Below are 72,089 nucleotides of genomic sequence, written 5' to 3'. Positions count from 1 at the left end.
GCCTGCCACCGCCCCCCTCCCCTTTGACGTCGGAAGGAGGATGGGCGCGCGGGGTGTGTGTGGGGAGCACTTGTCCATTGGGAAAGTAAGATGGTGGCAAGTTTCTCGCCGAGAAACTTGCCGCCATCTTACTTTTCCAACGGAGAAATGCTCCCCCAAACACACCGTGCGTGCCCATTCTCAATGACCGTGATGGCTTTACCTCCCCCTCCCTTTATTTTTTTCCTTTACCTGCAGGAGAACGTGATTTGAGGAGTGGGAGGGGAGGGAAGTAGGAGTGGAAGACCCGCTCGCTCACTTGCTCTCCTGCCGGCTGCAAAGACAGGAAGGCATGGTGGGGCGGCCGCGGGCTGCTTTGGTAGTAGATGGGAGGGCGGGGCCAGAAGAGTTTGGCGGGTTCGGGTTCCACGAACTTGCCCGAACCAGCCGCCAAGTTCGCACGAACCCACTGAACCCGAATTTCGTTGGGTTCGACCAACACTAGTCAGAAGGATTATCCTGCAATGCTCCATTTTAACCACTGTGCTCACCACAGCTCTTGCCACCATCCGTGAGGAAGCTGTTTGTCATTGCCTTCTCCAGGTCCAAGTTCAAAGTTCTTTCTCCTGATATAATGGGCTGGGAGAATAACTTTGGAGATAGGAAAGAGAGTCAATCAGAGCAAAGTCAAAGCAACATCTCAGTCAATAGAAGGAAGGGGAGTAGAAAAAGCAGATCAGAAAGGACTTACTTCCTGAAAAAGTTAAAAAAAAAACAATGGAGAGAAGAAGTACTTCCAGAATAGTAATGGAAGGGAATGGAATAGGATAGGATGGGATGGGATGGGATGGAATGGAATAGAATAGAATTTTATTGGACACGTGTGATTGGAAGCACAAGGAATTCATCTTGGTTCACATGCTCTCAGTATACACAAAATAAAAGAATCAAAAGATACAACACTTAATGATAGTCCTGGTACAAATAAGCAATAAAATCATATTAGGAACCAGTCAATATAAATTGTAAGGATACAATTACAAGGTTCTCTGTGTGTAATAATAATAATAATAATAATAATAATAATAATAATAATAATAATAATTTATTAGATTTGTATGCCGCCCCTCTCCGAAGACTCGGGGCGGCTCACAACAAACGATAAAACAATATATATAGGCACAAATCTAATATTAAGAAAAAAAACTAAAAACCCTATCATAATTAAAAACCAAACAGCACATACATACCAAACATAAATTATAATAAGCCTGGGGGAAAGGTGTCTCAAATCCCCCATGCCTGGCGGTATAAGTGGGTCTTAAGTAGTTTACAAAAGACAAGGAGGGTGGGAGCAGTTCTAATTTCCGGGGGGGAGTTGATTCCAGAGGGGCGGGGCCACCACAGAGAAGGCTCTTCCCCTGGGGCCCGCCAGACATTGTTTAGTCAACGGGACCCGGAGAAGGCCAACTCTGTGGGACCTTATCGGCCGCTGGGATTCGTGCGGTAGCAGACGGTTCCCGAGGTATTCTGGTCCAATGCCATGTAGGGCTTTAAAGGTCATGACCAACACTTTGAATTGCGACCGGAAACTGATCGGCAGCCAATGCAGGCCACAGAGTGTTGTAGATACGTGGGCGAATCTGGGAAGCCCCACGATGGCTCTCGCGGCTGCGTTCTGCACGATCTGAAGTTTCCGAAAACTTTTCAAAGGTAGCCCCATGTAGAGAGTGTTGCAGTAATCAAACCTCGAGGTGATAAGGGCATGAGTGACTGTGAGCAATGACTCCCTGTCCAAATAGGGCCGCAACTGGTGCACCAGGCGAACCTGGGCAAACGCCCTCCTCGCCACAGCCGAAAGATGATGTTCCAATGTCAGCTGTGGATCGAGGAGGACGCCCAAGTTGCGCACCCTCTCTGAGGGGGTCAATAATCCCCCCCCCAGGGTAATGGACGGACAGATGGAATTGTCCTTGGGAGGCAATACCCACAGCCACTCCGTCTTGTCTGGATTGAGTTTGAGTTTGTTGACACCCATCCAGTCCCCAACAGCCTCCAGGCACTGGCACATCACTTCCACTGCTTCGTGTAACTTTAGAACACAGGTACTGTCACTACTCACGGATTTGGCTTTCTGTCTGGATTATCTCCAAGGGCTGACGCTTGATGAATAAGCTTCCTATATGTTTGCAGAGTCCTATCAGTAGCTTCTTTTCTTTTAACCCAAAAAAGTGACCATCATCCGGAGTTCTATTACTGTACTGCCAAAATCCTCATCAGGGTTAGCACCCCATTAAAGTTATAATCCCATGTTGGTGGGCATCATTTTGAAAAATGTTTAATCTTCTCACTATGAGAACAAGATTTAATGTAGCAAACCTTTTTCGGCGTTTGCCTGAAAGGAAGATGAGTGATTTAAAATTATCACCCTGAAAATGAAAATTAGGCAGAGAAAAACTCATCCACATCAATTACCATATTCCCAGGAAATGCAAGATGACCTTCTTTTTCTAAAGGTAAAGCTTTCAGAAAAGCTTTAGGTAAATACCGGCTTTTCCTGCCTCTGGACATGATAGATGTAGTATTATGTCATACTGTGTGATTTGAAGCTGGAGCTGGCTCTGTTCCAAGCCACGAGGCCAACAATCTAAGACAGCAGATGCCGAGAGAAACACAGCCAGGAGTCACGTGACCTGCCTTCCATCCTCAAAGCTAAGATGCTACTATCAGGTGAGCTGGAGAATCTGCTCCTTGTGTCATGCTCCTATTTCAGCTACCCGGTTTCTGAACAGGAGAGAGACAGAGAGATTTGGGCTTTCAACTCAAGCATCAAATTGTCTCTGCCCAACCTAAACCTGCTTATTTGAGAGAAAGTGAACTTAGGTTCACTTGCTATTCCTATCAAAAATAAATATATGTTTAGGAAAAAGCTGAATGCGCACCAAAAAACCCCCAATGCAGTTACGTTACAATGCTTGAGGATGTATTCCTTTTGCTTAGTTTTCTGAGCGTAGGGCAACTGCGCTAAATTATAAATGTCATCTTACATTTTCTTAGGCTGACCTTCTAAAATCTGCTCCAATCTTAACGTCAATTCTGTTACTGCTATTTACGAGTGCTTTTCCTGCTTATGAGTGGGTCTCATTCATTTGAAGGGCTATTTCTGCTCTAGAGCACAGAAAGGCTGAAGTGCAAGCTCTACTGCAGAGGCAACTCTTCTGCATGACATTTCGTGGGATCGACCAGTTTAACAACAAAGTGATTTATGTTAAAATGTCAGCAGATGAGCAGCATACATTAAGCAAAATTGCAGGTTAGTATTAAAATATTCACTATTTGCATAAGACCAAGTAAACGTTGAAAAGTCAGCTAAAATTATTAATACAGTGGTACCTTTACTTACGAAAGCCTCTACTGATGAACTTTTCAAGATACAAACCCAGTGTTTAAGATTTTTTTGCTTCTACTTCCAAACCATTTTCACCTTACGAACCCAAGCCGCCACCGCTGGGATGCCCCGCCTCCGGACTTCCATTGCCAGCCAAAGTGCCCATTCTTGCATTGCTGGGATTTCCCTGAATCCCAGCAGCACAAGAAGGGGTGCTTCAGGTGACAACAGAAGTCTGGAGGCAGGAATTCCCACGAGGGAAGGCTCAGGGGAATCCCAGCTGCACAAGAAGGGGTGCTTCGGGTGACAACAGAAGTCTGGAGGCAGGGATTTCCAGCAAGGGAAGGCTCAGGGGAATCCCAGCAGCACAAGAAGGGGCACTTTGGGTGGCAATGGAAATCCGGACACGGGGATTCCCAGTGGCGCACGGCAAAATGGTAACTTTGGGGATAGGTTTGCACGCATTATTTGCTTTTACATTCATTCCTAAGGGGAAAATTGTTTCTACTTACAAACTTTTCTACTTACAAACCTGGTCATGGAACAAATTAAGTTCGTAAGTAGAGGTACCACTGTAGTTTGAATTTGTATATAATGTATATATTTTCTCCTGAACAATTGTTATATACAACTTTATTTATGCTTCCTTTGGCACTCATTCTCTCATTCCTTCCTTTATCTCTGTAGCCCCTTTTTTTAAATGCAAAACATTAGTATCTCAGTTATTTATCCCAGTTAAGTCTATTTGATTTATGAACAAGAATGCTGTATCCATAAAGGTTTTTATAAATATGAAAATGAGATATATCCAGAAGCATACAGAAGTTTTGTTCTGAATCAGTTGCAGATATGCATGGCTGGAATATCAGGTGGTTGAGGTAAGGGGTGAATGAAATTTGCCTTTCAATACACAAGATAATAAATATTTCCCCCACTTATTTAAAGCTTGCATAATTTCATATTTCCCAACATAGAAGTAATTACAATAAAAACAATCCTTATACAAAGGAAATAAAAAGCCCATGAATCTCACAAAAAGTGGTGTGATATCTTCATAATGATTCTCTTCGGTGCTCTGAAGTTTTGGTAGTCAAGGAAAAACAGATGAAGAAAGAGATCCCATGTGTGCCTAAAATTATTTTTTTAGTACTGGATAAAATTACATAATCTTGAAAGTATGAATCTCTTGTATTTTCATGAGAATTCAATGGATGTCTTCATATCACCTCCCAAAATCTGGGTTTAAGCAATATTTCTGGGTTAATTGTTTTATAATCAGTCTTCCATCTCTCTCTCAAGGTCACCGTCTTTATTTTTCAGCTCCACGTTTATTTCAGGATTCTCTATCAACAGAAAATTCTGGACCATCTTCAAAGGGTCCAACATGTAACATACACTGCAGTAAATCTAAATGAGAAGTTACAAAGGCATTGATCACAATTCAAAGTGTTGGTTAAGTGTTGGTTATGACCTATAAAGCCCTTCGTGGCATCGGACCAGAATCCCAGCGACCGATTAGGTCCCACAGAGTGGGCCTTTTCTGGGTCCCGTCAACTAAACAATGTCGTTTGGCAGGCCCCAGGGGAAGAGCCTTCTCTGTGGCGGCCCCGACTTTCTGGAACCAGCTCCCCCCAGAGATTAGAACTGCCCCCACTCTCCTTGCCTTTCGTAAACTCCTCAAAACCTACCGTATGTTTGTACGTATGTCTGCTTAATAATGGGGTTTTCAAAATATTTTAAATTGTAAATTATTAGATTTGTTATGAACTGTTTTATTATGTTGTGAGCCGCCCCGAGTCTATGGAGAGGGATGGCATACAAATCTAATAAATAAATAAATTGATTGTACTAAGGATGTATCTAACAGGGTTCTCAATAGGATGAGCCAGTCAAAGTTAGTGAAAAGTGCTTTGCATCACCAAGGCCAGTTATGTCTCCAGTGACAGGGTTGGACCAGTAGTGGGTTGCTGACAGTTCACCGAAGTTTTGGCAAGACAGTAGCGGCAGTGGGGGGGGGGGGGGCTCCGCCCATTTGGCCGGATGACATCATGTCTTTGCATGTGCACATCTCTGAACCGGTAGCAAAGATAAGTGAAACCCATCACTGGATTGGATCCAGAACTCCCAAGCAATGAATTTGATTCTTTGGGGATAGAAGTCCAGAGCATGTTGATTTCTATTAACCTAGCCAGATAAATAGCATCATCACCATCAGCATTTCTATCTGTCTGGATTGACCTTCATTTCGTTGGCTCTTATTCAATTCATTATTGTAGCCAGGCAATTCAGCAATTCCTTTTCCCTTACCTAAATCTGATAAAAAAGCAGAGATAAATTTAAGTATCATCAACATGTTGATGACATTTCATTTTAAATTTTAAGTGTTCTTATTCAGTAGTTTAATATAAATATTGAATAGCATGGGAGATAGCACAGAACCATTTTAACCCCAAAATGTAAACATAGTGGGGTCAAGCAGAAAACTCTAAGCATCATATTTTGTATATTGCCAGCCAGATATGAGTGGAACTGTTCTACTCACGCTTGATTTAGATAACATCTCCAGGAGGATACCAGGGTCAATGGAATTGAAAGTTATTGAGAAGTATGGGGAAACTATTAAGATTACATCCCCCTCTGTCTTTCAGTAAAGGCAATCCTATAGTCGGCAAAGCAGTTTCAAGGCCAAATTAGGTTTAACTTGTGACTGCAATGGACTTAGAAATCTGGATTTGATCAATCACTGTTAGAATATTCTAGAATAGTCAAGCGTTTATATGATTGCAGACAAAGTATAAACAAAGTATACACACGATTGTGAATATATAAGAAGTAAATTTTATGAATACATGGATACAGTAGAACAAGGATGGTAGCAGGGGTGGGCAGCAGGCACGCTGGGATGGAATGCATTTCCACCAGTGGACATTTATTTATCTATTTATTGGATTTGTATGCTGCCCCTCTCCATGGACTCGGTGTTATGTCCCGCCCGGATACTGGGGATTGTTACTCTATTGGATGTGTGTGTTACTAGGGAAGTTAGGTTGTTTTGGTGGGAGGTTTACTTCAAGATACTTGGTTGGCTGTATTGTGAGAGGGTATAAATATCCTGTCATGTTGAGGTGCCTTCGGGCTGTGTAAACTGAACTCATGTGGATTCCAATAAAGTTGTGTTCTACGCTGACTGAGACTCTGACTTAATACTGGCGACAAAGGATTCTGTCCCCACGTCGTGTTCCTTCTACGTGTAGAGACATCGCTTATGTGAGTCACCATGTCAACACAGCTGACATTTCCCCCGTTTGACCCCCTGGGCGAAACTTGGGACTCTTACGTTGAGAGATTCAACTGCTTCCTTATTGCAAATTGTTATACAGAGATTTCGGGGGATCGTAAGCATTCTTATTTCCTTGGTTTCTGTGGAACTGAAATGTTTGAAGCCGCAAGGGCCATCTTTGCCCCAAAATCCATCCACGATGTACCATGGCCTGAATTTCTGTCCACCCTGCAGGATCACGATGCACCCGCCCCCTCCCGCTGCTCTCGACGTTATAAGTTTTTTCAGCGGAATCAGGGCGAGGGTGAATCTATCAATGACTTCGTTGTGACGCTCCGCCGTGCTGCCCTATATTGTGAATTCAATAACTTTGATGATTACCTACAGGAGAGACTAGTGTTCGGCGTGAAAAAGCTAAGAAAAATTAGACTACCACAAAATCTCAGTTACACTGATTAGTGAAAGAAATAAAGACAATGGCAGCTTTCCCCCTACTCTGACTAAAAAAGCCACAAATATCACAAGTTCACTGAGATGGAATCTTTACTTTTATCTTGAATTCTCCAAATTGTACTCTCAAAAGTTTCTGTATGTGATGCTTGAAGTAAGTCCCCATTTTACTGGGTGCTGCTTCCAATTCACTCCGCATCTATGTGTGCTGTCAACCAATGGTTTCATTTTCACTCCCTTTCTGCAGGAATTGTACTGAACTCTTTTATGGAAATGAATATTGATGTGTCAGGCAGCAGAGACTTTAAACCACACCTGACATTTCTAAAGCTTTCCAAAGCTTCTGCACTGAGACGGAAGGTAAATAAGTAGATTTAAAGCGGCATGTTTGTGCTTCATTATGATTAGATTTTCTTCATCGTGAAAATATTTCCAATACTTCAATTGCCACATTGAAAATAAATTGCTAATTTTATTCGCCTCGTTGTTATTTCTAAAACAGTGGAAGGATTAAAATCGATGAGTTAGGAACCATGGATTTTCAGCCCTGTTTCCTGACCATGAAGAGAACAAACAAATTTCCTTTTAGTCAAAAAAGCAGACAAGAACACCTAAAATTTGAATTCTGGCATGTAGGCAAATGCTGTTTATATTAGGCTTCTAATTTGGTTACTGTTATAGGCAGATCTCTCTCTCTCTCTGTCTCTCTCTCTCTCTCCCTCCCACCATCTCCCACTCTCTCTCTCTCTTCCTCTCTCTCCTTCCCTCCCTCTCCCTCTCTCTCTTCCTCTTTCTCTCTCCCCTCCCCTCCCTCTCCCTCTCTCTCTTCCCCCCTCTCTCTCCCTTCCTCTCTCTCCCTCCCTCCCTCCCCCTCTTCCTCCCTCTATTTTTTTTCTCTACTAAAGAATCTAATGTATGGACAGATGTAGTATTGCTGCTGCTGCTTGGCTAATCTAGCGGTGGGAGAAATAAACTGTCAGTGGCTAGCAAGCTTTAGGGAAGCCCTTAAAAGTGGCTTCCCTGCAGCTTGCTGGCAGTCTGAATTACAGTGATCCCCCGCTCGTTGCGAGGGTTCCGTTCCAGGACCCCCCGCAACGAGCGGGTTTTCGCGAAGTAGCGCTGCGGAAGTAAAAACACCATCTGCGCATGTGCAGATGGTGTTTTAAACTTCCGCAGCGCTAGCGAGGAGCCGAAGATTGGGGGGCGGCGCGGCTCTTTTAAAACATCGCCGCCGACATGGGGGGCTCGCTAGCACCCCCCCGAGCCCCCAACCCGGGTTTGGGGGGGGTGCTAGCAAGCCCCCCATGTCGGCGGCGATGTTTTAAAAGAGCCGCGCCGCCCCCATTCTTCGGCCCCTCAGCGGCGAGCGAGCGAGCGAAGCCAAGCCGGCAGCAATGTCGCCGCCGCTGCAGCCAACGCGCGCTACGATCTTCCGGGCCAGCCAGGCTCAGCGGATCAAGCCCGGCTCCTCTCGGCCCAGCATCCCGGGCCAAGCAGCTGCCTTCCGTGACTGAGCCTGGCTGGCCCGGAAGATCGTAGCGCGCGTTGGGTGCAGCGGCGGCGACATTGCTGCCGGCTTGGCTTCGCTCGCCGCTGCAGCCAACGCGCGCTACGATCTTCCGGGCCAGCCAGGCTCAGTCACGGAAGGCAGCTGCTTGGCCCGGGATGCTGGGCCGAAAGGAGCCGGGCTTGAAGATCGCAGCGCGCATTGGCTGCGGTGGCGAGGGCTTGCGATGGAGGGTGGAGGAAGCGGCCATGGGAGGGCGAGCTGCCTCAGGGAGGAGGATCGGGCGGGACCAGGTGGGGGCTGGAATTTCTCCGCCAGGGCGAAGGGCGGGCGAGCGGCAGCGAGGAGTTTGCGTGGGCGGTGGGGAAACTCCTCGCTGATGCCAGCAAGAGGGGGAAGACCCAGGGAAGCCGCCCAGCAGCTGATCTCCCGGTTGCCATCTACGCATGCGTGCCCATAGAAAAAAAGGGCACGCATGCGTAGATGGTATTTTGACTTCCGGGTTGAAAAATCGCAAATTACCCTGTTCGCAATGGTCGGGGACGCAATAACCGGGGGATCACTGTAGTGCTAACTAATAAACAATAAAGGTACTGAACTTTTCCTGTGACTTGCCTCTTCATCTACACGTGAATCTAACATGCAGAGTCATGAGTCCTGCCAAAAACCAGTTTGGTTCCAGAATAAGTAGTTGGTGTTTGCCTGGGAAAAGTCTGATGCAACCTAATAAATTTAAAGGATGATTCATGGCCTTAATTTTGATAAAAGAAGTAATTGTGTTGACCTGAAAAAATGCCCCTTGTTGCAGAGTATATTGAGTTCCCTCCCTCTCTCTTCAACTAATTCAATATTTTTTCTGTATAAAAGTATTGATCAGATGATATTCTAAACTGGGAGCTAGTTAAGCCTTGTGTTTCTTTTTTAAATTATTATTTATTTATTTTATTTTATTGGATTTGTAACACAGAACTGTAATTGACTATATGATATCCTTGTGATATATCACTTTTTATATACCATAACATAATGCTAGGAATGAAAAAAAAGACAGTACATGTGAATGTGACATGAAAATGTAACTCTTTTAAATTTAATCAGAATGTGAGAGAGATTAGTAGAAATTAGTTCAATGTAGGAAAAAATGTTTTACTGGATTCAGTCCCATCAGGCTGTGTATGTATGTATGTATGTATGTATGTATGTATGTATGTATGTATGTATGTATGTATGTGTGCGTGTATGTATGTGTGTATGTATGTATGTATGTATGTATGTATGTATGTATGTATATAAGTATGTATGTATATTCATCAGAAAAGGAAATATATATATATAACCCTTCCCTGGTACAAAGCTGAAGGGATCAGATCCTGTGACCTAGAGGTTAATTCTCTGTCTTACAAGGCAGAAGCTGCAGGATCAAATCCCAGTAAGGGTATGGCTAACTGAGGAGGCCAGAACAAGGCCAAAATAGTGCTATCATAGTCTCCCTTAATTTTAAAATTCAGCAAAAACATGTGATACACACACACACATACACACACACACACACACAATGGTTATTTTAAGTGACAGAGTGGAAGGAGTTGTTGTTATGTGGGTTTTCTGCTGCCCTTTTCTGTGATACTTTGAATATTATTCTGGAAGGTGTCCATTTTCTGGAATGAGTTGTGATGCCGGTTCCTCTTACGTTAGGGAAGATACTTTAAAAACCATTCTGTGAGCACAGCAGCATTGCTGCATCCAGCCTCTAAATAAATAACCATGCTTCTAAAAATGGCCTTGACTAAGAAGGATGGCAATGGAGACATGCTGAAATGAAAGTACAGTACTCTTGTTGAATGCCTGGAACATCACAGCGGGTGATGAAGCTATGGGTTTTTTGTTTTGTTTTTAAAAAAGAGGATAGAATTAAGTAGGCCATTTTCTGGCTGTTCCTTTCCATCCCAGTTCTCACAAACTGGAGTTTATGTGCTTTCCCTACATACCACAATTAAAAAAAAAACAAATCTGACACAGTCATGATCAGACAAAGTCCAATTATTGCTGTTTGGCTGCCCATTTCAGTTGGAATAGCAATAGCACTTAGATTTATATAACATGTACAGTATATAAATAAATAAATAAATAAATAAATAAATAAATAAATAAATAAATAAATGAATGAATGAATGAATGAATGAATAAATAAATAAATATATACATTTACTTTTGTAAATTACTCAAGACCCACCTGTATTGCCAGGCATGGGGGAACTGGGACACCTCCCCCAGGCTTTTATATTTTATGTGTGGTATGTATGTGTTGTTTGGTTTTAAATGATGGGGTTTTATATGTTTTTTCCCTTTTAATATTAGATTTGTTCCACTGTAACATTGTTTTTATTATTGTTGTGAGCCACCCCGAGTCTTCGGAGAGGGGCGGCATACAAATCTAATAAATTATTATTAATTATTATTATTACATTGCTTTACAGCTCTCTCCAAGTGGTTTACAGAGTCAGACCCAACAATCTGGGTCCTCATTTTACCAGCCTTGGAAGGATGAATGGCTGAGTCAAGCATGAGCCAGGCAGGATCAATACTGCATTCCAATCAGGGGTGGATTCTAAGCAGTAATGGGCAGCCAAAATTTTTACTGCCACACTGTGAGTGTGGCTTATTTTGTGGGTGTGGCTTAATGGTCATGTGACTGGGTAGTAATGGCTTACCAGCCATGTGATCAGGTGCGAGTGGCTTGAACAATCATCATCATTCAAGTGAACTGTTAAGTCCTCGACTTACAACCTTACAGTATCACTCGCTGGGGTGACAATTTGTTTCGCGTTTCCCGTGCTCTCCTTCCTGGGTTGCCCCCCTGCCTCAAACTGGGTAGCTAGGTGAATGGGTGCTGCCAGAAGCATAAATGCTGTCAGCGCTGCTTCCACCCATGCCTTCTGCTTGCACCTCAGGCGGGAGGTGGCCATGTGAGGCTGGAGGGGAGCCGGGCAGGAGAGAGGGAAGCTCATCCAAGGCCAGGAAGGAGGAAAGAGGAAAAAAGCAAGGAGCCCAAACACAGCAGCAGCAGCGGGGGAAAAAAGGAGAGCCGAGCCAAGACCAGTAATCCAGGAAGTGACAGCCGCCGATCAGCTGGAGCTGCGCATGCATCTTCATTTCCACCAGTGCATCCTGCCTGCTGCCCACCCCTGGTTCTAAGTTACCTCGTTGCCAGTTCGCTTCCTGTCATGCCGGGTAGATGTACCTCATGGGTGCATGCACATGCAAAGTGCCTTAAAAAAAAATAATTCTTAGAATTTAATAATTCTAATAATAATAAGCAACTCAGCTTCTGCACATTTTCAGAAGGAAAAAAAATTAAAAAATATTAAAATGTTTTTAAAAGGTAGTGGTGTCACGGACCAGCACCAAACTACTTCTGTGACATCATAGTGACATAACCAGCAGTTCACTACTAGTTCTGGCAAACCAGTCCAAAACAGAAGGAACCCACCTCTGATTCCAACCACCCCTCCTGGTTCAGACCAGTTTGCCTGAACCAGTAGCAACCTGCTGGTGATGTCATGATTACATCACAGAACTGGTTTGGTTGGTGCTGGTCCATGAGCACCGCCATCTTTTTTAAAAAAATGTTTCAGAATTTTTATTTTATATATTTTTTTAAAAAATCTGTTTTTTCCCCCTTCTATACTTGTGCAGAAGCCACGTTTCTGGCACTGTGCATGTGGTTGCCATCTTGTTTTCGGGTCTTGTTTTGGGGATTTTTTTGCACATGCGTGTGCAAAGCTTGTATGTGCCCACACGACACGGTTATGTGGTATGGGATGAAGCAAACCAGCAATGTGGCAAGTTAGAACCCACCTCTGAACTACCTACCATCAAGGAGAAGCAAGCATTGAAAACTTCCATGTACATGTATTCCGAAGCAAAGTTATTTCCAGAGGTTCTCTGAAAGAGTAGAATTTCATAGGGGAAGCATTATTTTAATTTTCTATAGACTGCTGGGAAGCCATGCCTTGAAGGCATACGCTGCAGTCTTTCATTGTATCATTGAATTATTTTGGGGCAAAAGGTTTTGAATTCAGAACCACTAGGCTGCCATTCCTTTTGCTGTTTTGTCAAAATCAAAATGCAACTCAGAGCAATTTTCACTCTTTGAACAGAAGGGCTTCAAATCCCATTTAGTTGATTGCCTGATTTATATCAGGTGCTGTTGAGGCCCTTTAGGACTTTGCAATATAAATGTGATATGTTGGTGTAATCTTTAACTGCTAAACAGATAAAGGATCCAAGTTTTATCGTTTTACAGTTAAAATAAAACATTGTTCTGATTAGATTACAGCTCTCCTGCTTAGAGCAATATCTGGCTTTGTTTTTTGCATGTGTATTTTTATGAGGTCAATGTAATACACCAGCGGAAAAAATGATGATAAACCATTGGGAGGTTAATGGACTGCTATCATGGAAGAAGTTAGCCTGTTTTTTTGACCTCAAAGTTCTGTTGTTTGTTGTATTGGGTATTTCTTCAGATATCAGTGTCATCTTTTTGGCATGTTAGTACTGCCAAGTTTAGAAAATATCGGTGGTTTACAAAAATAACTGATTATTCTGTGTCTCGTGTAGTGACCTGAAATGTTTGCAGTGGCAAGCTTAATGGAAAGATAATGGCTATTTCTTTATTATAGAGAATGAATCAGCAGGAATTTGCCTATACATGAAATAATTTACTGCAAGATTGGGGCATCATTTTTTCAGAGGTCCTAAAATTAGTTTAACCAATCCCTGCATATAAATAATAGATGTGGATACAGAAAAAAATAAAAACCTAGGATCAGTCCAAGGTATAACAAGCATTTCTATGAAATAATTCCCATTTCTCTATTTATTTCTTTAGGTTTTGCTCCCAGAATACTAGAAACCACGTATATAGCAAAAGTCCTCATAGACTTCATCCCACAGCCGTATTCCTAAATTAGCATTTTTATCTGCTGCTCTAGCTATGCCCTGAAACCCATTTAAGCTATTTCTAGTAGTCATTTTGCCAGTTCAAAATGAATAAAACATTTCATTTTCGTATATGACTTTCCAAATCTCTTCAAGTGAAATTTCAGTGGGCATTTCAGAAATTTGTATCACTGCTATGAATTTCAGAATTTCATATCACTGCTCCCCATTCCATTTAAAGGTCTCTTCCTCCATATGAATAGAGAGAGACTGAGACAGACATTCGTTTATGTGTTCCCTTGCTTCTTTTCCTTTACTACATCCTATCCCTTTGTTTTACCGTGGAAATCAGTAGCTCATTAAAGAAGGATAGCAGGGAACTGAGATATTGAAATAATTTTTGCAACTGCATTAGAAGTGATCAATGTACAAGGGTCACCCAGAAAGTAATGCACCACATTTTTTTCTTCAACAATTATTTATTGAACACAATGAAACTTACACCCAAGAAAGAATTATGTTTCTTCTACACTCCCTATTTTTCCATGTAATCTCTGTCCTGTTCTTTGGCTTTCCTTCTTCGAGACACAAGGGCATTTATGCTCTGTTGGTACCACTACTTGTTCTGGTCACGAAGTCATTTCTGCACTGTGCGAATCACCTCTCCATCCGCCTCCTGCCGCATGAATCCCAGCGACCAATTAGGTCCCACAGAGTGGGCCTTCTCTGGGTCCCGTCAACTAAACAATGTTCGTTGGCGGGCCCCAGGGGAAGAGCCTTCTCTGTGGCGGCCCCGACTCTCTGGAACCAGCTCCCCCCAGAGATTAGAACTTCCCCCACCCTCCTTGCCTTTCGTAAACTCCTTAAAACCCACTTTTGTCATCAGGCATGGGGGAACTGAAATATCTCCCCTGGGCCTATAAAATTTATGTATGGTATGCTTGTGTGTATGTCTGTTTAATAATGGTTTTTAAAAAATATTTTAAATTGTAAATTTATTAGATTTGTTATAAACTGTTTTTTATTGCGTTGTGAGTCGCCCCGAGTCTACGGAGAGGGGCGGCATACAAATCTAATAAACATAAACATAAACATCCTCAAAATGTCTTCTGCAACTAACCGTACTTCTGCTGACTGCAGATTCTCCATAAACTGTACACAAACATTTGTGAATGTTCCCAACAGTTTCTTTCTCTGCAGTGAGAAATTCAATGACGTCACGCTGCTTGTAACGTACATCACTTACAGACACCTTTTTGAAACACTGCTGCAGCTAAGCTATCTGCCTGAAGAAATGCAAAATTTACACACACAATTATTTGACAATTCAAATAATGTATGCCTAAAGTTTCGCATTCATACCATTACTGTAGACTTAGAAAAAAAATGTGGTGCATTGCTTTCTGGGCGACCCTCATTCATGACATTTTCATTAAGCCATACTGTGACTTAATACTTGATCTTATTTATGTCTATGGAGATTCTCAGTCATCCAAGTCCTGGTTGTACCAAAGGTGCTTTTTCAAGAGACAACTGGACTTTCTGGTTTTTCTTTGAAGACGTTTCGCTTCTCATTTTCAGCTCAGAAAGTACAGTTGCCTCTTGAAAAAGCACCTTTGATCTTATTTACTTCAATAAAATATTGTGTTTTCCCAGGATTCTGCATGCTTTTTAGGTACTAAAGGGTTGTCTATCCTGCTTGTGCATCCTAAAACCATTTTATGAGTTATAAATTTCTTATATATAAAATACATTAGGGGAAAAATATTTAATCTATTTTGTACATAAATCTACCCATCTGCATGTTTGAGGCTTCAAGTGTCAAAATTCTTAGTCATATAGGTGATCACTTATTGACCAAATCTATATATTTTGGATATGTTGGGATATGAAATAATTTGAAATTAAGAATTTAGTAGGTTTTATAAATTTAGGAGAAGAAATTACTCTATACTTTTTAACATTTTTGTTAATATTGAAAAATAGATATAGTTATCAAAGCAATAACTTTAAATCTAGAAATACTCCTTAATAATTATATATCAGGTTGGGTCCTTAATAATTATATATCACATTGGGTCTCATTTACAGAAAATACACATGGGAGCTAACTGTTTGTAATTTAAAGGAACTGTGAGTAAATCCTTTATACAGTGGCATGAATATGCTACCAGCAAGGCCAAAGGTAGTCCTTTGATTATGACTACAATAGAACCTGGAGTTTCAATCATAGATTGCTGAGCTCATGTCATAAAGTGAGTTATTGCAGTCATTAAGAAAATCTGTCACTGATAAGCAAACTACTGTAAATTATTAAAGGAACCTAGCATATCCAATGGGGATGTTTTTTACCATTTTCTGCTGGAAAATTGCAAAAAATATTGTACACCACATGACCACAGGATGTAGTAACTGGCTATGTAAGAAAAGCAATTGCAAGCCAATTGCCTGAAATGCAATCATGGGGTATTAAGATAAATAAGAAACACTCCTGCTTGCAAACACCCCCCCCCCCCCCCTATTAGCTATACAGCGCTATAACAGATTCAATAGCTTATAATTATAAGAGGTAATTTGGTGCCATCTACTGGTTGGAACTTTTTCATGTTTTTAAAAACTAGAATAACTATATTACAGGGGTCCCCGAACTTGGCAACTTTAAGACTTGTGGACTTCAACTCCCAGTATTCTCCAGAACTGGAGAATTCTGGGAGTTGAAACCCACAAATCTTAAAGTTGCCAAGTTTGAAGACTTCTGATATAATACAGTATATTGCTTCTGTATTGAAATTTTAAACTAAAATATATACAGAGTTAGTGTTAGAAACATGTTTATAAAATACAGAGTAGTATAGCAGCAGGTAAGAAATAAAAAATTCTAAGAATCAGACATCACTTAGAGCAAAGAACAATCAAAGACTCGATTGCCACCTTCAATAGTTTTACGTTACTTAATAATTAATCATTTTGGCATTATTTACAATAATATGTCATACAATTAAAGGCTAAAGAAGGATAGTTATGTGAGTTGGCTATATATTTTTAAGACTGATAAATAAAGGTACTGAAAAATACTGAGACAGTCGGTTCTTTAAGCTCTTTTTATTTGTAAGGACAGGAAAGCTCTTTTTGTAGGTGACTTCAAGTAAGAACGCGACTGGAATAAACAGTGCCAGTGCGCTCCTTTTATACTTTATTTTTCCCGCTAAAATCCTATTGTCAAACTCTTAGCCAATCAGACGCACCAACCATTTCAACTATTTACATTTACCTCAGCGCATATTTAACAGATACACTTGGAAATTGGTTGAGTTCCAATATCTAGACATGAACACAAACCAACTTATGGACAATGTGACAAAACGTGTTCTTTATTTTTTAAATGTTTTTATTACTTTTATTAATGCAAAATATACTAACAGAATAATTCCTATTACATAATCAAATCATATGTAAAAGTCAAAATGAGTTGTAAACTACTCATTCAGATTTCCTACAGTTATATATGGTAAAAACCTTTTTCATAAATAGCATAATTATATAAAATGATCATCATAGTCTAATATCCTGCCTAATTAACTTCCTTACAGGGAATGCAAGACAATTGACCAATAGATACTTGAAAGATTAGCTGAAGCAGCCTTTTTCGCATCACAAAATTCTGCATTATGTTTGACTCGTCAGTCGAAAACTCTATATGTTAAAAGAAAATTTAATATTACAAGCATTTGCACAGTCCATTAATGGATGCTTTGAGTGCAGTATTAGACATCACTTGAATTGTACTGATAACCAATCAATAATCAATGAATTTTGCACTTTTTAATGGATGTGTACAAGATGGATGTTCTGGAAAGTATACTGCAGCTGTTCTCTCTAGTATAGGCTAAATTATTTCTAATACTGGAACAATATTCCCTCTAATTTTTTTTCGGTGTGGGCAGAAAAGTATAATGTGTGAGTGGCACATTTTCATGCCTGGGTGTGGATCGGTTAGAAACCTGGTTAAGCGAATCTGTTAAGTCAATCTTTCCCTGCTGGATGGCGATTGACCATCCAGCAGGGAAAGCTTATGAAAGGTGGATCGCTCCTCCTCAGCTCCCCTCTGTGAGGTTGCCTTTCTTCCTCCTCCTTCTCCTCCCTTCGGCTGGATGGCGCTTGACCCGTGCTGAGAGGAGGGTGGCGGAGGGGGCCGGCCCCTCCCTGAAGAAAATGGCTCTTTGCCTGACGGGTGTTGTGGTTAGCTCTGGCCCAGCTCCTGCCCCAAGCAATGTGGAGGTGGATGTGGGGGAGACATCCACATGCCGCAGACCTGTTTTGCTTCCAGTAGAATCTGTCTCCTGTGACCAAGGAAGCGTGAGTGACAGGGAAGAGGGGAGTTTGGCAGACAGCCCGGGAGGAGATCAGTCATCTGTATCATCCCTGGATTCTGAACAAGAATTAATGACACATCCACGCATGTGTAGAGTGATGCATAGGAGACAACAACTGAAGGATTATTACAAGAGAAAATGAGGCCACCTGTGGTTGGGTGGGGCTGCTATAATTAGTGCTACAGATAAAAGTGCAGCATGGTGTGTTAGCGTCATGGCAGTTTATCTGATTCATTGTTTTGTCAAGATTGTGGTTTTTTGCTGTTCAGGATTGTGTGTGTGGACTCTCTGGACTTTAGAATTGGACTCAATTTCCCAGTTATTGGCTGAGCAATTGGATTGCATTTTACCTGTGCTTTGTGTGTACCAGAAAATCCCTTTGACGTTTAAAAAGGGAGCTGTTTCTGTTTTTCTGTTTATAAAAACTTTTGGGTTTTCCTTTTATCGTGTGTTGTGTGTCTTCTTGGACTAATTACCCTGTAATTACAGGCGGTTGAAACATGCCGGCAGAACAATGGGAGGAGGGCTCTGCCACTGCAGCTGCACCCCCTACCGGGTCCAGAAGAGAGCCTGCCTCTTCCCGCACCTCCCTCTGGTGTGTGAGCGGCTCACTCAGATGCAGTGAGATCCCCAGAGAGACCCAGGGAGGGTCGCCCACCCACCTACACTTACACCTCACTCTTCCTTCCTTCTCCCTCCAGGTCTCTAATCTAATTTCTGTATACCTACTGTGTACACTTGGAAAGCAATTAACTTCTGCGCCCCACCAAGAGCGGGAGGAGAAGCCAAAGTTGTAGACCCCTGTTTAAACTGAGGCCTGCCCCCAATGTCACTCTGTGCATGCACAGATGGAGCCGCTCCGCCTCATCTTACCAGACCCAGCCGATCTTTGTCTATTGCACTGTGTTTTCTTCCCCATGCCATCCCTCCATGGGAAAGAGTGACACCCAGGTTTTTTTTAGCTTTATCCAAACTTTTGCACAATATTCAAATTATTTGAGTTTCACCTGTATAATAAAATGTTTCTTATTCTTGTAGCCAATAAGAATATTATATTACATTTACTTATTTTATGTATTTCATGTGCCAATTAGTACAAAACAGGAGAGAAAAATAAAACAAAATATTATATAAACGTACAGGTAAGTGAATTAATTAGAAAAATGAAAAATGGCATTAAAATTATAAACGTAAATATAAAAGCTGATGAGTCGTCCTGTCTAACTTAACCTATAAACTCTTTTTATCTATAAAATGTGTATATTTTATATACTTCTTTCCAATCATTGGTTAGCTGCACCTAAACATAACTAAGAAAAATAAAGTACATAAAGTCAATGGGCTACCCTTGAAGGTCATTAGGAAGCTACAACAGGTGCAGAATGCAGAGGTGCAGGCAGTGCTTGGGGCTCCAAGAATGGCCCAGGACACACCACTGCTCCATGAACTGAATTGGTTGTTTGTCTGCTGGTGCAATTCAAGGTGTTGGTGATCACTTTTAAAGCTCTTCATGGCATGGGTCCAGGCTACCCGAGGGGCTGTCACATCTCACTGGGGTTGGTCTGTGTTGTGTCCTTAGCAACAGCCGGGGTTTCTCCTGATTGGTCAGTTCTGGGAGTGGGAGTTTCTCGAGCCTGGATTGGCTGCTGTGTCTGAGAGCTTCTATAACAAGAGCTGTCAGGCGTGGCTGAGGCCTTCTTCAGTTTCCATCTTGCTGTTCAGTTCTAGTTCATCCTTGTATTGTACTTCCTTCGTTTAAGTCAATAAAAAGTTGTTTCAGAGTTCCAGCTGTAATATGTAGATTAGATTAGATTAGATTTATTGGATTTATATGCCGCCCCTCTCCGCAGACTCGTAACAGCCTATCCCATTCACTCCTGTAGAGGAGGCATGTTGCGGGTCCCATCAACCAATTTATTCCAGCTGGTGGGGTCCAGGGAACAAAAATTCTCTGTTGTTGCACCTGCCCTCTGGAATATCATGTCCCCCTCCCACCCACCCCAACGTGAAGTCAGCCCAACTCTCCTGACCATTTGTTTAGAGCCTAAAGATCTGACTTTGCCAGTTAGCTTGGAGACCCAATGGGAAATATTACAATGAGAGCGGAACCTAGGGGAAGGGCCTTCTCTGTGGCAGCTCCGGCCCTCTGGAACCAACTCCTCCCAGAGATTCATACTGCCCCCACTCTCCTGGCTTTCCCGAAGGCTTTAAAAACTCACCTTTGGTGGCAGGCTTGGGGCCATTGAGCTTTAACAACTGCTCTGGCTGTCAGTATGACTGTGGTGTGAATGTGTATGATTACGTGGTTTTATTACTGGGTTTTTTGATCAGTTTATAATTGGGCTTGGAATTAATTTTGTATTTCTTCTGTATGTTGTGAGCCGCCCTGAGTCTTCAGAGAAGGGCGGAATATAAGTCAAATTAATAAATAAATAAAGATGGTTGATAGATTAAAAACAGATCCCACTTTGCCGCTAACCCTGCCTTCCTCATCTACAGTTGCATTATAGTGTTTTGTATATACATACGCATTTTTTCTTCTCTGAGACATCTTGAATGTAGTTTTGCTAGTCTATTGTATAAACTGTGACCACCAGTTTTCAGCATTTCAACCGTAACACAGTCATTTCCTAAAGCTTTGTCATTTTTCATTGATTTTATGGCCCTTGATACTTCCCCCACTAGAATACTGGCATTTATTCTTTCATGGGTGTTGTTACGTTTGAGTGATCTTGTTTTTTGTATAACTCGGATTAGAATTTTCCAGTTATTTCTAACGCTTCCTGTCTTGTTCTACCCACAGAGTCATCTTCATGTTTTAATGCAATAAAGTAATTATATTTTATATGTTGCTCTATTAATCCCTTTGTTTTCTTCAACTGTCTTTTTAGGAAGCTTCATGTTAACTGTCACATTTCTTCTTGGATATATTTTCTTACGGTTTTGCAAAGTTCAATGTATTTCCAGTTTAATGAAACTTCTGGTGTTCTTCAATGTCCAACATTTTTTTCATTAAATAAATAGTTTCATCAGAGGTTTTTCACTGTACAGAGCATTTTTTGACACTGTTTTCAGATGTAGCAGATTCAATCACAGTTTTTGTTTTACTGTTTGTTCATTTTAATCCATAATGTTCATATCTTCCAAATCTTGAAATAGAGAAAAGTGATTTGAAAAAGAGCCAAGGCTATGTTTAATAAATTTATCAAAGAAAGAAAAATATCTGAAGAAGAACTAGATATAGTAGACTACTACATACACTTGCCAATGGATCTCAATGGAAGGCATTACAATAAAAGGAAATTGAACAGTGTGTTAAATGTGGTTGGCAGGGGTGCGACATATTAAGCATAATTTTCAAGAACAACATCCCACATGCCTGAAGAGAAAAGTTTTTGATCTGTGTGTGCTACCTGCTATAACATATGCCAGTGAAACATGGATACTAACATAGATACAAAAGCTAAGAATGGCACAAAAAGTCATGGAAAGATACATGCTTGGTATTATAAGACAAGCTAGAAAGACCTGGATTAGAGAACAACCCAAAGTATATAATATCATCAAGTTGAAAAAAATTGGAATGCAAATGGGCTGGTCACACAGCAAGAAGAACTAATGGTAGATCCACCAAAGCAGTCATAGAATGGATCCCACTTGATAAAAAGCAGCCATGAAAGAGACCTAAAACAAGATGGATCGACAACGTCAGCAAGTATTGCAGGCCCAATTGGCAAAAGAAAGCTCAGGATTGTACTTGGGAACATGCAGAAGAGGCCTTCATCCTGCAGTGGATAGACAATGACTAAAATTATGATGTATTGTGTATGTATGTGTGTGTGTCTATTGTATGTCTGTCTGCCTCTCTCTCTCCCCATCCATCCATCCATCCATCCATATATTTTTAATTGTAAGCCACCCAGAATTAATAATAATAATAATTATTATTATTATTATTTAATAATAATAATAATAATAATAATAATAATTATTATTATTATTATTATTATTATTATTATTATTATTATTATTATTATTTATTAGATTTATAAGCCGTCCTTCTCCAGAGACTAGGAGTGGCTCACAACAATAATAAACAGTGTACAAATCCAATACTTAAAAACAATTTAAAACCATGTGATGAGATGGGTGACAAATAAATAATTAAATAAATGTAAATAAATACAGTAGATAAATAACTTTATATCACAGAACTTTAAAATTGGATGAATTGCAGAATGTTGCCTAGCTAAGCCGGTTGATTGCTAAAAGAAAAGCTTCATAAGTACCATCTGTCCAGCTCATAGCCAAAATAATAATAATAACTTGTGCCATAAATCTGAATAAAATCTACATTATGATACAATAGGAGTGATTTTCTCATCTTCCTCTATCCCATATGGGAACAAATTGTAAACTTTGTGGATTATATGTCATAATATAAAGAATGTTATTATATGCCTTTGTAAAGACCAATAATAATTGGGTTGGGAAGATAAAAAGCAGCCATGAAGATACGGGCTGAAGATATGGGCTAGGAAAGTGATGGCAACCTTTTTTCTCTTTGGTGCTGAAAGCGTGTGAGTATCACCATCACGCATGTGCGAGTGCCCACACCCATAATTCAATGCCTGGGGAGCCAGAAACAGTCATTTCCTAATTTCTAGTGGGCCCAGTAGGCCCATTTTTCACTCTTCCCAAGCTCCAGAGACTTCACTGGTACATGGGGAAGGCAAAAACGCCTTCCCCATCCCCCAGAGAGGCCCTCCGGAAGCTGAAAATAACCTCTCAGAGCCTCCATACAAGCCAACAATCAGCTGGCCAACTGCACATGCAAACTGGAGCTGACCTAGGGCAGCAGTAGGCAAAGTTGGCTCTTCTATGACATGTGGACTTCAACTCCCAGAATTCCTGACTAGCATGATATCTACAAATCATAAAAGAGCCAACTTTGCCTACCCCTGACCTAGCGCCATGGCTCAGGTGCCAGCAAATATGGTTATGTGTGCCATCACATTAGGTTCACCATCACTGGGCTAGTAGGTTTTAAAAGCATTGGGAATTTTACAAAAAAAATAGACAAATGACCACTCTTCTATGTCTATATCAGTAGTGGGTTGCTACCAGTTTGGACTGATTCTTTAGAACCGGTAGTTCTGACTCCAAGCCGAGAGGGAACCAGTTCTCTGCATGTGAAAGTGAGTCTGCCTGCCTCCCTTCCGCCTGCCTCTGGGTTATACTGACCTTTATCTCTGCTTCTGAAGCCCAGCTGATCAGGGGCGGCAGATTGAATTGCTCCTCTGCAGCTGTTTCCGTGCTCATCGCCTAATTTACAACATGGATGTTCTATTTCATCTGAACTGCATATACAGGAACAGCAAAGCACACACTCAATTAACCGGTTGTAAAGCTGACAACAACCCACCACTGGTCATACATTACTTATTTATAAATTTGTTGGCATGGTCCCAATCTAAAATTGTGAACAGATAGTACTTAGACTTATATACCACTTCACAGAGCTTTAAAAATGTACTATTTCCTCAATTAGAGCTGAAATAGCTTTGTAGAAAATTTCTTGCATCGTAATAATTTTATACTTCAGTAAATCAATCCATAACCTTACACTCTCTTACGTTTGTTGGCATGCATGCATGTTGCGAAGAATGTGATAATTGAAGTATTTACAACTTTAAAGCACCATTTCTGTGTCTCTATGTCGTGAAATTCTATAGGCTTCGTCATCAAATTCATAAAGGCTTCAGTCCTTGATGGTGGGCTGGAAACTGCACTACAGCTCTGTGATGGGGAAGCATGAAAAGATGTTATTACAGTATGTTAATTTGTTCTAAAATGACAGAGATCACTGAACATAACGTCTAGACTGGGATGACTCAATGACAGTGCAGCGTGCATTCATACGCTTTGGAACAGAGCTTATTTATTAAAAGGTGGCTTTAGTTTGACACTTCGCTTTACATGTTATCACAGCAGGAAAATTATTCTCCTCCTTTACTCTTATTATTAAACAGAGAACTAGTCTGATGTTGTGGTTAAGGTGCTGGCTTAGAAACCAGGAGACTGTGAGCCAAACTCACTCCATTGGATTGTTGTTGTGGGGAATATAGGAAGAAAAAGCAATATTTGACATGTCCATGTCCATTGCCATTCTCATTCTTTCTCTCTCTCTTTCTCTCTCCCTCCCTCGCTCTCTGCCCCCTCCCTCCTTCTCTCTTTCTCTCTCCCCCCTCCCTCACTGTGAGAGAGATGGGATAAAAACTAAAAAAGACTCCGCCCAAACCTAGCTATCCAAATAACATAATCTCTAATACAGTGGTTCTCAACCTTTCTAATGCCGCCACCCCTTAATACAGTTTCTCATGTTATGGTGACCCCCAACCATAAGTCTAGCGTCAATTTTCCCAACAGAGCTTTAAGCTGATTGGCAGGAAGGTTAGAAGGACACCTCCACTGTAAACACCTGATTGGTCGGGTTATAAAAATCTGTTTCAAGGTGCCAGAATAGAGCCTTTAGTTTGTCTTTTCCCATGGTCTTAGGCGACTCCTATGAAATGGTCATTTGATCCCAAAGGGGTCCCAATCCCCAGGTTGAGAACCACTGCTCTAATAGCTGTTAATTCTAAGAAAATAGATTATTTTGATAGTATGCCAGTAAGATAGCACACTTAAATATGTTCTTTATTTCTACATATGGAGTCATCTATCGCAAGATGTACCATAACTACTACGATTGAGTTGTTCTGCTTAATATGATAGACAGTAGAAAGGAGATAATCTAACCAAAACAAAGATATATGGAATTTGGGATAAAAAATATCGCTGAAAGTGATCCATTTATATTGTTGAAAAGCTTCTAAGTGTAATTTGCTGTGTTTGCTTAGAAACAGCCGGCGGGTTAGAGCCGTGCGATTGGCGTCCCTATCCAAGGTTCTGATAGGGCGCGTTCCATAGTTACTTTGTAAGCGGGAAAGCTACTGTATATATGATTGGTTCCTGCCTCAGCCGAGGCTTGCTATATAACTCTGTTTGTGTTGTTGGATTTCTTAAGCCTGTACCTGCCTGTCTGGCATGCATTCCGTATTAAAGTGATCTTTATACAAGGCCTCCTCTGTTTTACTGGCGACGAGGATTCTCGCCATTTCTTCAGGAATTCTATGCTTGGACTTTGGACGTAAGTGACAATGTCAGTGCAGCTTACTTTCGCCCCCTTCAATCCCCAAGGGGAGACATGGGACTCCTATGTTGCCCGTTTCGATTGCTTCTTAATCTCCAACGGGTACACGGAAATTTCCGGAGACAGGAAAAGATCTTATTTCCTGGGGTTTTGTGGCCCCGAGATGTTCGAAACGGCCCGAGCATTGTTTGCCCCTACGTCAATCCACGATGTGTCTTGGGATGACTTTTTAAAAACCTTGCAGGATCATTATGCCCCGGCTCCGTCTCGGTGTGCGAGGCGCTATAAATTTTACCAGCGGAACCAAGCTGAGGGGGAGTCTATAAATGACTATGTGGCCGCTTTGCGCCGAGCGGCACTTTATTGCGAGTTTGCAGACCTGAATGATTATCTCCTAGACAGGCTTGTAATAGGGGTAAGAGACGGTCGGCTTAAGCGGCGTCTCCTAGCCATTAGGGATTTGACATTTCAAGCGGCGCTAGCTGAGGCTCGTGCGTTTGAGCTGTCAACGCAGTCGCTAGCAGCCATGGACAGCACCGTCAATGTTACCCGAAAGACTACGGTAACCACTGATAAGGCCACCGTTCTCCCAGAAGAGGATGGCGGTCATGAAGCAGAGGAGGAGGAGGTGTGTAAATTGGCAGTGAATAGGAACCGAGACGCTCCTGTTACCCATCCCAGGCCACCCCAGGCACCTTGTCAGGGCTGTGGGGGCAACCATCTGAGGTCCTCCTGCCCTTCCCGTGAGGCCGTGTGTTGGCATTGTGGTGCCAAAGGGCACCTTTCCAGGGTTTGCCGTTCTCGCAGAGTTTCTACAGCCACTGGCCGAGAGCAACGGGAGCCCCAGAGTTTTATTCCCCGATGGCAGAAAAAATTTCCCTCCAACCGGCGTGAGGATTGCAACGCTATCTATAGTCGGCCACGTATGGCTACCACTTTCGTGAAGGAGATGTCCAGTTCAGCGGAAAAGATCTCGTTGGAGGTCCAGTTGGGCACTTCGAGGTGCCCTATGCAAGTGGACACTGGATCTGCCCATTCCTTAATTTCGTGGGCAACATTGAAGCGCTGTTTTCCAGCTATCAGCAGAGGTCGCCTGTCTCCATGCTCTGTGCAACTGAAAGACTATCAAGGGACACCAATACCTATTGTGGGGGAGGGCCGTTTTCCAGTCCGTTACAAAACTTTTGTGGGCAAATTACCTCTTATTGTTATTAATGGGCCTTTCTCTAATCTTTTAGGTTTGGACTGGTTCAAGGCTTTGGGACTCTCAGTAACTGGGGTAAATGCTGTAAATGACATGGGGAGGTTTGAGATTTTGGCGCGGGAGTTTCCTACCGTATTTGATGGTCAGTTGGGCTGTTATAAGGGAACCCCGATATCATTCGGTTTAAACCCACAAGAACCGGCAGTCCGTTTGAAAGCCCGCAGGGTGCCCATTCCCCTCCGGCCGAAAGTTGATGAGGAACTGGACAGACTGATCGCCCAGGGGGTGCTAGAGCCGGTGGATCAGGCTAAATGGGAAACCCCGGTGGTCATTGCATTTAAGGGGGATGGGGGAATTAGGCTGTGTGGGGACTACAAATGTTCCATTAACAAAGCGTTGGCACACCATTCATATCCGTTGCCAGTGGTGCAACAGCTGCTGCACACTTTGGGAAAGGGTCGTGTGTTCGTGAAGCTGGATTTATCTCAGGCTTATCAGCAGCTTCCCGTTGACCCCCTGGCTGCAGAGACGCAGTCAATCATCACCCATCGGGGGGTTTTCAAGTGTCACCGTTTACAATTTGGGGTCTCTATTGCCCCTGGACTATTCCAAGGCCTGATGGAGAGGTTACTATATGGGCTCGATGGCACGGTGCCATACTTCGATGACGTCCTGGTGTCGGGGAGTTCCACCGATGAGTTGATGGAACGAGTAAGGAAGGTTTTGTCCAAGTTCAGGGACGCGGGGCTTAAGCTAAAGGAAAAGAAATGTGTTTTCGGTGTCCCAAGGGTGGAATTCCTGGGCTTTATTGTTGATGGGGAGGGAATTCACCCCACCCCTGAAAAGACACGGGCAATTAGGGATGCCCCCAGGCCACGATCCAAGGCTGAGCTACAAGCCTTTTTAGGACTTTTAAATTTTTATGCGGTCTTCATCCCGCACAAAGCGTCGGTGGCCGAACCTTTGCACCGGCTTTTGGACAAGCACTCGAACTGGCACTGGGGAGGAAGGGAAGAATCGGCATTTAATGGGGTCAAGGACTTACTGTTGTCCAACAATGTGCTGGCCCAATACTCTCCAGGTTTACCTTTAATCTTGACCTGTGACGCTTCACAACATGGGGTGGGCGCTGTCCTTAGTCACAGGCTGCCAAATGGAGCCGAAGCCCCTCTGGCATTTTTCTCTCGCACATTGGCACCTGCTGAAAGGAATTATGGTCATATAGACAAGGAGGCGCTGGCACTTATTGCGGGGGTCAAGCGGTTCCATGATTATTTATATGGGAGACAATTCGAATTGGTCACAGACCACCAACCACTGCTGGGGCTGTTATCAGGAAGCCGTCAGAGTCCAGTAGTCCTATCACCAAGGATGTCACGCTGGATCATCTTTCTAGCGAACTATAGTTATACGTTGACCTATAAGCCAGGACGCCACATAGCACACGCTGATGCCCTGAGCAGATGTCCGCTGCCTGATGTTCTCGTCGACCCTGCTCCGACGTGCTCCGTGTTTGCTCTATCTGAGAGTAGAATTCCCATTTCTGCAACCGAAGTGGCTGGAGTGACCGGTCGAGATTCCATTCTGTCCCAAATAAGGCAATGGGTATTAAGAGGATGGCCAGCCACAGCCCCTGCTGAGGTGTTTGTTCCATTTTTTAGATGTCAGTCAGAGCTCTCTGTAGAAAAAGGGGTGGTGCTACGAGGAAGCAGGGTGGTAATCCCGGAAACTTTGCGCGGCCAGGTACTGGCAATGTTGCACAGAAGTCACCCTGGCATCGTGCGCATGAAGAGCTTAGCTCGGGACTATGTGTGGTGGCCTGGGTTGGATAAGGCGGTGGAGTTAAGGGTCGCTGGATGTGCAGTTTGCCAGGAAAGTCGCCCTTTCCCTCCTCGAGCCGAGCCGCTGGCATGGGAGCCGCCTGCAAGTCCCTGGGCGCGCATACACATTGACTTAGCCGGTCCCTTTATGGGACAGACCTTCCTGATCGTCGTGGATGCCCATTCGAAATGGGTAGAGGTTGTCCTGCTCAGATCTACTGGCGCTCAAGCTGTCATAGACGCCCTACTGACTTTATTTGCTACTCATGGGTTCCCCGACCTTCTCGTTTCGGACAACGGTCCCCAGTTCACAGCAGTGCACTTTGAGTCATTCTTGGCATCTGCTGGCATCAGACATGCGTTAAGCTCGCCTTGGCATCCGGCCAGTAATGGCCAGGCGGAACGGGCAGTTAGGTCTGTAAAAGACGCCCTTAAGAGGATGCCACAAGGTTCTTGGCAGGAAAGGCTAGCAGATTTGTTGCTAGCGCAACATTCCACCCCGTGTGTGGCTACCGGTAAAACCCCAGCCGAACTTTTGATGGGTCGCAAGCTCCGCATCATTCTTGACAGACTGCACCCATGGTACTCTCAAACGGTGCAGTGGCCAGTAACCCCAACCCGGCAGGTAAAAATTGGTAACACTGTGTTTGTCAGGGCTTACTCAGGGGGTCAGAATTGGGAAAGGGGAACCGTAAGGAGAGAGCTGGGGCCTCGCTCTTTTGAAATTGAACTGGAAGATGGAAGGGTTTGGAAGAGGCATTTAGACCAGATCCGGATTGACAGGGCGAGCGATGCGCGAAGGGAAGGAGATGAGGTGCAGTCTGGATCGTTTCTTAGTCCGTTACAGCTGCCCGTCAGACAGCCAGGAGAAAACGCATCCTCGGAAACTTTAAGGGGTGAGGAAGTTCGGAATTCAGATGAGGGAATGCAAGAATCAAATTTGGAAAGGATTCCCGAGCAGGCGGGCAACAAACCGGCATATTTAAAGGACTATGTATGTGTCAATCAAGGGGTGAGGAGTGCTGTGTTTGCTTAGAAACAGCCGGCGGGTTAGAGCCGTGCGATTGGCGTCCCTATCCAAGGTTCTGATAGGGCGCGTTCCATAGTTACTTTGTAAGCGGGAAAGCTACTGTATATATGATTGGTTCCTGCCTCAGCCGAGGCTTGCTATATAACTCTGTTTGTGTTGTTGGATTTCTTAAGCCTGTACCTGCCTGTCTGGCATGCATTCCGTATTAAAGTGATCTTTATACAATTGAAATTGGAATGTAAGAAACCTCTACTAGGAGAATATTTTGGAATGGGTGGGTGGGTAGGAAATGTCACTGATGTGGCAGGAATTTATTATTTATTATTGTAATTTTAGACCAACAAATTAGACTTGGATACATCAGACTTGTATGTCTATTTCTTATTTATGCCAATAAGGAGGAATTCTACCAAGCTATAGAATTCTACCAAGGAAGAATCAAGGAAAAGGATAAATGTTTAGCAATTGAATATCTAATAAGTGCCTATTTCATCAAAAATAATAATAATAGACCTTTATTACAGTCAAAAACAATCAATATAGTAGTAGTAATAATAATAATAATAATAATAAATAAATAAATAAATAAATAAATATTTAAAAAACCGAACATCCAAGAACCGTTTTAGATTCTTAGAATCTAGACATTTTAGTATCTCTTTGATCCTAGTAGCCGATTCTTGGGTGATAACTGTAGTCCTTATAAAAATAGGATGAACCTTTCAAAATAATCTATTGGTATCTCATGTCTATTGTATACAAATGGGTGGGTCAAAGGACAGGAAACAAAAAAGCATTAATATATTGAAATGTTAATATTTAACCAATAAGTAATTAATATTCTCATAAGAAAAGTATGAGATCATTATGGATACAATCACTTCAGGACTAGGAACTAGCTGGTAGTATATTTCTATAGGTAGATATATTCTCAGGTAATTTCAGGTGTATGCAATATATTTCCACTGGTCCAAAGTTGCATACAATTTTGGAGCAGTAGAAATATGTTGATTATACCATATCATAACCTCTGCTAGAAGTTAATTGTTTCATAAAGTTACGGGAAATCTCAGAACAGGCAAAATAAGTGTGTAAATAAGGATAAAGTAATCAAAATACTCATGGATTTAATAATCTGTCCGATGATACTGTTAAGGTAATAGGGGTCAATTTTAGTATGGAATATTGTTGGCCTTTGCTTGTGATGGTTTTGGACTAGTGGAAACAGGACAGGTTTGGATCGAAGAATGATGTACCATTTTTTATCTAACCGTGGAGTCAGAATATCACTAGGAGTTTGTTTTTGGTTGTCATGGAGAGTTATGACCTCATTAACAGGACTAGAGAGATGGTAGATCTCCAGATTCTGCTGAAATACGAATTCCCCAACATCACCAATGGCTACTGCTGAGCTGCTGGGAATTGTAGTTCAGCATTTTTTGCTGTCTAATAAAAAATAAACAGAAGTGTTGCATAATTGTACTCAGGCCAGCCATTAATGCTGGTGTTATATATCTGATTCATTCATCAAAGTTTCTATTTAACACATAATGTCTCTTTTTTATTCTCTAGGGCTTCCGAAAAATTTGTGAAAGCTTGTATGTGGAATATAAAGATATTCCTTTTGGCACAGAGCTCCTAAGTCGAATTGATCTGTGTGCCATGCATTAAAAAAAGCAAGATTCTGGGTACTATCACTGTGTGAGTATTCACTTAATATATGACCCGTAAATTCTGAAGAAAACAGAAATGCAGAACAGCAGGCTGATGCCCAGACAGAAAAATGAAGCAAGTGTTCCTTGAAATTATGGTGCATATAAAAAAATTGAAACAATGCATGGAGACAATGATCTTGCTGCTCAGAGAAATTGTAATGAAGCTAAAAAACATGCTATGGATTCAGTTATTGCGAGGAAGTGAAGCTTAAGAAAGAAAGAAAAAGAAAGGACAGGTAGCAATTTGGACAAATTTGTAGCAAATGGAAAAGTTCTAAAAATATGAAGTGTTAAAATAAGTGAGTAAAAATATAAAGTGTTTCTCAAATGATGGTAAAAATAAAATTGCCTCTGGAAACATCAATCAACCAATGATTGTTAAGGTATTTTTCAGTTCTGATTTGAGAGAAAACATAATTGCTTCAACAATATTATTTAGTGCATTAGTACAAATGTTGATGAAAGAAGCAGAACACAGTACATATCATGTAAGAAATAAGGAAATGATATGAATATATGATTGCTTGCTTGCTTTCCTTTATAGTTAAGTATTGCGTTCAAGTTTTATTTTTTCAATTCTCAAATAAGATCATTTTACACGGAAGCTGTTTTACTGTCCTTAATTGAAGTAGTTCATTAAAGCCTTATTATCCTGTGGGATTACTTTTTCAATACTGAATTAGTAGAACTGCTTATCAGAAATGTGTACAGTATTAATAATAAAACAGCTTCCGTGTAAAATGATCTTATTTGAGAATTGAAAAAATAAAACTTGAACGCAATACTTAACTATAAAGGAAAATATGTCTTATAAGAGTGAAAACTACAGCAATAATTAACATTGGATTCTCAAATTTCATGTTATTTGAGTAATAAAGAATGCAGTGCAAATATAATGATACATTTGTTTATTAGAGACAAAAGTGCTTGAATAATACATGATAAAAACTGGTAATACATATGTAAGCCAAATTATAATATTCTACTCATTTAATTTATCAAAAATAAAATATAAAATTATTACATAGTCTTTATCTCCTTTATCTAGTACTGTATGTATTAAATTATGCTAGAACATTAGACTTCTGTCAGGTATTAGTAGCACAGTTTGTCCAGCAGAGGGTGCAAATGTAAAAGCTGGTGAAATTTACTAGAAAAATTGACTTCTTTTTATTTTAAACTCTGCAGTCTGCACTCTGCAACCATGTTTTTAAATTCCTATTAAAAAATTACTGGCTATTATCATTCCTCTACTATTGATAATAATATATATTTACAAATAAAGAACATTATTGATTTTTGAGATAGTCTAATTTAAGGGGCTCTTTTACAATTACCATATTTTTTGGACTACAGTGATCCCTTGATTTTCGCGATCTCGTTCTTCGCGAAACGCTATATCGCGATTTTTCCACCCGATGACGTCACTCTCTTCCTTCCTTTCTCATCTTTCTTTCTCTCTCTCTTTCTCTATCTTGCTTCTTCCTCTCTCACACTCTCTTCCTCCCTCTCTCATCTCTTTCTTTCCTTCTCTCTCTTTCTCTATCTCTCCCCCTCTTGCTGGCAGGCGGCGGGCGGGCGGGCGAGCAGGGGCATCAGCGAGGAAGACCCAGAGAAGGTTCCTTCGGCCGCCCAGCAGCTGATCTGCTCGGCAGCGCAGCGAGGAGCCGAATCGGGGTTTCCCCTTTGCGTGGGCGGCGGGGAAACCCCGATCTTCGTCTGCTCGCTGCTGCTGCGCTGCCGAGCAGATCAGCTGCTGGGCGGCCGCAGTAGCAGCGAGCAGATGAAGATCGGGGTTTCCCCGCCGCCCACGCAAAGGGGAAACCCCGATTCGGCTCCTCGCTGCGCTGCTGAGCAGATCAGCTGCTGGGCGGCCAAAGGAACCTTCCCTGGGTCTTCCCCGCCGCCCACGCAAACTCCACCATCTGCGCATGCGCGGCCATGAAAAAAGGGCACGCATGCGCAGATGGTGTTTTTACTCCTGCAACCCTACATCGCGAAAAATCGATTATCGCGAGGGGTCTTGGAACGGAACCCTCGCGATAATCGAGGGATCACTGTATAAGATACACCAGGAGTATAAGATGGGGATGAAAATAGGGGGGGAAATCCAGATATTCATTTGGCTAGCATCATTAGTCTAGTCAGCTTCAGCACCTTATTTTATCCCCTGGTTAGGGCTTTAAAAGAAACTTTATTCGGGGAGAGTAACAATGAAAGAGCTTGCAAGCCAGTAAGAGCTGGGATTATTATTAACACCTTATTAGGGCTGCAAAGAAACTTATTCGTAGCAAGTAGAGCAATGAAATAACCCCTGCAAAGACTTAGGGCTTGGAAAACATTCTTCGCTTAGAGTAACAATGAAAGAGCCTGCAAGGTAAGAACTGGGAAGATCGTTAGCACCTGGTTAGGGCTGAACAAAAAGCTTCAAAAAAAAAAGCTACATTCAGAGTATAAGACTCACCCAAATTTTCAGCCTCTTTTAGGGAGGAAAAAGATGCATCTTATACTTAGAAAAATACGGTATTTGTCCTGTGACTCATGTCCCCAATTGGATCTTTGAATATTGTAGAATATTCTGCAACAATATTTTGCACTTTTTTATTTTGTTTTATTTCAGTACAGATTGAATGACCAGTTATAAGGTATGCTTTGCCTCTATTAGCTGAATTTGAGCAGAATGACTGTTTTAATGCACTTTCAAATTTTGATTAATTTTTTTATTCTGTACCAATGCTTGCAATATCAGATGGACCATCTTATAAAGTCAGTTGAAAGTACATACTCTGAAATGCATTCAACATATTCAGAAAAGCCAAGTTTGAGTCTAACTGGGGAAATTCACTACCGTAGCAATGCTCAACCAACTAAGAGTTGCTATTGAAAGAGGCACCATATAAGCCACCTTGAATTCTTTGAGGAAAGATGGGTAAAAGTTTTAACAAAGTTTGAAATAATGAAGTTTTTCTTTTTTGAAAAGGGGGTATAAATGGGTCTCTTGACAGAGTAAATTATGCTGGTATTGGAAAGATGAAACAAAAGTGTGTTGAGGAAAAATAAACATTGCTTTTCTCTAAGTTATTCAAAACTTCAGTATATGGATGGCTTCTCCCTGCTTATACTATATATTTTGGTGTGTTTAAAGCCTCTACTGTCCAAGTTTATCTACCTATATCTTTCCCGTTCTAACAACTGATAATCGCAGATGGTTATAGAGCCAAGGTAGAGCAGTGGTTAGACTGCAGTACTGCAGGCTACTTCAGCTGACTGCTAGCTGCAGTTCAGCAGTTCAAATCTCACTAGTTCAAAGTTGATTCAGTCTTTCATCCTTCTGAGATGGGTAAAATGAGGACCCAGATTGTTGGGGACAATATGCTGACTCTGTAAACTGCTTAAAGATAGTGTAAAAGCACTATGAAGCAGTATAAAAGTGCTATTGCTATTAAATTGGTCAATGCATATGATAACATTGTGGATATTGCTGTTCATTTTTTTTTTGCCCTACTTCTTAAGTTATGTATATAGTATGCAAAGGATAGGAAAATTGCATCAATAATGTATGTTTATCTATGTATTTTCAAATTGTTACCATCTTTTTTGTATGCATCTTTGCTAATTCAAGACAGCCAACAAATAGTACTCTTGCCCTGATCATCTCCCACATGGTCTACCGAAATGTGCTCTACCCGAGGCTCTCCTTGAAGGGTATCCAGAAGCCGTACCTGATGCAGATGTGATCAGCTTTGGGTGCTTTGAGAAGAGTGGTTATGGCACCTCTGCTGTGTGAGCTGCATAGGGTGTGGTTTGCTCCCAGGTCTAATTCAAGGTGTTGATTTTCATTTTTAATACCCTTCCTGGCATGGGACCCAGTTACCCAAGAAACTGTCTTGTTACAATCATATTAACCTGTACCACCTGTTCAGGCATTGAGGCTATGTTACAAACACTTTTCAGATGACACCAAGCTGGGGGTGGGGATTGCTAACACTTTAGAAGCTAAACTACAGATCTTGACAGATATGAACACTGGGCTCTGTCCAACAAAATGCAGTTCAAGGGTAAGAAAAATAAGATATTGCACTTCGGGAGAAAAAACCAAATGCATAGGTACAGAATAGGCAATACCTGGCTCAACAGTAGTAAGTAGATGTCCTATTGAACCACCACTTATGCATGTGCCAGCAATGTGCTGCAGCTTCCAAAAAAGCCAGTGCAATCCTGGGCTGCATCAAACAGAGGTATAGCATCAAGACTACAAGAAGTGATAATGCCACTTTATACTGCACTAGTAAATACTGCATAGAGTTCTATTCACCATGATACAAAAGAAATGATGCTGAGATTCTAAAAAGAGCAAAGAGAAGAGCAACGTAGATGGTGAAGCGCCTGGGGGCTAATTTCTATGATTAATGGTTGAGGAAGCTAGGTATAGCCCAGTGATGGCCAACCTTTTTTTCTTCGGGTGCTGAAAGAGCGTGAATGTGCGCTATCGCGCATGCATGAGTGCCCACACCCATAATTCAATGCCTGGGCAGGGCGAAAACAGCTTCCCTGCCCACCAGAGGCCCCCTGGAGGCCGGAAACAACCTGTTCCCCAACTTCTGATGGGCCCTGTAGACTCATAATTCACTCTCCCTAGGCTCCAAAGGCTTCCCTGGAGCTGGGGGAGGGTAAAAACGTCCCCTGCATCCCCCCCAGAGGCTCTCTGGAAGCCAAAAATGCCTTCCCAGAACCTCTGTGAGAGCCAAAAATAAGCTGGCCAGCACACACATGCACATTAGAGCTGAGCTAGGCCAATGGCTCGCGTGCCAGCAGATATGGCTCCGTGTGCCACCTGTGCCACCCGTGCCAAAGGTTCACCATCACTGGTATAGCCTATTGAAGACCAGGATTAGAGGGGAACAAAATACCAGTACTTGAGGGGCTGTCACAGAGAAGAGACGATTGATTTGTTCTCCAAAGCAGAGGGTGTAGGATAAGAAGTATGGGTGGAAGCTTGTTAAAGAATGATTGATTCTAGAAGTAAGGATCATTTTTTTGACAATGAGAATAATTAATGAATGGCATAGTTTGCCTTCTGGAGGGGTGGGTACTCAATCCCTGGAAGTTTTCAAAAATAGACTGGACAACCATTTGACCAGGATGGTGTAAGGTCTCATGCCTCGAGCAGGGGGTTAGACTAGAAGATTTCTGAGGTCCCTTCCAGTCCTATGATTCTATGTCTGTAATCTAAAATACAACATAATAGATGTCAGGATGGCTCCACTCAGTATTTAAAAAAAGTGTCAATTTTGAACTTCAAAAGTAAACTTTACTAAATCAGAAGTGAATGCATCAGAAGCAAAGCAAAGTCTGAGGAAAAAGACGCAATAATTGCCCATATCAAAGTATCCCACTTGCCCCGCCCCTTTGGAAAACAACCAATCCCCATTGTCCATTTTCGTCAGGTGGACACATTTTCACCATTATGTCATGCTTTTGGAATGCACGCCACTAACGGACCTCCTCATCACCTCTTCTCAGGAGAAGCGAAACTCTTCCAGCCTTCACCAGAAGAAACGAAACGTACTAGGGCCCCTCCAGAAAGCTTTCCCTCCCAAATCCCAAAATCCCTACCCCCCCCCCCGTTAGTTATGACAGCTGAAGCGTAGTTGAAGGATGAAACATAGCGAGGCTGACAATAGATTTATGTATAGTTAAAGATGACTTTGGATCAGCATTCAGTGCGCACCAGGTAACTGCAGTGCCAAGTCAATGTCTGGCTGTTAATTGTTGGCTTCAATTGGTGTTCAAATGCAACAAAAATATTTTTTCTTTGTTTTAATGTTTGCCCATGTAAACGTAAGAATGATTGAGAGGCAATATCTTTTAGACTCTTCAACTGTTTAATTACAACTCTTTTTATAGATGTAATTGGCTTATGTGGCCCATTAACATTCCTCCACGCAGCAATTATTTTACTAAAGCTCATTAATTTTCTATAGAGCTTGGAAAATATGTAGTAAGCCATTCTTATATTGTTTTAGGAAGGCTTGTCTATTACAAGCTTATATAATAGCTCAATACTGACATGTGTATGTAACAGTTATCCCTTTTTCATGATGCAAAATAATTCACTGTTCACTTACAACCAAGGCAAGTATCTACCATGTTCATTAACTTGACATTTTAATTGCAAATGGCAATAATGTCAAAATTAGCTTTCATGATATCCAAATTTCTTTGCATTCCAAAGCCTGTGATGAACTAATTCCAAACTTTAGAGCTTTATTGGTATTCACCTGCTACAGCAGGAGGGAACCCAGATTTATCTCTTCTTCTATGCTTGCATTTTTCACCCAACTTAATTAAAAGGACTTTTTTTCAATATGTAGAGATTGAACAAGGTGAGTGACAGATAGCTTGTCAAGTGAGAGCAGTGGTGCAGTTCTGAAGCTGATGAGCCTGATCTTGATTTAATCTAAAAAATATGAATTGATTTGTAGAACATGAGGCTATTATTACCTCAATGGCGCTTTCTGTGATTAAAGAGAAACAGGGATACGCAACAGAAAATTTCCAGCTCTGTAATCTCAGAGATGATGCCCGTAATACCTAACTTTTCATTCATTGAGAAATATCATGCAAATGTTTCTGTCCAGTTGTGTTCAGTTTTAGGGCATGGTGCTAATCTCTGCTTTGTGGCTGAGGGAGCAAGTGTTGACTGAGGACAGTCTCCATGGGGCCAGCACTGCTATACACCAAAGGGACATGGAATCAATGTTCCCTCTAACGTGCGTGGGTGCGCGGGCGCTCATGCAAAAACCAAACGCCTTGCAGGGTCTTCAAACCCTGCACGGTGGGGCCAGTGCAGTTTCTCCCTGCCCGACAGCTGATCTGCCTCTAGCAAGCTGTTGGGCAGGGAGAAACCCTCGTGGGCTCTGAGCCCCATCTGGCTTCTCTGGCTCTGTCTGGGGCTGCTCTCGCGCGCTGCCGTCATGCAGCTGCCATCGTACGTGCCCACTTCACGTACGACTTCCGTAAGGCACCTCTGAAGGCAGAAGATTGGGGTGGGGGCTGATGGAGTTGAGCCCCCTTGTGTCGATCAAGGCCACCCCGCGGGCTTTCTCCAGCATTTGGATACACAGAGCGCCTGCTTTTCCTCAGTTCCCATCACGCGCCCCGTAACACTTGCCCAGCGATGGGCGTTTCTCATGGGGTCTCTGCTGGCACCCCCCCCCCCAGGTTGGATGGAGGCGGTTAGTCGCCATGGGCATCCGAAATGGAGGTGTGATACGGGCAAGTGATACGGGGTGCACAGTGGCAGCTGAGAAAAAAAAGGGGTCCCTCAGCACTGTGTGTACCGAGATGCCGGAGAAAGCCCATGTGGCAGCCTTGATCGGCACAAGGGGGCTCGGCTCCATCAGTCCTCACCCCAATCCTGCAGCACCTGCTTCTGGATTATGATGAGAGAAAGAAAAAGGGAGAAGAAAGAGAGAGAAAAACAGAAATGAAAGTGACCAAAATGAGAGTAAAAAGGGAGGAGAAACAAATGAGAGAGAGAAGGGGGGAGAAAGGGAGAAATACACAGAAATGAGAGAGACCTGGATGGAAAAGAGAGAGAGAAGTGGAGAGAAAGAAAGAAAAGAGAAAAAGAGTGAGGAAAAGAGAGAAATGGTGAGTAAGGAAGGAGGGAGGGAGGGAAGGAAGGAAGGAGAAATGGAGTGAACAATGAAGGAAGGAAGGAGGAAAAACGAAATGAATGGAGGGACAGAGAAAGGAAAGACTGGTTTTGGGGGGGGGGGTGTAATTTTTTTCTCTCTCAACATACATCCAAACAATACAGTGTACCATCTAATTTTCCATGAATAAAATGCAGTATTTTGTTGGTAACTAATATCAATCATCAAAAAAGTTGCAATTTTTTTCTAATTTTGTTATCGAGTTATATACATTTTCTTTTAATTAAATTCCCTCCTTAATGTTCCTGCAAAAAGTACACCAGTTATATTTCTAACTTATTAACCATTATGCCAAAGTGCTTCCTTCTTTCTTTATACATTTTTCTATAAGCCAAGAAAACCTTGTATAGCCAATCAGATGTTAACAAAAGAAAATTAAAAACAAAACATAAACATATATGAATTTCAGACTTCTTCCCCCTCTCTAAATAGTACATTTACCTAATCCAAAATTTCAAAATCATTTCAGCCCATCTAACATTTAGCCAATTAATATTTCTTACTTAATTATTAATCTTAAATTTCAGTCAATTTGAGAAAAGAAAAAAGGGGGGAAATCTAAATATTCTCTCTTTTCAATCAATTAAAAATCATTAACATCATTAATGGGGGAGGGAGGGAAGAAGCCAGATTCGCTTAACGACTGGGTTTCTAACCAATCTACGCCCAGGCATGAAAATGTGCCACTCAGACATTATATTTTTCCACCCACACCGGAAAAAAAATTAGAGTGAACATTGCATGGAATGCTGCTATCTTCCCACTGAAGTGGTACATATTAATCTACTCGCCTTTCCATGCTTTCAAACTGCTAGGTGGGCAGGAACTGGGACAAGAATGGTAGCTCACCCTGTTGCATGGTGCTCGGTTCTTGAACCCAGGCTGTCAGCTTTCCATCTGATAAGCTCAGTGTGTTCAGTTGTGAAGCCATCTTCTGCAAATGTCTATTCAAATTGAATATACCTGCCTCAGAAGCTATTATTATCATATGAAATGCCTTCCACATGTAAGTATACACAAATAGTCCAGAATGCAGCCACGCAAGCTGTTATGGGTGTACCTCGGCACACCCACATAATACCTATGCTCCATGAGCTGCACTGGCTACCAATTAGTCTCTAGTCACAATTCAAGGTGTTATTACCCATAAAGCCATACATGGCTTAGGGCCACACTATCTATGGGACAATCTCATGCCGTATACAGTGATCCCTCGATTATCGCGAGGGTTCCGTTCCAAGACCCCTCGCGATAATCGATTTTTCGCGATGTAGGGTTGCGGAATTAAAAACACCATCTGCGCATGCGCGCCCTTTTTTCATGGCCGCGCATGCGCAGATGGTGGAGTTTGCGTGGGCGGCGGGGAAGACCCAGGGAAGGTTCCTTCGGCCGCCCAGCAGCTGATCTGCTCGGCAGCGCAGCAGCAGCGAGCAGACGAAGATCGGGGTTTCCCCTTTGCGTGGGTGGCGGGGAAACCCCGATCTTCGTCTGCTCGCTGCTGCTGTGGCCGCCCAGCAGCTGATCTGCTCGGCAGCGCAGCAGCAGCCGAAGATCGGGGTTTCCCCGCCGCCCACGCAAAGGGGAAACCCCGATCTTCGTCTGCTCGCTGCTGCTGGGCGGCCGAAGGAACCTTCCCTGGGTCTTCCTCGCTGATGCCCCCGCTCGCCCGCCCGCCCGCCGCCCCCCGCCGCCCGCCAGCAAGAGGGGGAGAGATAGAGAAAGAGAGAGAAGGAAAGAAAGAGATGAGAGAGGGAGGAAGAGAGTGTGAGAGAGGAAGAAGCAAGATAGAGAAAGAGAGAGAGAAAGAAAGATGAGAAATAAAGGAAGAGAGTGACGTCATCGGGTGGGAAAAATCGCGATATAGCGTTTCGCGAAGAACGAGATCGCGAAAATCGAGGGATCACTGTACCTCCCGGAGACCAGTAAGATCTCACAGGGTTGGCCTCCTCCAGGTTTCGTCAACTAAGCAATGCAGGTTGGTGGGGCCACAGGGGAGGGCCTTCTCTGTAGCTGCCCCGGCTCTATGGAACCAACTTCCCCTCCAATGTCCATAGTACCCTACTGGCCTTCCAAAAGCCTACGAGGACCTAGCTTTGCCGGCAGGCCTGGGGGCCATGAACTGACATCTGTGATGGCCAAATTATATTGAATGTCATGTATGTGCGTTGCTTGATTGATTGAGTTATGGGTTTTTTAAATTGGGATTATAGTTTTAGATTTTTCTATATTTGACTTCTTTTTTAATGTGCTTGTCTTTTTATATTAATGAATGAATGAATGAATGAATAAATAAATAAATAAATACAGTACATACATAAATACATACATACACACACACACACAAACACACATGCATGTTTTGGATGGCAATTTTTCCACTGAAATATGCTATCCATAGTAAATACAGTAGTACCTCCACATATGAGCTGCTCCACATGCGAGTATTCCAAGTTACGAGCTGAGACGCGAGCAAAATTTCTGTTCGACACTCGAGCTCAAATTCGGGATACGAGCCGAGCGTCCACTGGGTGGCGCAAGAATTCCATGGCCAGGACACACTTGGCCTGAAATTTGCCACTGAAAGTTTTTTGTCCCTGCATCACTGTCTTTGCTTCTTATCTTCATCTGCAATGCAAGAAAGGGCTGTGGGAGCATGATAGGGTGACAGTGGGATAACAAGGCAGCTGCTCAGCATGGGCCTTTCCCTGCTCTCTATAATTGGATAAAGAATAAGGAAACAAGCTTTTTAGTCGACCAAGTGGGTGACTGTACTGTACAGTGTAAACCAGGAGTCTCCAACCTTGGCAGCTTTAAGACTTGTGGATTTCAACTCCCCACGTTCAATTTCCTCGCTGGATGAGGAATTCTGCGAGTTGAAGTCCACAAGTCTTAAGGCTGCCAAGGTTGGAGACCCCTAGTGTAAACCGATGACATTTTCATTATATCACAAGGTGAGCATTTACTGTTGCCTTACATCTTTCTTCATTGCTAATGCTATTTCTGGCCTTAAGATATTTCCAGTAATATTTTGGAACAGCATTACATTGTCTTCCTGAAATGCTATTCCTCAAAATGATATTACAATCTGACAGAAGTCATTTTATCTATCTACTTTGTCTTAATTAAATACAGTGGTACCTCTACTTACTGTTGTGATTCAGCCTGAGGCTCCTCAGGGACCGGCTGCGTCTCTGCTGGATCCAGGCCCGGAGGAGGAGGACAGTGAACAGGAGGGGGAGGACCAGGCAGACGGGGGAGAGGAAAGTCAGGAAGAGGATGAGGGGGAGCAGCCTGAGAGCCCCGGAGGGGGGCCTCTCCCCAGCCAGTAGCCTGGCCTCATTGGATGAGGAAGCACAGACTATAATTGACATGAGACAGTGACGTGCAGCTCAGAGACGGGACCAATTAGAAAGGTATTGGCATCACTGAATTGGCAACAGCTGGGTTTGGGTGTGGTTCTCCTCAGCAGAGTTTAAAAGGCAGGCAAGCCCTTTAAGCCATGTGGAGCGTTATCAACTGGAAGTTCTGTGACCCTGCTTTGCTTCTCGGCGTCTCTGATCTTGGCTTGTGGCCTAGAAGACTGGAAGACTTGGGGGAGGCATATGTTTGTTATCTCCAGCGTTGTTTTTGACAGCAAGAATCCTGTTTTACTTCATGGCCTTCGTGAAACATCTTTGAAGTTTCAGCGTGTTCCTGTTTGTAAGGACATTTTCTGTTACCTGTGTTTGCTTTGAATTCTATAAACTGCCTTTGCTTTTTACCAGTGTGCCTGGCTTCTCTTTTTGGGTTGGTGTTTGCATCTGGAGGGACCCAGACAGAACACTTACGAACTTAATTCGTTCCGTGACCAGGTAGTTAAGTAGAAAAGTTTGTAAGAAGAAGCAATTTTTCCTTAGGAATCAATGTAAAAGCAAATAATGCGTGCGATTGGGGAAACCACAGGGAGAGCAGAGGCCATTTCCTCCCAGGAGATTCCTAGAGAGGCCCCACGGAGGCTTCTCCCTGTCTTTCCTGGCCCTGTTTCCTCCCTGGAGATTCCTAGAGAGGCCCCACAGAGGCTTGTCCCCACCTTTTCCGGTTAGTTTTGGAGGCTTGGATTTGTAAGTGGAAAATCATTCTTGAGGCAAAAAAATCTTGAACATCCGGTTCTTATCTAGAAAAGTTCGTAAGTAGAGTTGTTCTTAGGTAGAGGTACCACTGTAGTTGTAAATCATTGTTTTCTTTTTAAGAAAGCCTAAGTATCTCGTAAATGCATGTTTCTGACTAAAAAATATGGAATAAATCAGCACTCTCATTAAGCTCTATTTAATTACTCCCATGACTCTTCAAATGCCCTTGGAACCCTGAGTAGGTTAGTTGAAGCTGTATACTGAGACATGTGTTTTTTTCATTAGTACGAGATTAAAAGTTAGGTCAGCAAAGTCATGTTTTGAATACTTTCACTGTGGCCAATTCACAGGTCAATTCCTATGATGGTATGCATGCTATCATTAAAAGGTTTGGGTCTCACGGCAGTAAAAGCTAGTTGTAAAAAGCTGTATGAATACAGTGGTACCTCTATCTAAGAATGCCTCTACTTACGAACTTTTGTAGATAAGAACTGTATGTTCAAGATTTTTTTTGCCTCTTCTCAAGAACCATTTTTCACTTACATATCCGAGCCTCTGAAACTGTAACCGGAAAAGGCAGGGAGAAGCCTCCGTGGGGCCTCTCTAGGAATCTCCTGGGAGGAAATAGGGCTGGGAAAGGTGGGGAGAAGCCTCTGTGGGGCCTCTCTAGGAATCTCCTGGGAGGAAATAGGGCTGGGAAAGGTGGGGAGAAGCCTCTGTGGGGCCTCTCTAGGAATCTCCTGGGAGGAAACAGGGCCTCCACCCTCCCAGTGGTTCCCCAATCGCATGCATTATTTACATTGATTCCTATGGGAAAATTGCTTCTTCTTATAAACTTTTCTCCTTAAGAACCTGGTCATGGAACAAATTATGTTTGTAAGTAGAGGTACCACTGTATCCTTACATCCCAGTAAGGGTATGGCTAGCTGAAGGGAGCAAATAAGCTTAAAATAGATCTATATTAGTCTCCCTTCATTTTCATTATCAGCACAAAGTACAGTAGGTTACACTTATAGATTATAGTTGTTGGCTCATGCCTGTCAGTTATTGGAGAATGGTCACAAAGGCAGCACGAGGCTTCACCCACCCAGCTACCATTTGAGTTCTTTTACCCTCTGCGCATGCATAGAACGCTTTGCGCATGCGCAGAGGGTAAAAGAACCCAAACGGCAGCATCCAGGTGGGTGGGCAGAGCCTCATGCTGCCTTCACGACTGGCTCTCCAACGACTGACAGGCACGAGCGAACTGGGAGCATTTTACCCCTGAACTAAAGGTTTTTTAAAGGATATGAACAAAAATTCCCTATTGGATTAGAAGAGAGTTCTAATATTCAATTTACCAATGGATTAGATAAGTACTTCCAAGATGTGAATTTTTTTTAAAAAAATAAATTAATTCCATTTTTATGACTGTCCAACTTAACCAAGTGATTCTGTGGGCCTCTCAATGCTAACTGATATAATCAGAGCTGGTGGCGCAGCAAGTGGAGTGCAGTACTGCAGGCCACTAAAGCTGATTGTAGATCTGCAGGTCAGCGGTTCAAATCTTATCACTTGCTCAAGGTTGACTCAGCCTTCCATCCTTCCGAGGTGGGTAAAATGAGGACCAGGATTGTGGGGGCAATATGCTGGCTCTGTTAAAAACGTGCTATTGCTAACATGTTGTAAGCCGCCCTGAGTCTAAGGAGAAAGGTGGCATTAAAAAAATTTAATAAAGAAATTTCAGACAACCCCAGCCAGCATCCTGGCCTCATCAAAGCGCCTCTTGCAGAAGATGCTGAAGATGAAGTTCTTCCAGAGCGGTTTGTAGATTTAGTGGCTGATGTCTGCATTTTTAATATGGGTTTGGGGGATTATTTATTAATTCCTATATAATTTATATTTACCATGGATATTTCATGCTATGTGAATTCATTAACTGCCAGGAGTCCTAGTAGATTATGGAAGGTCAAATAATTGAATAAATAACTTCAGGCAGAAGCAGGGTAGATCCTGCATTGAAGACGTTGAACTGAAAGGGCCGGTTCCAGCTTTTTGCCTTAGATTTACAGGTACAGTGGTACCTCGGTACTCGACCACAATTCGTTCCAGAAGTGTGGTTGAGAACCGATTTGGTCGAGTACCGAATTTATTTATCCCATAGGAAATAATGGAAATGGATTTAATTGGTTCCCAGCCCGTTAACTCGCTGGGAACCAATTAAATCTATTTTCTTTATTTCCAATGGGATAAATAAATTCGGTACTCCAAGCTGCAGGAAGGGTGGGGGCTGCTGCAATCCCGGCAGCTTAAAGGGGCTGAGGAGCTCTATAAGAGCTCCAAGCTGCAGGAAGGGTGGGGGCTGCTGCAATCCCACTCCTTTCTGCTCCTTTCCTTTCCTCAATGCTTCCTCTTATTACCTGTAAGCAGCTGCAAAACTTTCTCCCTCCCGTCGGCTGCAACGGCTTCCCTTCGAGGAACAACAGCGCCGGGAACGTCACGTAATGAAGGGAAGCTGCTGGAACGGCGGCAACTGCTGAGATGGCTCCGGCGGCTTCCCTTCATCACGTGACGTTCCCGGCGCTGTTGTTCCTCGAAGGGAAGCCGTTGCAGCCACCGGGAGAAAGTTTTGCAGCTGCTTACAGGTAATAAGAGGAAGCATTGAGGAAAGGAGCAGAAAGGAGTGGGATTGCAGCAGCCCCCACCCTTCCTGCAGCTTGGAGCTCTTATAGAGCTCCTGAGCCCCTTTAAGCTGCTGGGATTGCAGCAGCCCCCACCCTTCCTGCAGCTTGGAACTCTTATAGAACTCCTCAGCCCCCCGAAGCTGCCGGATAATGAACAAAATTTTCTCTGGCTGTTCGGTATCTGAATTTTTGTTCAGATACCGAAGCAAATTTTTGCCAAAAATTTTGTTCGTTATCCGAAATGTACGAGAACCAAAGCGTTCGAGTACCAAGGTACCACTGTATTACCTTTCATCTGAACATCCAAATGATTAGCCAGTTGTCAGCTGAAAAAAATGTGACTCTAAATTACTAAAACAAAAAGCACATGACATAAATGCACATGATAAAGGTTCCTTTAGTATTTCCCAAATATATACATAAAGGGTAATTATGCTATCTGGATATATTCCTCGATGCCTAGAAAAGATATAAAAAATATTTAATCGATCATCCGATTTCATACTTGCCAATTCAATCCCATTAAATTCAATGGCATTATTTTGGAGTCAGCATAGGATTGCAGCTTTAGTACTAACTCCAGGCCTCCGGTAGAAGCTCCGAGTCATTGTTTGCTGGAAGTTATGTTTTAAAAGGACAGAGACAGCCTTTTGTTATTCATTAGCAAATACAAATAAGTTGGGAGATTTTTTTTTTTGCCTAAGTCTTGTTTTTATTTGGTATTACTTGCATACATTTGATGATTTTAAAGGCGTAATTTTCAAATACATTAACATATAAGCAATTGTGTAATTAAAAATATTTTCAATTTTTCCTCTTTTTTTCTGGAAACACTTAAAAGGGTTGGGGTTTGTTTTACCCTCTTACGTTGTTTGGAAAATGAATGAGAGTAATGTACGAAATCCTATACTTTTTTTCCTTTGACGCCTTCAAATCAATGTTGAATCTTGGTGGCAGATAAACTAGTCCTTTTGGTTTTCTTTGCAAGATTTTCAGAAGTAACTTGCCATTGCTTGCTTCCTTGGACTGACAGAGAATGACTGAGCAAAGGTCATCCAGTTGGCCAGTTAAGGTACAGCTTGAACTCAAAGTCTACTGGTTTCTAGACTGGTGCTTTCAACCACTATACCAAACTGGATCTCCATTTGTTACTTAGCACAAGATAAATGTATGAGGCCATTTTTTCCTTGTGTTCTGTAGATCTTCTCACATATCCAACAAGAAGTAATGTATGAAGAATCTGCAAGCTGATTGGGGCTTGTTTCAGAAAGAAAAAGAGAGAAACAAAATAAACAAGAAACATCGTATAAATGCATTTTAAGTAACTATTTGATGTTAAACATTTCAAATTGGACAATGGGCAGCATTATTTGATAGGATCTCACCATCTCTGAGCATGATCTTTCCTACCACTTTAATTGCACTGAGAAAAACAATGGGGCTTTCTTTGACCATCACCAATCAGCAATAGAAATTTTAAACTGTGCTGATGTTTCTTGAGAGTAAGGCTTAAAACGAGAGCTTTCTGTTGCAGAAGACTACTTGTAAGAACAAATTGGCAGAGTTTTTAGTCCCACCGGTTAGGAATTGAACAAACAGAATCAGCATTTTGGATTGGTGATTACCCACTCTTTAGCTGTATGTTTTATTGCCTTAACTACTATTCACAGGATGGCTACTGGATGCATGAAATGGTTGATAGGGTATGTATGTGGCTTACTAGATGTTGCTGTTCTGTAGTTTTTGGCTTTTCCATCAGCATCCTTAAGTAAGGCATGCTGGGTGTTAACAGTTAACATTGCCCAGGAAAGAAGACAAGAGCAGCTGATTTAAGTCACATACTGTGCTTAATACTTAATACATAATGTGTCATTTAAATAAATATTTATACATTTCCTCCACATATGAACCCATATTTGGTCATTGAAAGAATTCCACCAGTATTTCTAGTATATACTCCAACTCCTATTGCTACTAATAAATGATGTTGTGACATGAAAATATGTCTGCTTTGGCAGAGAAATACTTGTGCCTTGCTATACCACTGCGGCATTTATGACCTTGTAGATTAAGTATGTTCTGTCTAAATATCAGAACAAGGAGGGAGACATATGGCTCATCAGCTGAACAACATTCACCTGCTCTCACCATCAGGCTCAGTAGTGAGAAAAGCTAAAACATGTACTTCAACAAAGTACTTTTGAAAGGCCACACATTCTCATACCTGCAAAAATGTATCTGCATTGTACCCATCCATGCTGAACCAGATTAATTGTGATCCTTAAGTGATATTCTTTATAGCATTATTTAGGAAAAGGGGAAAAGGTAATACTGGTTTTACACAGTATTGTTCCCTGAGACTGATGGAACTATCTGCATCATAGTGCAACATCGGTGAAATCCCTAGTTCCCAATAAAAGCAAAGTCATTTTGGAGAAAATAGGATATGAGCGCTGAATTGTTGTAAGAATATTGGCTATTGTTTAAACACAAGCATCCTTTAGCTTTGAGCTGAATCACGCAGTGACTCTCTTGGCAGCTCTCATCTTTAAATCAATCCATCAGTGTGGCTTTTATTTTTAGACGTATGATTTAATTATAGTGACAAAAGACTTCTGGTTCCTTGCCATCAAATTTCTATGGATAGGACTCTTTAGTTGTCCAATGCTTGGGATTCAAAGGCCAAAAGAGGCGTGCAGGATATGAACAAAGAACATATCTGCAGTTCCTAAAAAAAACAGCTACATCTCTTTCCAGAAAATAATCACGTAGGGACTATGAGACATGTTGGTTTTAGGAACAGCAGACAGAAAGAGGTCCATTCCTGGATATTTGAACACTATTTTGCATTTCAGAAATGCTGCACAGCCTTAAAAAGTAAACATTGTTGCATTAATCCATTGTGTCCCATTTAATATTTGGTAATTAATGCTAAAAGGAAATGATTGTAAAATCCAGTTCATTAAGAAAATATAAATGATTCTCATGTCAGCTGCATACAGATAGAGGATATCTTAGTGCAGGACTGTCAAACTTCTAGCCCACGGGCCGAATACATCACGCACTGACCACGTCCACACCCGATTTACGAAGAGGGAAAAGTCTTGATATGTCACATGGTGCAGTGAGTTTGACACCTTAGTGGGAGAAGAAACTATCAAAGAAACTTTGATTATTTAATTATTTTCCTCCCAGAGTTGAACCATTACTGAAATATCTGTAACACAACCAAAGGAACATATTTGAATTTGCCTTTCATTTTCATGCAAGATCTTGCAACTGCATCTTGGGTGCAAGATCTAGTTGCTCTACTCTTAGACAAATTATTAAGAAATCCAGAATAGGCATCAATAGCAGTTCCTGTCAAAATGAGATTCTTACATCCTGTCAATATAATGCATGCTCAGCCAATGCAACTGTACAGATTACAAAATTAACTCATTATAAATAGAAAAGCCAATATAGAAATACCCTGTACAACCAACCTACATTCTCTCTCTTAAAAAAAACCCCAACACTTAAGTAAGTGAGAATGAAAATTAAAACTGTATTGTCACACATTCTGACACTTGGAATGGCTGCTACAGGATTTGATTTGATCCAGGTTTCCTTCTAGGACTCGGACTAATTCATGACTTGAAGGACACTTGTATAAAATATCTTTGGATCAACCAGCATGTTTTTAAATAGTTGGTTTGATTTTTGATTTTCCAAAACATGATGGCATCTAATTACCCTTTAATTTCTCTTAGCACTTCAAAACAGCTTACTATGAAATGAAAATGAGTGCACAATCCAGTTGCTCTGCTCTTAAATTATTTTAAAAATCTAGACTAGGCTTCACTAGTGGTTCTTGTCAAAGAGAGATTCTAATACCGTGCCAAAGATAAGAACTGAATTGCTATAATACATGTTCAGCCAACGCAGCTATACACGAATTACAAAATTAATGCTCATTATAAATAGAAAAGCCAATTTAGAAATGCCAATCAATCTTCAGCCTCTTTTTTTTTTAATAAATCAACACTTGAGGAAGTGGGGATGAAAATGAAAACAGTATTATCACACATTGGAATAGCTGCTACAGGATCTCAAAAGATACTGGTATTGATTGTTTGTGACCTAAGAGAGATCCTTTAAATCATGGGTCTCCAACCTTGGCAAGTTTAAGACTTGTGGACTTCAACTCCCAGAGTTCCTCAGCCAGCAAAGCTGCTTTAGATGTTACTTCTGACACCACAAAATAGAACACTTTGTAAATCTCATGAAGTTGACATTACAGCAAAAACTCACATTTATGGACCAATTAGCAGGAATGGATATTTTACAAAGCATGAATTACATAATTAAATTATTTGATTTAGGCTTTGCCCAACTTTATTATATGGGGTAATGCCTAAGCTAAATTGAATCTGCTGAATATGAGGTTTTCTGAATGGAGGTCTATAAAAACGGAGGATTTTTTTTCTACTGGAAATTTTCTAACATGTTAAGATGGTTGTTAGCAACCAGAATAATGATATAGAGAATGCATGCTGTTTATATGTCAGTAACATAACCTTTCAATATATGCTGGGAAAAATCCATTTGAAAATCTAAAGCTATAATCATGTCAGAATTCAACTCATATCATCCCACTTTATAGAGTTTTAAAAACGAAATGTGTCATTTGTTCTACTTCATTATCATTCCAGACCAGAGTGAAAAAAATATAGAAAGTGTTTAAAGAGGTTTTTCTTCTAAAAAAGTGATGGTGGAGTGAGGAAATTGTGGCTAGATTAAATGGAACATAATACACTGCCAAATGTAGTTGGGAATACCTAGATCCTGACAAAAGCTATAACCAAGATTTTGTGCTACTTCTCAACTGTACTATTTTGGATATTTGTGCAGTTCTGTCAATATATTATTAAAGCTGTGCAATGCTTTGGATTTGATTCTGAAAGGGGGGGTTGGAACATATGGAAATATAAAGCTATCGTGTGTTGCAGCTCTTTAAAGCAGCTGCCTTTATTCCTAGGTTCATGGGGCAACACATCCCAGAAAGAATAGATCCCAGAAAAAGAGGCAACTGCTTTAAATTGCAGATAGGGTTATGATATGCATAGAACTTCTACTTTTGTACTTCCACACACTCAGAAGTACATACTGTAAAATAAAATTTAAAGTTTATAGTGCTATGATGACCATATTGCATCATATCTTATACTTACTATAATGGCACTGAATCATCATGTTTTGCTGATCGATATTGGTTGACTCACAGCACAGTACAACATTTATCTTTTGGCAGTGGCCGATCAAATTAAGCTATTAAATATGACTGACAGCTGTTTGGATAGCAGGTTTCTTGGTGATGTTGAAATAAGCATTTTAGGATTGACTGAAATCTTCTCATTATGGATCAATATTTGGTTAGTATTATTATGTGAAAGTTATGAATATTTTAAATTGTGGGGCAATTATGATATATAAAAGCAATGTATTTGCTTATTCTCAGGGGAGGCTGAGCTGGTAAAGAAATCCTTCCCATAATTAGATTAAGGTATTTTATATTCAATTTTACAATATATTAAGCTAGCCCAAGGGTAGCCAAAGTTGGCTCTTCTATGACATGTGGACTTCAACTCCCAAAATTCCTGAGCTAGCATGATTGGCTCAGGAATTCTGGGATTTGAAGTTCACAAGTCAAAAAAGAGCCTACCCCTGAGCTAGCCCATAAAGAAATTAATATTTCCTATAGTTTTAAGAAATGGATTTGGCTTTCACTATTCTTAAATATTGAAACACAAAAAATGCTTAAAATATGCCTGGGATAAACATATATCCATCCTAAGATAAAATACAGAAAATAGTATAAGGGCAGACTAGATGGACCATGGGGTCTTTTTCTGCCGTCAGACTTCTATGTTTCTATGTTTCTATATGATTTGGCTATAAAAATCAGAACAAAGAGGTGAAGGTGGCTGCTGCAGAACATTTTATTTAATGCTGTTTACTGGTCCATTTACATTTTTAAAAGTCCAGTTATAGGATCTGTAATGCATAAAATAGGATTTCCAACTTACATTAAAGATTTTACTTTGCTTCTATGACGGAAGAAATACTTAAGGATATATTCTGTTCCACCATGAAGATTTAGAAAATCCCTAGTTCTTATACTGAAAACAAAATTTTGTTTCTTTTGTATAAGCATTTAGCAGAAAAATTAAATGCTACCTAAATAAGTTTTGTCATTGTAAGCGTTATTTTATTTCATTTAAAAATGATTCTTAATGCTGTTAATTGATACATGTGCAGTAATACTCAATAAAGTACTAATAATTTGATTTTAGGAATCTGGTTGTTCAGCTGTCCAGAGTGCTACCCCTTTTTACTTCTGATAATACTATTACAAAAATAAAAGCAGTGCAGACTTTTTTACCTGCACCATCTTTTGCCTAAGTATTCAGCTGTTAATTCTTTGAAAAAAGTATTCCATACTAACAAAACATTAAGAGATGCTGGCTTGAAAACCACCTTTATCTAAAGATGGGGAAAGGGTGTGCAGGTATGCCATAGCAAAAACAGATGGGGAAATAGTATTTTTAAAAATCAGTAAAGTGCACAATTATTGTCAAACATTCTATTCCTGCTGTTCCATTGAATTTACTGAACAATCATTGTGGATTACAATTTGGCTTGAAAAGAAAAGAGGCTTACAATGCAAACAAACACCTGGTAGGTGCTTCACCTGAAGACTTTTATAAGAATTGACCAATGCAATTCAAGGACATCCTACTCTTTGGATGTTGGCCCGTTTCCTAGATCCACCAAGGGCAGAAAGATTACAAGTTGTTTAGATCTCCAACGTATTTCAACATTTAAATGCCAAGGTTTTCCAGATCTGCATCTTCCAGGCCAACAATCGCATCTGATCTCGAGATCATGAAAAGTTTCTCTTTATTTGTATACTGTCTCTGAATTTTCAAAGGCTGCTGCTCTGTTTGTTCCTTGCTGGTGCTCTGTGAGGAGCCAATTTCCTCACTGGAGCTGACGTCACAGTCTTCAGGTGCTTTATGGGCTGGGGTATTGGCAACAGACTCCAAGGAGGTGCCCGACTCCTCCAGTGGAGTGTAGCCCTTATTGCTTCTGTACGGATCACATGGAGTGCTCTGGGGACCTTTCTGATCCACAGATGGTATAGGCAGATGAGAATCCCCCAAATCGAGGGATCTGGAGTAGCTGGAAGATGAAGCTTTAGCTAAAAGACAGGAGTCAAGGTCATTGCTACTACCCAATGTCTGAGAGGGCTCAGGGAACAGGGATCTCCTGGAATCAGGGAGGCAGCTTGTGCTCTGGCGTCGAAGCACTACTTTACGCTTGTTCATCCTGGGCAACACTGTCAGTTCCTGCGCTGTGTCTAGGTAACTGCTCCTAAGGTCTTTTAGACTAAGTTCAAATTCTCCCCGAGGAATTTCTCGGCCGTCCCGTTCGCCCAGCAGCCTCTGCCAGTCACCGTAGTGTCTATCAGCCGTTTCCCCCTGAGCCAGTGGCAGCAATGTGAAGGTGCTCAGTGAGGAGCCCACAATGGAACTGGCAGTGCTGTGTTGGTCCCAATTATCTGTGGGGGTACAAGATGGGTAACGGGCGCTTTGGGCCAATGCAGCTCTTTCTTTATAGATGCTATAAACGGCGTCAGCCAAGCTGGGTATTTGCTCTTGTCTAGAAGCAGGGAAGCAGCGAGGTGAGGAAGCCAAGTCAGGAGGGGAGTGGGGTGCGCTCACAGATGGGTGCCAGGTATTCTTGGGAAGCATGGCAGTGGCTCCTAAGGTTTCTCCTCCTGAGCTGCTGCCAGGTTTAAACTCCACCCCACGAGATTGCACACAGTTAACAAAGCCATTTATCGGGACCGAGGCCACAGCAGAGGGAGTCCCATCCTTTGGCCGAAGACTGTGTGCATCTATGACAGTGGAGTACAGGTCCCTCAGATTGATAACCTTAGTCTTCTTGTCACGATTTTCATGCAGCACTGCATTGGCACAAATGAAGAGGAAGATGCCAATACCCATGATGAGGGGCCCAAGCACTTTGAGCTTGTCTGAATGCAAATATCTAGAGAAAAAATGGAAAAGCAAATTTGTTGAGCTGGAGGGTGATGAGGGGGCAGGAAGGGGTGGAGAAAGTGCTTTCTGGTTGCCAGAGAAAGAAGAATTGATGCCTTCTAGGTAAGATTCTCTGGTTCCTTGTGTGTGGTTCTTTGTGTGGCTTTCAGGGGCATTCCCATATGATTGCAATAATGGGCTGTGGCCAAGGTTCCCTGTCCTATAAAGAGGTTTGGGCCAGTAGCCAATCACAGCCAAGGCAATCCCCACAAGCAGCACTAGAATGCCACAGACAGCAATGAGGCCAGAGAGGGAGAAGATTTTGAGCTTGCCCTTCACCACCACCACATCATTCTTGAGCTTTTTTTTTGCTTTGCGCTTGTGTTTGGAGACTTGGCCCTGAGGCCGCGAGGGATCCTGTTTTCTGGCTGAGATCCTCAAGAGGCCTCCAGTGGCAATCATGGCTAGCTATCCAGGAGGTTCCCTACAGCATCAGCTCCTGTGGAAAAACAGAGTAAAAGAATGTAAGAGTGATGATCTCTTTTAAAGCAATCTTTCTGAAGTCTGCTCACTTACTATTGACTAATCAGCCTCATGTAAAGTCCTACATGAGATACTACTGTGTTTTCCCAAAAATAAGACCCAGCCTTATTTTTTTCCACCAAAAAATGCACCAAATCCTATTTTCGGGTGGGGTGGTAGTCATCCACTGACTCATTTCACTTGCACGGCATCAGAGGCCTTCAGGAGCATCTTCATCCGGCAAGGCCAGCAAGGCTTTCCTGTTCTGTTCTATTCTGTTATTGGTTGAAGAGGCCTTCAGGAAAGCCTTGCCGGCTGCAGAAGCAATTGGCCGAGGTGTGCAAGGCCTGGCTGCAACTGTCCAAAGGTTAGTGGTAGGGGTGCTCCAGCACCCCACATCCAAGCTTAATTTTTACCTGTGCACCCTGGCATGGGCACGGTCTTTATTAGGGCTTATTTTGGAGGTAGGAATTATATTGGGCGTGTGTGTAAAAAATAAAGTTAGGACTTATTTTCTGAGTAGGTCATATTTTCAGGGAATCATGGTACCTAGATAAGAGGAAGAGAATCCTTTACAATAACCTATTGGTTTTATTATCACCAAGCTGACTGTATAGTTTTAGGTATGCTGCCAATGGATCATCATCTTCATCATCTACTGCTGGATCAACTGAGAAGCTTAATTTTCTTTTTGCTTACAATAACTTAGCATCACATGAAGTGCTAAACATTTTCTTCTATAAATATGAATACTAATAAATAAAGGCTTGGAATTTGTTCTAGAGGGAACAAGATGAAATAGACAGAAAAGATGCAGGTTTAATAGTTTGGTACAGTATTTCAATGTTTTGCATAGAGGTCCATACATGCTTTACTATTGCATAAGAACTTTGCACACCACTACGGTAGCACTCTGGAGCCTGATTATATACTTTTTATCTATAGGTTATATTAGCTCTAAATAACTTTTCTATCAAAACAGCTATGCTTCTGTAGGTTTTAATTACCTCTGTATTCTTATATTTAAAAAATATATACAAATTTTATAATACAATAGAAATGAAAGAAAATAGGAGAAATAGAAAAAAGAGAAATGATAAAAATTAAACAAAATTTTCAATTCTGCTCTTTCTTCAAAATGGTAATCATCATTTCCCCTCCTTCTTTAGCCCTTTCTAAACCCCAAATCCATAAATTATTGGCCAAGCTTTCTTTCGGGAATCATTTAAGGCTTCCAATCTTTTAAAGTCTTTATTGTCCCTCTTTTTCCCCTCACCCAAAGAGATCAGCTTTGCAATTTCTACAAGGTCTATCCATTTTATAATCCAGTCCTCTACTGTAATCACTGATTTCCTCAAATAGGATTGCCTTTAAAGATTGTTCACAGACAGCAAATAGAAAGTGCTGAAACCAACAAACTGTTGTGGCTTAGTGAGTGGAAAACAACCATTCATATCAACTTAATTTCTCAGCCCAAGTAAAATGCTGCTGTTGATTTTTGAAGACTGAAGGATTGCCTCTTTCATATTGCTACACCAAAGCTTTTCAATCAGCTCCAATGGCCTTGCTGTTAGGTCTACCTCTACCACTGCTTGATTTACAGGGATCAGATGAAGACTGTTTTATTGGTAACTCCTTTATTGTAGACCTTTTATTGGTAACCGGGCAAAATCTTTTCATCATGAAACTTGGCAACTACTTCAGTCAGGAAGAACACTGTTTATATATGGAATTTATTTTATTGTTCTATAACTATGTTTTGGTATCCGTTTTATGGTCTTTAGTATTATTATTTGGCTGATTTGTTTCATTTTTCTTGAGAGCTTAATGAATTAAATTCTTCCTTAATCATGTAGACAAATAGCTTATAACTGAAAATGAATTACACTGGTAAATAAATTATCCTAGGATCAGGGTCCCTCACCTAAAATTCATGCACGACACCATCTGACTGTAACCCAATTTTACATCTGTCTAGTGTACACCCTCAACTCTCAAACTATGTTAATTTGTCAACATTTCATATTTATTGATAATCCTATCTGCTTCTCTTTCCTTCTGGTCACCATGTAACAATTCGACCTTAATATTTCCTATTATGTTATTTAGATATACAGTACTAATGATGAAAAAGTATAGTCACACCTCAACGTTTAATGAAACTTCATTGTACAGTGATCCTTCGATTTTCGCGGGTTCAAACTTCGCGAAACGCTATACCACGGTTTTCCAAAAAATATTAATTAAAAAATACTCCACGGTTTTTTTTCTATACCACGGTTTTTCCCACCTGATGACGTCATACGTCATCACCAAGAATCACTTCTCTCTCTCTTTCTCTGTCATTCTCTGCTTCAATCATTTCTCATTTCTCTTTTTTCTCCTTTTCTATCATTTTTCTCTCTCTCTCTACCTTCCACTCTCCCCCCTCTTGCTCTCTCTCTCTTTCTCCCTCTCCCTCTCTGTGAGAACGCCTGCCCCCACCTCTCCTGCAGCCCCCTCGCTGATAGCTGGGACGAAAGTGGTCTCAGCTAAGGGACTGTGAGAGGGGCGAGGCAGGCATTCTCAAAGCGCTCAGAGCGGCTACCGGCCGAATGAGGAGGATGAGAAGCCGTAGCCACCAGCGCTGCTGCAGGAGGACCCGTGTCCGAAGAAAGCTGCTGAGAGGGGCGGATCGGGCGGGCGGGCGGTAACGGCGAGGTGGCCGGAGGCGCTGGGGGTTGTGGGGGACAGCCGACATTCAAAGCAATCTTTGCCGGCCTCCGCACTTTCGTCGCTCCCTACCCTAATTTCAAGCTCGGCTCCTTGCGCTGCCTTGAAAAAGGGTGCGTGGGGGTAGTTTTTGGCTGTCCATAGCCAAAAATGCTGTTTTTACTTCTGCACCGCTACTTCGCGGAAAATCGACTTTCGCGGGAGGTCTTGGAACGTAACCCCCGCGAAAATTGAGGGAACACTGTAATTATATAAACTATCTCTTTAACTTGCAATGAAACTGCACCTTAAGGAGCATTTCTTCTTAAAAAAACACACTTGGGAAAATGATGTGAAAGCAGTGACAATATTCTTGTCCACACTTGGTTCTGATTAAAAGTTCAAAGAGATGCTATTGTGAAAATTATTTGTGACTAAATGCTTTCACGAAGACAGTTTCATCAGACCCCTGGAAATTTTATTATGAGCAAGTCAGTAGCAAAAAATCTAGTTATAGATGTTCTTAGTAATGATGTCCCTATCTGAATGCCAGGCCTTAAGTTGCATAAGAACATGAAGGAGTATGCTCTTTTTGTTAGCTCCATGGATGGGTATCTTTCTCAAGATTTCACCATGTTTACTATGGCTTTAGACTAAATAAAAGTAGATGGAGATGATGTATCATGTCATATAATCTGGAAAACTAAAGCCATGTTTACATTAGTGAATGCAATAATGTATATTGACATGTATATAGGGGGAAATGAATGTTACTCATGTTTAAGACTATACTAGAGTATTCTTGGAAGTTACAAGTAGCATATTTGACCATATGAGTAGCATGAGTAATTCAAAGCATGTACTTCAAACTACTGAAACAATGCATTTGTATGCAAAGTAGGTAACATAATGTGGATTGTAGAAGGCTGTAACAGGCATGGATAGTTGAAGAGGTAACTTAATTTCGCAGCTTTATTCTAAACTGTAGCTCATATTTTTTTCCCGTGTTGCATGAAACTTTTCCTTTGTATATCAATCCTTAAGTGAAACTGGAACATTCAAATCCCTTAAGGGTCCTCTACTGTAAATATAAGTCTACCCATTCAACATCAATTCATTCTAAATTGACTTCTGCCCCATATTTCTGGTTCACTATGGGTAGTGAGTACTTTGAAACTTTCTTAACTCTGTCTCAAATCTTTACAACTAGATGTATGTTACAAACTAGTCTGAAGGTTTCTATTTCATAGGCTTTGTTTTAAAAAGGACATGGTAGCATTTATTGAGAATTTTGTTAAGAATCTTGAGATATCTTTTGACCCCAAATTTTATTGGGTTTGGGGTTTTTTTGCTACATACCACATCCATTTTACTTCTGTTCTGGCACAGATCCTACGAGGAAAAAAAATTGTGGCCCAGCCTGATGTATGCAGGAGGAATAAAAAGATTTTGTCATTCCTTGCTTGAACATTAAAGGAATGTAAAAGGAAATCTGCCAAGTTAAATATTTCCTGACCTGATAATTATGAAATGATTAAGACGCAAACAATGTTGCAACACATGTATTCAATTCTCCACTGCAATATTTTGTGGACTGTTATTCTAGCACATAACAGAGATAGAACTAGAATCAGAAAAATACAAACAAAACAAGGAGCTTTTAGTTTCATAAAATAAACTAATAAGGAAAGCCAGGTAGACAAAATTATGCCTGGTGAAAAGTACTGCATAAGGAAAAAAACTTTCTTTTTATAGTACTATAATCTATGACCACCTAATGTATCTCAATACTGTGGAGTAACTGGTCCATGTAATTATTCAGCACAAGATAGAAAATTGTCACCAATGTGTGTAAATGAAAGAGTATCAAACATATTTATGGAAGTCATGACACTAATATTCAGTACTAGAAAAAGGATGCCACCAAATACCAACTGGCATAGCACACAAACTTGGAGATGCATTTGGGCTCATATTTTACTTGCACAATTTCCAGAGATAACTGGCCCTGTTAGAATACTGGTTTAGATGGGCTTTTGATTGATTCATCAGCAAACTATATTTGTATGCATGGACATCAGGAGTGAAAAACAAAATAAAAGTGCTGATTTCTCCCACCCTTCCTTTCATTAACTGCTCATATTAGAGAGTTATGAAGTATAATTTAACCAAGCATTCCTACATGCAGAAATGTGAGTCGGATGGAAAAACGCATGATACTTTTGAATTAGCAACTGGAGGCAAAAGGTGAAGGATCTGTGGGAAGGTCAATCAATTAAAGATTAATTTCAACTATTCTATAAAAATACTTCACAAACAACTTTATATCTGCCAATTACAGCTTAGATCATCCCTTTAAAGTTATTTGTTGCAGTTTTGGCTTTTTCTATATAACAATAATCAATATTTAAACATTTTGCATTGTCTTAAAAGGATTTAAAAAAAAGCTTGATGAAGCCTTTAGCACACCTTGTGTTCCTGCCTATATTTAATATTTCCTCTTTTTTTGCCATGAATGTGTACCCTTTTATGGAGATTAGATGAACTAATAAGCTGTTTCCTGGTTTCAGGCTATTGTTTTTGAATGAGGCCAAAAGATTAGATTGCACAAGAAGCTTAGTAATGGTCATCTATCTTCCAAAGAAAAAGGAATTAAATTAGAAAATGTTGGAAATGAAACTGGTGTGTATTGGGTCATTAGCATTATGTATATTATATAGTGTCTTGAATAATATAGGAGTTTTATTTAAGTTAGACTTTCTATTTTACTGTTGTTATACAAAAGAAATAATCCGATTTTAATATCAAAAGCTTGTTTTGATCAAGTCTTATCAATATTTATTTTCTATATAACAATATTTTTTAAAGTTTAGGGGATGAATATATTATCTGGACACATGCCCGATTAGGAATCATGTACTATGTCCAAGGTAACTGGTTATGTAACATCAGTGAATTTGCAGCCTATCCAAGAAAGAATGCAGTGGCAGTAGAAATACACAATATTAAACCTGTTTTTTTAAAAAAAACAAAAGATACTATTTTGAATAATACAGGGAACAAAAAGGTCTCTCTTGAAAAGCAGTTTGAAATAATATGCAAGATTTTGTTTATATTCCTGCATGAGGTTTTATAATCAGTTATTCAAACAACTGAATTCTGCAGTTCTTCACAAACTGTTCAGAGTTGTCTGGAAATATTAATTAAGGGCCATTCCTTGCTTTTCCCAGAGTGAATAAAATACATTATAACAGCAATCATTTCAATATGTCGCATAAAGTTAAATCTTTTGCCTTGAAAACAAAAACGAAACCAGCAGTAAGCTAGGATTTCCTTCATCAGCTAAATTTCCACATTTCCTTATCACCACCCCATTCAACAATGTTTGATTAAATTAAATGCCTTGCCCCCCCCCCCCCCCCCCAATCCTTGATTCTGACAATATACTTCAATTAATTCATCAACCAATATGATCTCTTCCTTCCTCTTTTATTGTATTTTAAAAGATTTCACACACAGAGAACCCAAATATTCCGCTTTTAATATAGGGGGGGAAAACCCCATTCTAGGATACATACAGGCAGGATCAGTGTTAACTAATATGGAAAAGTAAAAGACTCAGAGTTAGAATTTCTCAAAGGAAGCCCACCTACAAGTTCATTAATATCATGTGACGAAATACTCTCGATTCTAGATGGACGGGTCTTGGGGAACATGCACAGAGAGATTATTATATCAAAGTAAGCCACATCAACGAATCGGTATACCATTACCCTGCTACACAACCAAAGCAATTCCAGATGGTGTTTTCATGCCGTTTTCCAGGATTTCAGCAGCGTTTCAAGTCTATAAAGGTCTACAAGGGAGTACATGCATGCTAGAAGCCCAAAGAAAAGCTACTTTTCCTCCCCTTTTCCCCAACGGATAAATGAGTACAAAAGAAAACCAAACGGGGGACGGGGGGGGGGGCAATAGCCGTCTGGCTATCATTTTAATGCAATCTTCCCCAAAGAGCAGCTTGTTCTTGGGAGTTTTTTTCCTGGCTGCTGCAAGTCGAAACGTGCCTGCAGGGACGGAGCCTAATAAAACATTATGGCTGTCATCATACCTGCTGCTCGGCTGTCCTACATAACGCAATTAGCCAAGTGGCCTGTGCCTCCGGAGGGCAATTTGCGAAAGATGGAGCTAAGAGGATTCCCGGCATGACGGACAGCCCGGAGGGGGGCTAAAAAAGGTGGCCGCGCGGAAGACCGCGTTTCGCTTTCGCCGCGGGGTCGGGTTAAAAAAAGGGAGACCGGCGCCTCGTCCCCGAACAAAACTTCCCGCCGAAGAGACATCCACGTACGGGCGCTTTTCCATCCGCCGAGGCGGCCGGTTGAATCGCCTCAACTCGTCAGTTCCCTCAAAGCTCCCGAAGGACGATTTCTCTACGGTGTCGTTTCCCTCTTTTTTGGGCGCCCCCCGAGTAGAGGAGAAGCTGCTACGAGACCCACCCCCTCATGGTGGCGGCCCAAGGCGGGATTGGGCTTCCCAGCCCCGCTTTTGTGGCGGACCGGGGGTGGGTGGGCGAAGGATAGGGAGGAGGAGGGGGGGAATGGAAGCTGCAGAATCCCCGGGTGAGTTTCTGGTTCAAAATGGCAGCATTTAGCAAACGCAGAAAGCAGCTCCGTCTGGTCTCTTACCAGGGAAAACGGGGGCTGGTGTGAGGGGAGAAGGAGGTCAGAACTGCAGCCAAGTTCCTTGGAGCCCAGAGAGAAATCCGGGAGAAACTTTGCAGGCCGGCAGGTGGGCGTCGAAGACCCCGCGGCCCCTCCAGCCCGCCCCCCGTCGACTCGCAGCCATCTCCCCCCCCCTTCCCCGTCAGAGCAGCGAGGCTCCCGCTCGCCTCAGCGTTGGTATATCCGCGGCCGCCACGCGCGGCGGCGAGCAGAAGGAGTTTCGGCAAAGTGCGTCGGCCGCCGCTCCAGCCCGCATCCTGCCCGGCGCTCCGGATTTCGGGGGTCGCCCTCCGCTTCCCTCCCCGTCCGCCTTCCCCGGAGGCTTTGTTTTGGTTCGGGGTTGCGACTGCGGCCGCCGCTCGACGCGGAGACGGCGTCTCCTGCCCGGCGGAGGTGCTGCTGCGACTCTTGTTCCTCAATGGCTCCGTGTGAAAGCGGCTTGCTGTTGTTGCTGCTGCTGCCGGCCCGACTCGCCGCAGTTGCTAGGATACCGGAGCCATGACACAGGGAAATTGCTGCAGGATGGCAATCATTATACCTTCCAAGCTTTCGTCCCGTCCCCCCCTCGCCACTTTAGGAGGGACCAGAACCTCGCCCCCACCTCTTCCCGCCGCGCTGTTGCTGCTGCTGCTATCTCCTCCCCTTTCTCCCAGGCCACCTGCGAGCTCGTCCCTCTCGGAGCAAGCAAAGCAAGCAAGCCGCGGGAACAAACTCTTCCAGGGGGCAAAAAAAAAAAGCCCTTTGATACACTCTCTCCATACAGTCCAACGGCCGGACCTTTGAAACGAGCAACCCCCCCCCCGTCCCTTATTTTTAGAGATTGCTTTGGCATCGTTGGATGGGCCAGGAAGAAGCAAAATTGAAAATGCGGGGGGGGGGTTGGGTTGGGGGGCTACTGCTTTTCTTTACATACAGTCTTTCGCTTCCCTTTGCTTTTGCGCCGCCTCCCCCGCAGCTGCTTAGCCTGCAAAATTCAGGAAACTTGAAAGCACGCTCTGCACTAGTTTCATTGAAGGCAAGTGACTCAGCTCCAGAGTGAGTATGCTGTGATCTACGTTGGGTTTTTTTTTTAAACTTTTTAACTTTTAATTTGGATTTTTTGCACTCCGTCTGCTTGAAGGACTTTTTTTCAAAACTATTGTCTTTTAAAAACAACAACACATTATTTACTTGAGTTGTGTATTGTCCTCTATCCCGGTTTGGCACTTAACATTCCTTCGGAGTCTTTGGAGAGGGGCGGCATACAAATCTAATAAATTATTATTATTATTATTATTATTATTATTATTATTATTATTATTATTATTATTATTCCACTTGCAACCGTTTGGATGGTTTGTTTTGGACTGCCCCAGCTTTCTTTCAACTGGCTTGAATAAATTATTGTGAAAATTAATTCTCTGAGTCCTGTGGGTGATTTAGTAGAACTCATAAATAATGGAAAATACGTGGATGGTTTTATTTTTGTACGTGAACAGACTTTGCTGAAGAGACAATTGGTTTTTACTTTCTTCCAAACCGTTATTTCAGGCCATGCTTTTTTTTTACTGTACATACTGTACAGTTTAAAGTGTTGGAGAAAATCTGTACATCTTCCAAGGTTTACCATTTTATGCTAGGTAAGACTAATACAGGTATTATTACAGTTTTGTGGCGTAATCCAAACCATGAGAATGATGTAGGTCCAAAGACTTCACATCCTGGTGTTTCAAAGGAGTCCCAAGACCTTTTATTGGCTTTTTGTGGAGGTGACTGGAGCCTCTTTAAACAGGTTTGTTTTCTTCTGTTTCCACAGTGTTCGGATTTTTTCAGCTTTTCCTTCTTTCAAATTTCATGCTATTTTTATTGTCATGTTTCATGTTTTACATCATTTGTAAACTATCTAGGGTCATAGAAAAATCAGATAACATATAAATATAATGATAATCTGTATGAAATGAAGTGGACTCTTAAGATGTACCAAATCTCAGAGACTTAGTTGGCTATCTCTCTTAATTTAGGCTGCAGTTCTGAACACACTGATATTTCATCCAGGTAAACATCCAGTGCTGCATAGGTCCTAGTTTATGACTCACCTATTCTAGAAAAAGAGATTTATCTGAAATAATACTCCCCCCCCCCAACCTAATAGTTTGTGCACAGCTAAAGAAAGCTCTTAGTTTCCTAGATGTTTCTTTGGACTTTTTGAAATCATTTTTTTTGGGAAGTTTATGAATTGCCTTACCTTTCCTAACATTTCAACCTGTAAATGCAACCCTTTTTGAAAAGACTAAATTACCAGCTTAGGATCATGATAGGTTGTTTTTACCCTCTTTAGTTCTGATAGATACTGTAGATGATTAATGTTTTACAGATTGAGGACCACATTATACAGTACAGTAATCTGATGCAAATAAATCCTGCCTTTTTCCAGTTTTTCAGACCTCTTCAAAGAGCACTCTCAGTTTCTTGGACTGTAAGCAGTATTATCACACAGAGCAAGCTACTCAGAAGAGAGGCAAAGAGCTTTTGAGCTGCACCTGCTACAGAGAACTTGGTGTGAAAGGCTTGTGCTGGTGTTAACATATTAAAAGACACAAAGCAGAGAGAGGAGGAATATGTGTGTTTTTGCAAAGGAGAAATTCAGTTGGATACAGGGGTGTCTATTTTTTAATAGTGCACAATAGGCTAATGAAAATCCAGGGGATAGAATAATAATAATAAAAACCCTAGCTGCTAAAAGGATTTGTAAAATCTTGGCTACGAGGCCCCAAACTATGGTGTTTGGCAGAGGACATGCAAATGCCAAGATCAGAGTTGTTTTTGGTCTGCCATTTATCTATCAGAAGATCTTCCCGTCCATCCATCCATCCAATTCTTTGGTTCAGAGCTATTTTATTTGAAATACAGTATGTATACATTCAGGGAATAAACTACATGCTGTCTTGAACTACATTTGGGATTGTTGCTTACTATTGAAGATACAGGCTCATCTGATTTGCATAAATCATTGGATTTCAATTATGTAATTTATATTGATTGTAGCTATTATAATTATTATAATTATAATGTATTTACATTGGCAAAATAGATACCCAAGAAAATGCTAGGCTAAGAAATTCAATGGAACTGCCTTATTTTTATTGAAGTAGAGTTCTTTCTTTCTTCCATCCTTACTATTAGCAATTAGCTACAAGCCTGTTGAATAATATAGTAATCAGTAATATGGAGACAGATTTAATTATTTATACAATGCTGTAGGTTGTCCTGAAGAGAGAGAATACAGCAGCCTATTTTTTTTTAAATCTACTTTTGAGCACTCTTAATACAAATAAAAATGCCTATACATGTAGTTCTTCAGCCTTACCCCCTCCCCCTTCACTGCAAACACCCTAGAACTGTGATGGTGAACCTATGGCACATGTGCCGAAGGTGGCATGCAGAGCCATATCTCTGGGCATGACAGCTGTCACATGTTGCTCTTTTGGGTCTTCATCTGCATGGGAGTGCTGGAGAGCAGAAGACCAGCATGAACACAGGAAACCGGAAGCTCAGATTCCCAGTGCATGAGGGCATGCATGCGCGCAAGGGAGCTGCTCTTCCAGTTTCTGGTGCTTACCTGTGCGCTCCCATTTCGGCACTCAGTACTGAAAAGATTTGCTAACATTGCCATAGAATTACTTTGCTGCAACCCAGGGTAGCTTGGGGTTGGGTCTTACTTTTGCATAGGATGGATCATACCTGAAAATATTGTTTCAGTGATTAAGGACCTAAATCAAATGGTCAGTTTGACCTGTGAAACCCAGATCTTTGCCTTCTTACCTGTACTATAACAATACTGTTACAGTATTTCTAATTCTTTTTTTTTTAACAAAGGCTGGGTGCATCTGACTTTATAAGTAGCCTTGACCTCCATTGAAACTGAACAAAATTCTGCCCTTGGGCCAATCTGTGTTTCTTTTCTACCTCTACTATTATAGTGAAGCTTCTTTCCAGAATTACCAACCATTCAATTTCAGGTGCCTATAGATAAGGCAGTGCTTGAACAGTGAAATTCAACAGTGAGTAGAAAAGAAAAGAAACAAAGTTGAACTACTATATTGTTATACTCAAATCTGATTTGCAGTCAAACTAAGTAAATTTGAATATTTTGGTTCCATATACTGGTACTTGTGGATAGACCCTTTGTCCATTTCTGATGGTTACTAGCATAGTTTGAAGAGTTTTGTGCAGTATTCTTAAAATATAGAACATTAAAGAAGAAGATCATAAGCAACAAAAGGACATAAGTGGTCTATTTTAAGAACAACACAATCATTTGAGCATGCTATAAGACTGCTTTGGAAAATTGTAGATTTTCCCAAGCAGCAGGTCATGAGTGATTTTAGCTAAGTTGAATATCTTTCCAAAATTTTATCACTCATTCTATGTTTTAAAATATGTGGTTTTATTTTTTTATAAAGATAACTAAAAATTTATTTATTTAGTCAATTCATCTAGCTGTCCATCTTGAATAGATGACGGTGACAAACAATATTTAAAATTAAAGTTATTACAATGGCAAAAACTAAAATATAGAACAGCTAAGGAAAATACAGCAGTCTATAATACAACTCAGGGCCCAAGGGCTGGGTGGATCTGTACTGCTTTGCAAAAGAGCAGAAGAATTGGGGCCAACCTGAACTCTGGATGAGGATATTCTGAGAGTGGGAACTATGGCAGAAAAAGCTGGCTTTGTAGCCCCCCCCCCCCCCCCACTTGCCAAAGAGAACAATTTACAGTTTTGACAAATATCTGTATCAAATAAGATATCAAGTATCAAGTACCGTATTTTGGAGTATAAGACGCACCTTGATTTTGGGGGAGGAAAATGGGGTGGGGGGAATCTGCCTAGCGTCCATAGCCTGGTCAGCTTCAACACATTCTTTTATTACCTGTGAGGGCTTTAAAAATAAACCTTATTTGGAGAGAGTAACAATGAAAGAGCTTGCACGTGTGTAAGAGCTCATCATTAGCACATCATTAGGGCTGGAAAGAAACATTCTGAGGAAATAGAGCAAAGAAAAAAAGCCTGCAAATACTTAGGGCTTGGAAAACATTCTTTGCAGAGAGTAACAATGAAAGAACCTGCAAGGTAAGAGACTGGGAAGATTGTTAGCACCTAGTTAGGGCTGCAAAAAAGGGAAAAAACCTACATTTAGAGTATAAGACACACCCAGATTTTCAGGAAGGAAAAAGGTGCATCTTATACTTCAAAAATACAGTATCTTATTTAAGATTGGGACAGTGTTAAGTTTGAAGAAAGATGTTCTGGACTCCAGATAATCCTCAATTTACAATAGTTCATTTAGTGATCATTCAGTGGCGCTGAAAAAAGTGACATGACCATTTTTCACACTTATGACCTTTGTAGTATCCCCATGATCAAGTGATCAAAATACAGATACTTGGCAAATGGTTCATACTTATTATCATTTGCTGTGTCCCAAAGTCATGTGATCACCTTTTGCAAGCTTCTTTATTGGTTAGCCCAGTGATTTTCAACCTTTTTTGAGCCGCGGCACATTTTTTACATTTACGAAACCCTAGGACACATTGAGCGGGGGGAGGGGAGGGGCTAAAAAAAGCTTGGACAAAAAAATTCACTCTCTTCCTCCCTTTCGCTCTATTTCTCTCTCCCTCCCTCTTTCTCTCCCTTCCTTCTTTCCATCCCTAATTTTTTCTCTTCCTTCCTTCCTCTCTTTTTTCCTCTCTTTCTCTCTCCCTCCCTCCCTCCCTCTATGTCTTTCTCTCTCTCTCCTTCACTCCCTCTCTTTCTCTCTCTCTTGATTTCTTTCTCTTGTTCTCTTTCTCTCTCTTGCTTTCTCTCTCTTGTTCTCTGTCGCTCGCTCTTTCTCTCTCTTGCTTTCTTTCTCTCTCTGAGCTTTGCAGCACACCTGACCATGTGTCATGGCACACTAGTGTGCCGCGGCACACTGGTTGAAAAACACTGGATTAGCCTTCCAACAAGCAGAATAAAAAGAGTTCAATTATTAGGCATATTATATGTGCAGTAATGGGCAGCCAAAAATTTTACTGCCACACTGTGGGTGTGGCTTATTTTGTGGGTGTGGCTTAATGGTCATGTAACTTACTAGGAGTGGCTTGCCAGCCATGAGATCAGGTGGGAGTGGCTTGAATGATCAGCGTCATTCAAGTGAACTGCTAAGTCCTCAATTTACAGCCTTACCAGTGTCGCTCACGGGGGGTGACAATTTGCTTCGCGTTTCCCATGCTCTCCTTCCTGGGTTGCTCTCCCACTTTAGGCTGGGTAGCTAGGTGAACGGGTGCTGTCAGAAGCATAAATGCTGCCAGCGCCGCTTCCACCCACTCCTTCTGCTTGCACCTCAGGCAGGAGGTGACCGCATGAGGCTGGAGGGGAGCCAGGCAGGAGAGAGGGAAGCTTGTCCGAGGCCACGAAGGAAGAGAGAGGAGAAAAGCAAAGAGCGCAGACGGAGCAGCAGCAGCAGCAGGAGAAAAAGGAGAGCCCAGCTGAGACCAGTAATCCAGAAAGTGACAAGCGCCTATCAGCTGCAGCTGTGCACGCATCTTTATTTCCGCCGGTAGAACTCTGTTCCACCCCGTCCTGCCTGCTGCCCACCCATGCATATCTGCCTTACAAACATCTGGATGGCTGTTAAGTTTATGATTTCTCAATCAGATTTTCAGACATCTCGTTATTCATCTTATAGTATAATAATGTATTGATTTTACTGACATGGGAATAGCATAATTACATGAAACCTAGGATGATTTAATCCAGTGGTAAAAATGAAAATGTCATCAACAATTAAGACGTTTGAAATATAATAACACAGGCTGTGATTGTACCTCTAAAGACATAAATGGTGCAATTATATATATGATTTTTTTAAAACCAGGTTTCTGAAACTTAATGTATTATCTTCATACTGTCATAACTTTTTTTAAAACTTGCTTTATCTTTTGATTTCTTGTTGATATCCTAATTTGTCATGGTTTCCGGGAGCAGCAAAATATGCATGATAAATGGACGATGTATTTTTTTAGTTTTCAGAATCACTGATAACTAATGATACCTGATTCTTCTGCAAGAATTGATGAGATTATTTTAGGTCCTACACTTATGTCACAGAAGTGAGTATACCCCGTCACATTTTGTAAATATTTAAGCATATCTTTTCATGTGACAACACTGAAGAAATGACACTTGGCTACAGTGTAAAGAAGTGAGTATACATATTGTATAACAGTGTAAATGTGCTGTCCCCTCAAAATAACACAACACACAGCCATTAATGTCTAAACTGCATGTCTAATGTCTAAACTGCAAGAAAAGTGAGTACACCCTTAGGTGATAATCTCCAAATGGGGCACAAGTAGCCATTTTCCCTCCCTAGTGTCATGTGACTCTTCAGTCGTTAGTGGTCCCAGGTGTGACGGGAGAGCAGGTGTGTTAATTTTGGTGTCGCTCTCTCTCACTGGAAATTCAATATGGCACCTCATGACAATGAACTCTCAGATCTGAAAAAAATGAATTATTACTCTACATAAAGATGGCCTAAGGCAGTGATGGTGAACTTTTTTTTCCTTGTGTGCCAAAACAACATCTGTGCATCTATCGTGCATGCATGAGTGCCCACACTCATAATTCAATGTCTGGGGAGGGCAAAAACAGCTCCTGCCCCCCGGAGGCCCTCTGGAGGCCACAAACGGCCTGTTTCCTAACTTCTGGTGGGCCCAGTAGGCTCATGTTTCTCCCTCCCTAGGCTCCAAAGGCTTCCCTGGAGCCAGAGGAGGGTAAAAGCACATTCCCCCATCCCCCCGAAGGCTCCCTGGAAGCCAAAAATGCCCTCCCAGAGCCTCTGTGTGAGCCAAAAATCAGCTGGCTGACATACACGTGCATGTTGGAGCAGAGCTAGGGCAATGGCTTGCATGCCAGAAAATATGGCTCTGCGTGCCACCTGTCGAACCTGTTCCATAGGTTCGTTATCACTGGCCTAGGGTATAAAAAGACTGCCAAGACCCTGAAACAGCTGCAGCATGGTGGCCAAGCGTTGAACAGGACAGTGTCCACTCAGAACAAGCCTTGCCATGGTCAACCATGTCAGGCCGAAGCCATTTTTGTTGGGCTCTTTGGCTTGCCACACTTTATACTATTTTAAAATGTATTCTTTGGGAGGGAGAATTGTATGCGGGCTGTCTGCATGTAGCCTTAGCAAATTCTTTCTACATCGTCAAAATCATCCTTTATCTTTGCACTTCTGCACCTGCACAGAAGGAGATGAGAGTTTCTGCCGCAAACGGTTTGCTGCAGACAAGCACACTCAGGGATATGGATTTCTGGAACCATGTCCTGTGGTCCAATGAGACAAAGACAAGCTTGTTTGGTTCAGATGGTGTCAAGCGTGTGTAGCACCAACCAGGTGAGGAGTATAAAGGCAAGTGTGTTTGTTGGGATTGGAAGCTGAATTTATCTGGTGTTGAGAGTGTGGCACTCCTCTGGACTGTCTGAATTAGTGCTGTGTTACCGTGTGCTTATATTGTCTTGCTGGAATTACTCTTCCCATCTGGGACTCATTATCTCACCCTGCTGGAGTGATTGATTGCAGTCATTCTGTTTACAGTGTTTGGACTGCAGTATCTGTAGGTTTGTGTGAGAGGTTTTCTCTAGGCCCGAGAGTAAAAGGGACATTGGGGGCAAAGTTGGTGCCAATATGGGACTCATACCGGTTCTCTGGCTGTGTTGCCTTTGTACCATGCCCTGAGTCATCTCATCCACACACAAACACACACACATCAATGATGTTTCATGAAATTGGAAGAGGGAATTAAAAAAAAATTAAATAGGATATATGTATCTTATTTACAAATACAAAGACTCCTTATTTAAGACTGCCTCGACTTAAGGTTGTTGGGATACAGATAGTCCTCAACTTACGACCACTATTGAATCCAAATTTTCCATTACTAAGCAAGGCAGTCAAATGAGTTTTGCCCCAGATTACAATCTTTCTTGCCACAGTTGATAAGTGAATCACGGTTGTTAAGTGACTGAGACTCCCCCATTGACTTTGCTTGTCAGAAGGTTGCAAATGTGATCACATGAACCAGGGATACTGCAACCATAAATATTACATGCCAAGTATCCAAATTTTGCTCATGTGACCATGCAATCATCAATGGTTATTAGTGCAATAATAACTTTTTTCAGTGCCGTTGAAACTTTGGTCGCTAAATAAATAGTTGTAAGTCAAGGACTACTTGCATTTCATCATAAATGACAGCATGAATAAAGCAGGTTTAACCCAGTACTGCTTGCTTTTAACCTCAGTGTGAAGAGCATTTATTGCTCTTTTATACAATCTATTGCAGATACGGTATAAAAGTTTAAATAGTCTGAAATATAAAACGTGATTAATTTTAAAAACTATTAATTCTTATTTAACTTACATACATTAGTAAATCATGTTATTTTTATTTGTATTTTTCTATTTTCCTAAAAATATTACATCTTGATTAGATCTAATTATAGTGTCCTAGAAATGTCATAGATAAAATCATGAAAATTGTTTCCGTCAAGCCAGGGAACTTTTTAATTATTATTTTCCACAACTTATCCTCTTCGCTCTTTCTATGTAGGGCAATGTATTATGCTTTGGGGGTTTTGTTTTTGTTTTTTTTTGTTTTCATTTTGAGGGTTAAATTGTCAGTATTTGTTAAACTTGTAGACTTAATAAATCCACTTCTTTGCATTCCTTATAAAAAAAATATCAGATAATGTAACCCAGAGGTGGGATTCAAACATTTTAGCAAACAGTTCTGTACTTGGTTGCTGGGTGGGCGTGGCCATGGTGGGTGTGGCCTGCTCGGTATCCTGCACCACAGCAGGGGTTAAACCTCCCCAAGCTCCGGAAGTTTTTCTTGAGCCTCCATGAGAGCGAAACTGGCCTCTCCCATCTTCCAGAGGCTTTTCTTGAGCCTTTGGGGGAGAGAAAACAGCCTCTTACAGGCTCCGGAAGCTGGAATCTGGAAGCCATTTCCAGATTTCCAGAACTTCCTTGAGGCCCGTTTTTCTCTCTCCCAGAGCCACTGTGTGGGCCCTGTACTTACCCAGCATCTAAAACAGGGCGCATGGAGAACCCTGGAAAGGGAGGGGTGGGTGGAATCAGCCAGTCCTTGCAACTACTGGTTCAGTGAACAAGATGTAAAACTAGCATCCAATTTGTCCGAACCGGCTGAATCCCACCCCTGAATATAACTATCAAAACTTAATTATAACCAGGGAGTTCAGGAGCAGGCAGCAAAATATGGATGTCACAAAGTGACAGTGAAAGTTCTACTGTAACTCTTTTTCAGATGTGTCACTCACTTCATTCATTCATTCATTCATTCATTCATTCATTCATTCATTCATTCATTCATTCATTTTGACTTCTATTCCGCCCAATCCCGAAGGACTCAGGGTGGCTTACAACAATATAAAATTACCACATAAAATTATAAATAACAATAAGAAGTCAAGAAAAAAATATAATTCGAAAACCCTAATTAAAACTAATAACAGAGCAACTCATCAACACACATGCATACCATTCACGCAGAGTGATATTGGGGGGGGGGGGTTGGAGGCAGCCGCGGGGCCTTGCTTACCAGCCATGGGGCCTTCTTTCGGCCCACGCATAAGCTGTAGGGCTCGGCG

The 72,089-nt window shown here is 41.6% G+C and overlaps 1 protein-coding gene across 5 annotated transcripts; it reads right to left on the bottom strand.

The window, feature by feature from the left end:
- Positions 1–46,061: 46,061 nt before the first annotated feature.
- TMEM200C (transmembrane protein 200C) lies at positions 46,062–62,025 on the bottom strand. 5 transcript variants are annotated; one of them, XR_011558708.1, is made up of 3 exons: positions 61,355–61,999; positions 52,078–53,958; positions 46,062–46,632 (listed from the first exon to the last, which is right to left on the bottom strand). XR_011558708.1 is itself a non-coding variant. In XM_070747570.1 (2 exons), exon 2 carries the CDS (start codon positions 53,919–53,921, stop codon positions 52,239–52,241), a length of 1,683 nt encoding a protein of 560 aa, XP_070603671.1. In that variant the 5' UTR covers positions 53,922–53,958; positions 61,355–62,025; the 3' UTR covers positions 51,339–52,238. The 5 variants fall into 5 exon arrangements, 3 of the variants coding, with proteins under 3 accessions (XP_070603671.1, XP_070603673.1, XP_070603672.1); XR_011558709.1 differs by having other exon boundaries at positions 60,781–61,413; XM_070747570.1 differs by lacking the exon at positions 46,062–46,632 and having other exon boundaries at positions 51,339–53,958; positions 61,355–62,025.
- Between the last annotated feature and the right edge of the window lie 10,064 nt (positions 62,026–72,089).

The sequence above is a fragment of the Erythrolamprus reginae genome, chromosome 3 (genome assembly GCF_031021105.1).
Source record: "Erythrolamprus reginae isolate rEryReg1 chromosome 3, rEryReg1.hap1, whole genome shotgun sequence".
Taxonomy (NCBI): domain Eukaryota; kingdom Metazoa; phylum Chordata; class Lepidosauria; order Squamata; family Dipsadidae; genus Erythrolamprus; species Erythrolamprus reginae.
Note: the sequence above shows the minus strand (reverse complement) of the source record. Positions and strands in the feature narration are given on the sequence as shown.

What these genes read in the sequence shown, in the direction of transcription:
- TMEM200C (XM_070747570.1), bottom strand. Translation starts at nt 53,921, where the DNA reads ATGATTGCCACTGGAGGCCTCTTGAGGATCTCAGCCAGAAAACAGGAT.